General features: G+C 47.3%; 2 protein-coding genes across 4 annotated transcripts; one reads left to right on the top strand and one right to left on the bottom strand.

Annotated features, from left to right (window-relative positions):
- Positions 1–14,021: 14,021 nt before the first annotated feature.
- Positions 14,022–63,915, bottom strand: LOC119402159 (AT-rich interactive domain-containing protein 4A). 3 transcript variants are annotated; one of them, XM_037669280.2, is made up of 21 exons: positions 63,722–63,915; positions 61,572–61,685; positions 52,482–52,550; positions 50,757–50,850; positions 46,229–46,308; positions 44,623–44,726; positions 44,226–44,549; positions 43,373–43,682; positions 42,650–42,722; positions 42,195–42,390; positions 39,329–39,479; positions 37,850–38,146; positions 36,385–36,645; positions 35,032–35,084; positions 32,749–32,988; positions 32,476–32,554; positions 30,246–30,269; positions 26,356–29,350; positions 23,689–23,835; positions 20,228–20,365; positions 14,022–19,530 (listed from the first exon to the last, which is right to left on the bottom strand). In XM_037669280.2, exons 1-21 carry the CDS (start codon positions 63,722–63,724, stop codon positions 19,424–19,426), a joined length of 5,859 nt encoding a protein of 1,952 aa, XP_037525208.1. In that variant the 5' UTR covers positions 63,725–63,915; the 3' UTR covers positions 14,022–19,423. The 3 variants fall into 3 exon arrangements, with proteins under 3 accessions (XP_037525208.1, XP_037525209.1, XP_037525210.1); XM_037669281.2 differs by having other exon boundaries at positions 37,850–38,143; XM_037669282.2 differs by having other exon boundaries at positions 44,226–44,531.
- Positions 63,916–64,860: 945 nt separating this feature from the next.
- Positions 64,861–67,422, top strand: LOC119402158 (DNA repair protein RAD51 homolog 4). The gene has a single exon (XM_037669279.2). The coding sequence runs from the start codon at positions 64,932–64,934 to the stop codon at positions 65,913–65,915; it is 984 nt and encodes a 327-aa protein (XP_037525207.1). The 5' UTR covers positions 64,861–64,931; the 3' UTR covers positions 65,916–67,422.
- The last annotated feature ends 4,667 nt before the right edge of the window (positions 67,423–72,089 follow it).

Below are 72,089 nucleotides of genomic sequence, written 5' to 3'. Positions count from 1 at the left end.
CCGAATGGTGCACGCCGCCAGTGCACGCCGCCACACGCCGCCACGCAGTAAAGGCGGGCAACGTTGGGCACGGCAACAGTGACGTATGAAAGTCGGATTTCAGGCGGGTGATTTGAAGTGCGCTAACGCGATGCGGACCACTAAAACGTGATTTCAAAATAAGCACTTCCTTGGCATAAAAGCAGCACTACGAGGTTTCTGGACCGCTATTTCAACAATCAACGTCTACTTAATATTTGCCTTTAGTGTCCCTTTAATTACTATCTTACTGGCAATGCCTAAAGTCAACAGTAAAGCACTGCACATAAGTCACTCATTCTAAAAGACAATGCGTGCAAACATGGACACAAGAAAGAAGTCAAGAGACCACAAACGCCGACTTACAACTGCTAAGGTGCACAACAGCAGAAAAGAAAGAAGGCACAAAAACTTATCTGCACATGCCCATGCAATAGGCAAACCTATCAATCCGGCACGCGTGGGGGTCTACGTGAAAGATAACTATTAAGGCATTTGATTTCTTTTTTATGCAAGTTAACTGACGGTTGACTCCCGCATGCGCCTACCATTATTATCAATATGTCATGCCTCAATTATTAGACCCGTTTTTTTCATTCCTGCGCCTGTACAAAACTGCGCATTCACCGAATTTTGGCGTTTCCTTACACCCTCGACAATGTAAAGATAGATTAGAAGGTGAGCCTGAAGGTGAGCCTCTGGTTAACGATCCCTTATGTTCCAATAATCTCTCGTTAACAGAGATTAATGAAATCTCTGGCATTTGTGGTGTCTTGACTTCTTTTTTGTGTCTGTGTTTGCACACTCTGTATTTCACAATGAATGCTTACCAACTAGCTCAGCTCTCTGTTACTTTAAAAATATGTCCCTCAATATTATCTTTGTGCATCTGTGGTTAGGTTCTTCATTATCAGATGTCGCTACCATCGTTGCCCAATGTGTGTACTTCACCAGTTACCCATAAAAACGCAAATGCCAGAAAGTATATGGACAACTAATATACTCCATTCACATCAAACATGATTGATACAATTTTCAAACTGCAGAAACTCAAACCAACGCTTCTTGCACATAGAGGGATCCCCACTTGCAAATGCAAAAGATGGGAAACACTTGAGGCAAGTCAAAGCTGGATATCATGAATTATTGTCTCCATCATCGGTCGCATCCCCCAGGAAATCCCACTGTACAATGCATCTACTGAAAAAGTTCACCACATTTTTTATATATCAAATGCTGTGCCTCTGAAAATGCACTTCTTGTAACTATGCTATCGGGATTGCATCTCATGCGATTGGAAATATATTAATGCAGCCGATGGGACCATACTGGCAGGTGCTGTCACACGAGGCAATGAAGAGAATTACATTCCACGAAAAAAAGAAGAAGCAATGTTCACATCACAAAACATGGATGGCTCAGGCAGCAAGGGTTCAGCTCCATTATAACAAATTTGCTTTTAGTGGGCTTTCCTGCAGCACAGCTGTGAAGTGCAGTGAAGTATGCTAACAGCAGAAAGCACCACGAAACAGGGAAGTGTACTAGTATTTAGACCCTTTATGTCTTATGTTGAACTACCATATAGGAACAAGACAACAAAATGTCATAGAGCAAGCGCTAAGCTTGTGATCTGTGCTCATACATTAGCAGCTTCTTGGCACATTTCACAACTAATAAAGTTGTACATCCAAGCAGAAATTTGCACAAACTAAATAAAACTTGTTTTTGCGTGAAGATAAGGCCACAGAGCTGCTTTTTATGAGCTGTTTTAGTCATAAATGAACCATAGTGAATGACGGAACACTCCTGCGAGGCAGACACATCTTCGAGGTGTCTATGCTCGTCGAAACAGCGTCGATCAGAATCCAACACATCTGAGCATTCCCACACACGCAGTACTTTCCAGCGCCAGATTTCACTCGAGGTTATTGCAAGAGACTTTACGATCAAATGGTTAAAGGACAAAGAGGAAATTTATTCACGCTGTCAATATCTTGTGAAACAGGAAATCACTGACCTCTCCACAGTCTCTAGGTCCTGGTACGTCGATAGTCGGCGTGGCCTGCCACCGGAGCACCTTTTCGCCATTCTTTTCGCTGAACCAGCGCAAGTCGAAGTGGTCATTGCAGATACGGTCCTCAATGGTCGGTGTCCAGTCCTCCCGCTGAAGCTGGATGAGCCACTTCTTCAGGATTACCGGACGCGAGATGGGAAACCTGCAACACCCGATGGAAAGGACAAGGGCCTTTAAATAGGCAGCGTGCACTAACCAGAGGGCGCCATGTAGCTCTAATTTAAGATCCATTGTCGCCAACATCAGCCGCTAGGTCTATGAAGGCCAAAAAATCGCACTCGTTTTGCCACGATAGACGTGAACGTGACTACATGCATTGCGTCTCCCTTCAAATCAAGCCATAGCCCAATTGACACCTTGAAAAACCGTTACTGCACACGTGCGAGCTAGCTTGTATTCCACACGAACACCCTCGATCACAGACTAGCAGGGAAGCAATTTTTTCCCATTCAACTCTCATCCCTGCCTTCCGCTTCTTTGGTTTCTCCCTTTCTCTCTGTACATCACAGAGCTTATTAGGAAGCATGACATTCCCGCAGTAATTTATGAAAAGCCTCTGTAGTGCTTGCACCCCTATGCCGGAATGTGGAGAGGTGAATGCACTTAGAGCGAGAAAAAGAGTCTGGGAACAAGAGGTTTCGTGTGGAAAATATTCTTGCAGGAAAGCCAACTTACAGATGTTCGCAAAGTGTATGCTAGGGGGGTGCTCACTATTTCGCAAAGTATCAATTCTGCTTCTGTTGCTCTCTAGGCTTTGTGTTCTGACAGTGCTGTCGTATGCGGAAAACTCCAGCACATGGTGCCTACACACACCTGCCAAGTTCAGTGGTAACACCAATGCTAAAGGGCCCCTCACCAAGTATGGCCAATAAAAGCGAACAAGCGCAGTGGCGATCACGTCCGTCGAATGTGAAATGGCAGCGTAGCGCAGAAATAGTTAATATTGTCACGCTGTTGTGGCGGTGAAGAAAGCAGTCGCAGCCAGTAAAGATCAAACTCTTTGTTTGGACGAACTTGTGCCCACAAAAAGAATGACACTCAAAGTGCAAGAATATCGGCACGCATGGTCGTCGGATGTCAAACAATTTGATCATCGGTGGAACGCGCCGTCTTTTATACATCAGTCATTGCAGTCATTGAAGCTTCCAGTGTTAACGCTGGTGCTCGCATAAGCTCTCGAATAAGCTTGACTATTCGCGTACTGTGCATAATCTTAACAGAATGATCTCAAACGATCGCGAAGCTTCCCAAACATTGCCGCGCGATCTGTGCCGAGCAGTTTTGCAAACAGCTTTTGTGGGCTAAAACCCGAATACATCAAAATAAAGCAATAAACACGCGTGGCAATATATCAAGCAGAAGGCCACACACCCTTCCTTTCGAGGGAGCAATGCTTCGAACAATGTAGCATCACTAGCCATCACACATTGCACCGGCTAAATTAACCCAATGCAGAATGTGCAATGCTGCCACTGTAAATTTACTGTGAAGCAAAATAGGAAGAGAAAAAAAAATAAGGAGTTGGCCTCATCATGTGAATAAGACATGGTCTCACAGTTCTGGTAGATGAGTAAAAGCAGCGAAGCCGGGGCAAAGGAGGAGTCAGTTTCTGTACACAGTGACGCCCGCCTTTTTGCGGTCCAGTAACAGGACAGTTCAATTTTTTTTTTCTAACTCGTTCAGTAATGAACATATTAGAAAAACTTTTTTTAGGACTTCAATTTTTAAGAGTGCTCTCAAGACCTATGGTTTGCAGGTGATGGTGTGACGGTTCACAAAAAATGTTGGCCACATCTTCCCACGGGGGGAACTCGAGTAAATGTGTTGCAGAGTGCTGGGGGTATCGCGTGAATGTTGCGTAATTGGGTTTCGCAGAAGCGTCGCGCTGCCCGAATGATGGATCCGCTGCTCAACGTTCACGAACGGTTGCTGCTTCTCGAGCACGACGTTCAGGATCCGCAGCCCGTCGTTGCCGTCTCGCAGCAGCTTCTCGTGCACGAAGTTCCGGGTCCGCAGCTCGCTTCAAATGCTTGCGTTCAGCATCGTATGCTCGTCTCTTCGCAGCCTTGTCTTCTGCGTTGCTTGCTGTTGTTGACGCCGACGACGGTGAGGGTGGGGTAACGTTGCCTTCAACGAGCGGTGGGACGCTGATTGAAGGTACTGTTGCTTTCATCGCATCTACTCAAGTCAAGCAAAGCGTCAAGTCAAGCGAAAGCCAAGTAAAGACGCCCTTGACTGAATTCCGAATGCGCGCTCCGCCGCTTATATACACACCACCCGCGTTCAATCGAGAAGAAGGAGGCACGGAGAGGAGGGAGGGAGGGGCCTGCTGCCGGCACGAGACGAGCCGAGCATGCGCAATGAGAGTGTGGATGGCGGCCGACGCCGCAGGTGCGACTAAGAAATGCTCCGCATTTAAAAATCAGAAGGGACCCAAGTGTGGGTTCAAAGAAAACTAACGGAAACAAAAGTGCTGTTGAGGCTCAAAGATAGGACCGTGCGAGAGATTGTGGAGGCATTCTACATTCACAAATCAGCTGACGTATGTGTGGCAAGGCCTTCAGTGAATTTGCATAAACTCGAGATTGACTATCTAACCGCCAACCTGTAATCATAACCACGTGTCTTTCCTTTTTCTTCATATGTGTGGTTTCTGACAATAAACCTTCAGTTGTTAGTCAGCGCTTGTCTCGTGGTTCTTTCCTTCGTGTTCGTGTTTTTTGCGCAAAATGCAATCTGGAATGCAATACCAACTCGCCCAACGCTCAGTTCTTCTAAAAGAAAACACATGCAAAAAAAATTTTGCCTGACATCCTTGGAAATGTACACAACCTCACCCCATGTAAATCTCTCAAAGCAGACAGATTACATCCGAGGAGCATATTTATCCATCTCACTGCCATTTTATTTCCCAACTGTTCCAAATCCTCAGTCTCTGCCCACACCTTTTTGCGTTTTGCTTTATTGGACATTTCCTTTAAAAGAGCAGCACAGGGTATGATGACAAAGAGAATGTATTTGCTGCAACTTCCTGTCGATAACCTTTTGATTCTAAATCACGTGATGACCAATCGTCGGCCTTTTCCATGAATAGGTGGAAGAATATAGGAACCCTTTGCAACAAACATTTTATTGTTATTTCAGCGTCATTTTTGCTGTCTCCCTCTCTTTGTCGTCCTTTGTACTGCTCCCAGCCATGGTCATTTCATGCCAGGCTGAAGGTTCATTTATTGTCAAATGGTTTCTTCCATTTCAGAATTCATCAACAGCTCACCGATCTCGCCATTGGTCAAAGTCTGGATGATCCCATGCCACTGATTCGCCACGGCTGCCATGACAAGGCAGAGCACTTAAACATTTCCTCCATCCACATTGGAAAATTTCATTGCATTTAAGTTTTGTGTGACAAGATGACCTCTCCACAAATGGTTAGAAGTGCAAAATATGTTTTGCCCGAGTTGCTTCTGAAAAGGTGTAAAATTTGCCAAAGTCATGCAAGCAAAAGTGAACTCGAGAGCGGCAGTGAAAAAGTTACACCAAGAATGTCACAGTATAGTAATATGCTCCTGCAGGACATCAGCATGTCACAGGTACACTAGGATAAGCTGCACATGAATGCCAACAATTGATAACATTAAGTTCAGCTGAAGTGATATGTCCTCAAAGAATTAATGTGAAGTACAGGGAGCCGGAAACGTGTAAAGAGCCATAGGTACCTTCCTAAGTAGATGATATTTTATCAACTGCTTCTGGAAACCTCGAAAGGGAACTATATGTGATATCTCCGGGATAAACTTTAAGTGAGCACCAATGCAATGTCATGGTTGGGTACTGAAAATTGATTGAGCTTTTCCTGCATAAATCGGTGATGCTGTGGCTTTGTGTTTTTCTTCCTAAATTATTGTGGGAGAAAGCAACTGGTTCACACGTTTTATTGAAACGACGGTGCCAGTACGCCGTAGTGCCACGATCTTGACAATAGAGTTTTTAGAATTGGGTACATAATGTTTGTGTTGATTGGGTATGCAACCCATTTTTTAAATATAATGTGCATAACCAAGAGTTAAGTGCGTGGCGTATGCACAGTGGCACCAAAGGCGAAGCTTTTGATGCTCTATTCTAAACTCAATGGCCGGTTGGCAGGGTCACGGTCACGCGCTACTGGCCGCTGTCGCGGCCACGCGCTGTTTAGCCCGCGCGCCTGCCCCTTCGGGGCAGGCGGAGGCGCACGTAACCCAAGAGCCGCGTCGCGCTTCTCTGGCAACAGACCTCAGCAACACCTGAGACAAAAGAAGAGAAGAAAAAAAAAAAAAAAACTGCACCAGCAGCGAGGTTCGAACCAACGTCCTCGTAGTTCCGAGCACGACACGCTAGCCGCTGCGCCACTGAGGCCAATTGGTTCGGTAGGTCTAATGGGCTGTATTTGTATTTCCACGCTGGACGTAACTTTTAAGACTCGTTATTCTTACGTCCAGACGTAACTGCAACAGCTCGTACCGTTACGTCTATTCTAAAGGGAGTGTCTAGCGTTACGTCTAGACGTAACGATAGGAGTCGTTGCAGTTACGTCTGGACGTAAGAATAACGAATCTTAACGTTACGTCCAGCGTGGCAGCAACACAAATGCAGCCCGTTAGACCCACCGAACCGGTCGGTCCCTGTGGCGCAGCGGGCTAACGTGTCATGCTCGGATCTGCGAGGACATTGGTTCGAACCTCGCTGCTGTCTTCTTTTTTTTTTTAGGTTTTTTTTTCTTTAGTGCTCCACGGGCGCCGTAATATTTTTTAAATGCGAAGCATTTCTTAGCGAACTGTTTTCTTTAAGGACATCGCCTTGGTGCCAGTGGCGGAAGCCCCAGCCTGCGTCGTTGACGCTCCGTACTCTTCTCTTGCTGTAGTGACACGAGCCACTCGAGCAAAATAGTGGGAGCGACGACGGCGCACCGCGTCCCATTGACACGAGCCAACCACTGAGACTGGCAAGATAATTATTAAACTCAAGTGCGCATTGTGAATCACACGGTGGACGTAACTTCAGCAGCTGATTATCGTTACGGCTGCACGTAACTACACCTTGCGAAAGAGCTACGTCTAGACGTAACGATAGGAGTCGTTGCTGTTACAGGCTGCATTTGTGTTGCTGTCACGCTGGACGTAACTTTAAGACTCGTTATTCTTACGTCCAGACGTAACTTATCACACACGTAATAGGAACGTTAGGCCGGCTTCGTGCATTAATGTGGCAATGGAGGGCGTATATACCACCATTGGACAGTATATAGTCAAAGCGCTTTCTTCGCCGACAATCGGATGAAACCGCTCACAGCGAAGCGCCGCTGTGTACTTAGTAGTGCCATTGACCGCCCATCCATGCTACTGCTAACGCCGCGACGGTGCTCCCACTGTAGCCCGATCTCGCGACAATGCGTTGCGAGGAGGCCAAGTAGGCTGCGCCAACATAACTGGACGGAAGGAGGCTTTCCGAAGACATTTATTGTACCCGTGTTGATGTGTTATGACATATCAACACGGGTACGCAAACCATACTTACATCAAGTTAGAAGGAGAGCTGCAGTTATTTCACTAACCGTGATTGCCCCAAACTGAGGTTGACCGCCTCAGGAACCTAACGAAAAGGCAGCACCCGAGACGGTGGCTGAAGGCAGCGTGGCTCCGGCGGTCGAAATTAACGTCTTCCTAAAGTGCGTCAGCTGTTTTGTCTCAACAACAGAGCTGATGATACGCGAAACAGTCCGGCAAAACGAACCACGCACGTCTCAATACGCAAGTGATGCGGGTAAATCGGTGATACGACAGTGATACCAGAGTCATTCAATGCTTCTCTGGTGATAGTGAACGCATGGCCGCTTAATTCAGCGAGATTCTCTGTTTTTCATTAAAGAGCTTTCTCTCTCTCTAATTCAGCGAGCGGCCGTGCTGAACTTTACAGTTACAATGGCTAGGTCTTAAACGTCTAGTTACACGTGGACCTAGTGGGCCCTCTTACCTTTCACACCGACCACAAGGTGACCATCCCTAACTTATGTCAAATATTCTCAGGGACAGCAGATGCAAACAGAAAGAAGTTTTTTTAGTCAGTGCAAAGGACGTAACCACGGCCGTGGACGTAATGCTAGCGTTGGCTATAGTTACGTCTAGACGTAGCGCTAGTGTTGGCTACAGTTACGTCTGGACGTAACGATAGCGATGACTATAGTTACGTCTGGACGTAATGATAGCGGTGCCTACAGTTACGTCTGGACGTAACCGTAGCAACAGCCTTTTTATATTGACTCACGGTTTGCTTTTAATCTTGGAGCTCAGAAGTTGGGGTAAGATCGATCAAACGATGACGACATACAGAACGCTGTGGCCAGTACAACTCAAATTTGTATACTAGTTTTCGAATGATTGACCGACGCCCGTACAATAAGTCATCGATGTATACCATGATGTATAGAAACAAAGTTGAAGTGGCGTTGAAGTTCTGTTGAATGACGCGGTCGACGCTCCCAGTACGAAGTTCGGTTTTGTTTTTAAGGTACGGCTTGTCAAACTAGAAACCCAGATTGCTGTAAAGACACGCAGACCCCGCACTCCGGAAAGTGCTGTCATATTACGCGCTTTAATACGTATGTAAAGATGCGATAGGATACCGTATGCAAGATAAGTGACGCCAGTTTTGTGAACCCACTGCGCCGTGATCGCACATTGGAGCAACTTCTTAAGTATTGTACGAAGGTATCACGCTACGTAACAACTCGCAAAATGCGTGTTACCGTGCACCGCAGTCGGGAAGAGCAACGTCTAATACAAACGCTCACTCGCGTCAACTGCCGTTCGCAGTGATCACTCACCTGTGAAACACGATACCGCAGCCTTCCACGTCTACGTTGTCGCATGTCGGCACGCTGCACTTGACGCCTTCCTCATCTGTCGTCATCGTCTCGAAAGAGAAAGTGTCGCGCGCCAGCTCCATGAAAACTTATCGCGCATCGCCCGCAGCCGCCGCTCCCAAACTGACAGGCGCCATGTTTGCTTGAGTACGTGAGCCGAGCAGCTGTTTCGTACGCTCGGCGCTCGATTGCATGGAGGAAGGAATACTAAGGAGAGGCCCTGACGTCACATTCGTGAAGCCTCCACATCGCAAACACCCGCATCGCCTCCTAGCGAAGGCGCAGCGAAACATTTCGCGACTTCCGCCGCGACGTTCGCAAGCGCATGCGCGCATCGCGAAACTTTGCAGTCTTTTTTTTAGTTTGTTTTTCGCCGTGCAAGCGGTGTAGTCGATTCACGCGTGCTGCTCTTTCTGTGTGTTCGTTAGGAAAGCTACGCAATGCCCAGCTGTTGCGTATACCCTGTGCAAATCGCGTGCACTGCGGGCAGTACCGGTTGTCACTTTTCATGTGTACGTATACGTTCGCTTCAGTACTGATCACTAAGGCTTGGTATTTGCAAGCGGAGCTCTCGGATGTGCGCTCTGTTGCTTCTTACTCGTTGTGTCAACTCGGAACACACGTGAAATTTTGTTTTTGGCGTCTGACGCGCCGTACATACCATGCGCTGAAGGCATCGTACGTTTTAGAGGCTGTGTCGTTCAAGCGAAATGGCAATAAACTTTTGTTGTTGTTATCGGACTGTGCGGTGACTGTACGGAGTGCGGTGTGCGCTCGTTGCGTGCGCACTGGAATTACAAACTTTACGTGCACGATCGCGTATACAATACAGCGGTGTCTTCTTTTCGACGTGACGTTACGTCAACTATAGGTTGGCGTCGCGCCGAATAGCTACTGCGCTCACTCCATATACACGAGCAAATAACCGCTAATCGGGCAATAGATCTGGAAATCGGGCTACGAGAAAGGAAAAGAAAGGCCTAACGCCCAGCAGAACGCGTAAGTCACTGCGAGGTGAGTTCGAATACGATGAGGCAAAGGCTGAATGTTTTTGATTACGGCACGTACCGGTACTTTCTGTACTGTTGCACAAAAGCGCTCCGCGAAGAATTTCAGCACGCAGCGCTCGGGCCTGCCACGCACGAACAGCCTGGTAAACGTCTGCTTGCAACATTTTACTGCGTGCGAACCGCACAATACGCGCTAAGTTTACGCCGGGACTACAAATCCGAGCAGAAGCGAACCACCGCGGAGAGCACGCCGCGGGGCGTCTGCTGTTTTGTTTGCCCCATACCGGTTTGTTTGCCCCATAAATCTGACGTCACTTCCGCCACACTTTTCGCAATGCATTATGATACGATAGGGCCTCTCCTTAGTTTTTCCTTCCTCCATGCTCGATTGCTCACATTCGTACAACCGCAAAATTTATGTGAATTAAAGGAGTACTGACATGAATTTTAAAAATTTTCGGGTTGTTGCTCTAAATAAAAGCACGGGTGTCGAGAACCCTAAAAAGAGTGTCGTGGTGCTTGGGGATGCATTGCATATATTTTTAATACCACTTCTTTCAACCAGCAGTTTCGGTTTCGGTTTCGAGAGGGCGGCTTCATAATGACGTGTCAAGTCTGCCCGTGACGTCACGGGCAGACTGCAACCCACGAAATATGCACCTGCTGTCCTTTGCTGTCAGTCGAACGTGGTTAATGATGAGTGAACTGTCGTCCAGTGCCGCCGACAGCGATTTCTGTGATTTAGGCTGCATGCAGAACCCAGACTTCGCAAAACAAGTGAGCATGACTTGAAACGTCATAGGGCTCTCCATGCGGTGAAGCTGCCTTGCAGATGCTGGGAGATGAAAATTTAAAATCAAACTTAAATATTTATACGTGTTTCCCGGATGCGGTGTGGGGAGAACGTTAACACTACATGCCAAGGAAACCAAAAACGTCCGTTTTGCTGCACTTTAAAATCGTGTCAGTACTCCTTTAAGCACGGTGCTCCGTCCTGAGCCATGTCTAGAGCGCTCTAGCAGCTTTTCGACCTGCAATTTCTCGACCGCGATTGGCTCTCGCATGTGCACCTTGCATAAATAAGCCAATCACGATCAAGAAGTTCCATGCATGAAGCACGACCTACTGCTCTGAAGTCCCTAGATTTCCCGCTTCTTTTTCCCCTAGGGATTGAGACACCCTGCTTAGGGACTTTACCGACTTTACCACTTTCGGTGCTTTCGGTGCTCGCTCAAGTCACGATAGAGGAGGTCGTGCTCAAGTTTTCACGATCGACCCCGATCGGCTGCTCGGCACCTTGAGCCGTGCGGCCGTGCGTGCGAGTTTCTATGCCTTGATTGCGCAGATAAGCCAATCGCAATCGAGAAACTCGATCGCAATCGAAGTTGCACCGTGTGTCGGATTTCTCTCGCCGGGAACCGATGGCGTGTCTTGGAGTCGAAACATCTGCCAAGATATACGAGAAGCTTAGCACTTTCGATCTATAGACGTCAGACTCTGGAGTTTCCAAGACGTGTGGCGCCACCTGTCGGAGAAGTATTGAGTAGTGCAGAGACCGACTTCCTCGCACAGTTTGCTATGGGACCAGGTGCAACTAGCGAGTGCGAAACAACGATTGAGCTTAATATCGCGTGTGCTTGCGCATTTAACACACAGAACGAAAGCTGTGAATTGCTTTCCGCTAGTCGGACGCGCCACCGTACCGTCGTGAAGTGCATGCTGGATCACTCGCCAGAACGACGGCGAAAACAGCAGCAGACGAGACCCCTCCGCACGCTACGAAGAAACGCCGCAAAAGACGCACTGTTGCGTTGTGAATTGCCACGGACGTAAAAGACTGAATAACAACGTTCAGTTTTACCGATTTCCATAGTTGTCGTACGAAGAAGAAAGGCGAGAGCGATGGATATGGGATGTTGCGAGCGTGTTCGGTAAGCGAAGTACCCGCGTTCTCCACAGCCGGTCGCATGAGAAAGTATGGTAATGTTGCTCTGCTGTTGTTTTGCGTACCCCTGATAGAGAACCGTGGTAACCTTGACTATGAAGCTCAGCAGAGGCTCTGACCGCGGTGCTTGTCGTGTAACACGAAGTGAGCAGCTAGAGGCAGTCTGAAGACGCGTGATACGCACACCGCGACGAGTTGGTCGTCACAACACATCATCGCGGACGTACGTTTTGAAGGCTCAGAGTTCTGGTTCTAACTAACTAACACGTGCGCCATACAAGTAAATCGCAGAATGTTGGTCGTGACCACCTGCAGGTTTGTTTCGCCCGTGTCCTCCGCGGTTGCGGTAGCTATCTCGGAGGCCACGGTTTTGCCTTTGGTTGTACCCCGCGAAAGTGGACGCACGTATCCCCATTTGCAGTACACACAAACGGAAGACGACCATCAAGAGACCATTTGAGGATGCGTAATAAAACAGTCCAATGCACAGGAAGCGAGAGATGAATTAACGGAGAATGCAACTGCAAAGGCGAAAATCACCGGGCCCATTCGTCCCTGATGAACGCAGTTTTGTACCACTGATCGTAAGATGCCAATTGATCGTGTATGTACTTTATCGCTGTGGCATTACGTATATACCCGATTTTAACGCATTTAGGCGCTACAGAACGGATGTCGGAGGGCTTGCCTCGAATTCGATGTCGTGTGATGCTCGCTTGTACTTGCGAGTTGCAGCGCGCGGGAATAACTAAAACTTATTTTGCATTGTACTCGCAGTTCGCTTTGATCAGTTTCCTTTGTTTCTGAAGCGTGGATTGGCGGAAGAAGCTTTCCATGTCCTTGATTTTCAGGAAACGGCGCCTCGACACCAACGAAAGAGGAGGGATATATTGTGGCCTATGCACATTCGCTTGCGGACGGCTCTCTTTGCACTACCCAGTTAGTGCCAGGGTTGCGATGAGGGCGCTGGTGGCGGTGTTTTTCGCAGCGCCGCCTGGGCAGAGTCTGACGTCTATTAAACGACAGCTGTGCGCGAAGGCCACGGCGCGCGTATTTACCACGTTTCCTTGGTTTATTAATTAGCAACAACCGAACAAACGTATTGTGCAGGTAGCGTACGGCATGTCAATGGCCAAAAGAGGTAGTATCGGTTTTCCGTTTGCACGAGAGTCAAGTCGGACGTACGCGTAAGTACAACACAGAATGTAAGTCTGCAGTGTTGTGATCAACATTTGGAAGTTTGTGCAAGGTTTATTCCAGCATTATACCAGACACACGTCTAAAACGAAATCACCTAATCACCCTCCTCACCTAATCTGATGCCCCTGATGGCCAGTTTGGTAGATGGGAGTACTGTGCACACGTCTGGGTTTGATATAGTACGCTGCTGGTTGAGGCTCACGAACTATTACTGCGCGTTGGTCATAATAAAATGTGCACCTTGAGCATGACCGTTGCATTTCGCCCCCATTAAAATGCTCCCTGAATGGTGCGCAAGTGCAACGGCGTAGCCACAGTAGAGTGTCTGAGCCAGGGCCGTACCCAGGAATTTTTTTCGGGGGGTGTTTGCGTGTAGAACGGCTAACTTTGGCAACTAGTGGTCGCTGTGAAGGCGTGCAAGTATTTTAGTGTCACCCGAAAAGTTAAAGCATGAAAACATTTCGGGGGTTGTCAGAACCCCCCAACCCCCCCTTAGTTACGGGCCTGGTCTGAGCCCTACAAAACTAGAGTTCAAGTGCCGAGAGCTTTGCATCTGCAATCACCTTGGATTGTTACCAATGCACATGCATCAAACGCAAGCCTCTAGGGTAAGCACCATGGAGCACCTCCTTCCTGGTAAGCACACTGTTCTTGAAAATAGCACCTGTACCCAAAAAAACGAAGGCCTGGATACCCGATTCTCAAACTCTTGAAGTAGACGGCTTCATCCAAGGGCTGGACCCATGCCTTAATCTAATGCACGAGGCCATAGCTAGACTGCCATTGGCTACACTAAATCATGTGATTCGTTGCACACTTGTTTGGTCACTTTTTGATATGAAGCATTCAAACAAAATAAGAACAAGCCACCAATACGTGTAAGATAAACATTTATTTTACTGGTTATGCAGATGGATATAATTCACTTATGGGCCGACAAACACACACGGCGTGGCTACACTAATAATTACATCTAAAAACTCATGCAAAAGTGCCATCATATATATGGGGAAACTGTACAGGCGTGGACTTTTTTTGCCACAATGCACAAAAAAACAAATAAAAATGGCAATGTTGCCTGTACTAATGCGATGGTGGTGTCAATACACATGTTTCTACAGTGAAAAAGAAGACAATGCGGTTGTCGCAAGTTTGTCACGTAGCGTCTTTCTCGCGTCGACCACGACGTGAGCGTTTTGCAAGCAGCGTCAAACTCGATACGTCAGAGTCTCTTGCACGCACACCGCATTAGGATAACACGAACCACCGCTGTCCTTTGTCACCACTGTCCTCTGTCGAATTCCCAATCACATTGCACCGGCAGTCTTTTTTTTTTACATCAACGTTATGTACAGGAACAAAAAAGAGAAACAGCAACAAAGAAATGAAGTTAACAAATGAGACACGCTATATAGTCATAAATATATGTCTCTCTCCTCCACGCCCCGACGTTTCTGAGCTATCTGGCACGGCATCACCGAGAATTTTGGACCAGCGAAAAACTGGGTGTTTGCGGATCCCAGCACAAGAAACACAGCGTCAGACGTTGAAATGCGCTTAAAACCGCTCGCTTCTCCAATAACTGCGAGACAATGTTCGGGAGAACCGACGCTCCTTGCTACGCGAGCGAGGAAATGCACACACACAGACGAAAGCGCGACCTCTTAACGAAAACACAATGCACCTGACACCTTCGGATGTTTAGATGCAAGCTGCGAAGATGTCAGAGGGCTTGACTGAGTTTCAAGATCCTTGGCATTCGCAGGATTGACCAAAGCGATAGTGTCGACGTTGGCAACGACAAACTGAATGGCTAACACGCCTCCTCAAACGAGAGAATTTCAAGTGAACAAATAACTTAACATGACGTCATACGTGTAACAAGGAGGACACAAGGAAATGGTTACAGCTATGACAGACACAAGTGTCTTCACAGAATTGCAATTACAGTTTCTAAACAAACAACAGAAGCAAAAAAAAGGAACCTCAGCAACTGTCCATATAACAATGAGCCAGGATATATGTACAGCTACAGAGAAGTCGCTACAGTGCGACATGGTGTTTAAAAGACTCGTAAAAAAGGTCATAAATAAAAAAAAATGGTCTGTTAAAAACTTGTAGCCCTTTGTCTGCACCCTTGGATCATCACCGACTCTATCCGATTATTGCCTTTTCTCATGCTATAGAGTCCTTGTGGCCCAGCAGGACTTAATCCTTGAACTAAGACACAAGTAAAGGCCTGATTCTCTTGGTCCCGCTACCGCAGGATTTGGGGGCAAGCATTGGCATAGTGAAGTTATTAGCGATGTGGAGTGAAAGAAAAAAAAAACACCGCTTCCGCAAGCCGAGTCTTGGAACGCATGTGGCATCACTGTCCATGGAACCGACGACCTCTCACGACTGGCTCGATGCAAGACGGCACATAGGAGAAAAAAGAAAAGCCTCTGGGAGACACCAAACATGTTATTCCTGTTGCTCAACATAAAGAGACCTCCAAATTTGACGCTAGCCAGTTGACGACAAGAGATGAGGCTTACCTGGTTCTATGCTTCGAGTGCAACGCAAGTTTATGGCGTAATGGAAGCTTACAACGTATGGGAAGCTACGGAGTTGCGAGTCGATCTTCAACGAACCATAACCTCTTGTTACCTTCACCGCAGCTGACCTCTGGGGGCAATCAAACGAACCTGAATCAAGCGCAGCAATACTGGAACGTCTGAACAAAGTTTATAAATGGGAAATTCTCGCCACAATCGTAACAAGTGTTTCATTTATACGCCACGACAGCCCGATGACAGCATACGCAAGGAATTTGCAGAATGCATGATAATGAATTGAAGTTGCATGGTTTCGTCCTTGGAACATTGGACAAAAGCGCTCGGTGAGCACAAAATACACAGCAGAGGGCGGGCGGCTTAACACCCTGAAACGCATGCTCAGTACGATACAGCACAAGTAATGTGGCACAAATATGCACAAATAATTTAAATTAGAAGTCCTACTGTGCAACTGAGCATTGCTTAAGCACTCAAGATTACCAACGGTAATTCACTGCATGATACTAATCACTGAAAGTAGTCCTTTGCCTGTGCTGACAGACAAGTGGGGTGCCTAGGCTCAGAGAAATGGAGTCGCGATGAGCCGCTAAATTTGAATGTCTAAACAGCACATCTAGATTCAATAAAAAAAATGACAATTCTTCCATTTGGATTATAGTAAACCTCTCTAAACACTGAGAATTCAAGGAGAGAGAGAAAGAACTTCCATCATAATCTGGATGTGTCAGCAAATGACATAACCTGCACCGTCTAAATGCCATCAAAGCTGCAAAAAAATGGTTGCATGGCAATCAGCTGGAAGCTGAAGAAGCACTTGATGCCAGCGGGAGATAACCATTTTCCGAGACCCGAGTTTAGTATATGGCAGTAAAATGCGTCCTTTCTTGAGAAACAATGTGTCAAATTACGTTTGGGTAAGAATGCATCAGAGCTTTGCAGGTTGCCTGGCTTGAGTGGTTGAAAACATGAACATGCATTACAGTCCACTTATGGGGCACATCTAACTGGTCACAAAGTTGAGGACGTTGCAACAACAGTCACGTGAAGTGTGAACTGTGCATACGTCTGTGCGTTATCTCTGGACCATTGCGATACCTTATCTCAATTATGAACAACGATGCAACAGTGAGAAGATGCTCTCTTAAATGAAAAATATCTATGACAATGTACAACGTCAAACCACAAGTTTCGTGCGAGTGTGCAAAAAAATAAAGACCATGATTTGGCGAGTCTCTGAAAAAATTTCACCAACACCGGCACAGTAGCATTTGCTTCATGATTTGCATCACCATCTATGCAGGCAACAAAAAGCGTATTACTTGTTTTTCCTCCAGTTCCATGACCTATAGTTGGTGAAGACTTACAGCGTATCAATCAATTGTGCCTGAATGTGGTCACAAACGCGGGTTCATACGAGTGTGGGAATAAACGCATGAACACGAGTTTGACATGTGACGCGTAAACCACATTAACAGAATACAAAAAACGACACCTACGGCTACAACATGGTAATCTGCCAGCGATGTCTTTTGATCGAAATTATTGTGCATCAAAAAATAAAGCCTTTTCCACTAAGGAACAAAACAAGCATGATATCTGCATGAATACAATGTCAATACAAGTTCAGCGTAATTTTAGGAAAAGCAGAAAATAAATAATAACACCGAAAACGCAGTATAGATTAGAAGTGTACAAATATTCAGAACATTCGAATAATAAATTGAATACAGCCCTATTTGATGGGCTCTTAATCCATGGTTGATTCTATTTGCTTCTGACGATATGCTATTCACATTCGACACTGTCAAAAATTCTCTACTTGCGCACCCCTACAGTCTGATACATCTTAAGAAGGCAGTGCCATTTCTTCCGCGAAAGTGGATGAACATATGAGCCTGCACAATGAGGGTGCCCTTTTGAGTGACATCATGAGCCAGATGCTGGTGACTCCGCCTATTAGCACATGTGCAAAGGAAATCGGCAGTTGCACTTCGCTCGTCTAAGCACTCCTGCCCTCTTAAACTGTATCCGACTATAGTATTATACAGATAATGCAAAGTACAAATGCTGGCATTGAGAATGCTACTGACACTGAGCCCAGCTACGTCGTCCGGTGATGGAGAACATTGCGCCATAAAGCTCATTTCAGAAAATAACAAAAAAGACATTATATTCAGAGCGTCATTTTCAGAATGACACCAGGCACTTCATGGAGCTGATAATTTCACATAAAAATAAAACGATTACCACATCAGCAGAGTACTAGGTGACATAATGGAAACGCTATGTTACACGTGATGTAACCGTGGCAGTCCTTCAGCACCTGACGCCTCAACAACGCGGCGAGTAAGCACGAATTGTGGCCATTCTAGAAAACTGCAAACCTTTTAAATCACGCCGACAGCAGGCACAGCGCAGTTTTGGCAAAATCCAATGTCTTGTGCCCGTCTCAATAGTCATGGACGCATCGGTCATGACACGCGCAGTCATCACGCCGACGTACCGGACTGACTTGCAGCATTACTTTCTGCTTTTGCATCCCAAGCGAGGGCGTGGAATTAGGCAAGACCTCAGGGCCAAAACATGCCAAGACATAAATCGACAAATGGCAGGTTTACACGGTCTTCTCGACACTGTCATGTAAAAGACTATTGAGATGTTGGTGTTGCCGATCATTCTTGGCACCAAACGACTCCCAATTCACACCTTCCTTGGCAGAATTCAGAGTCTCTCTTGCTCGACTCGTGCTAAATTTCTTGCCACCTACTTTTGTGAAATTACCAGTACCCTTGGAATGTGCATGCCCCGAGGTTCAAACGGAAGCGTGGCACCATTTTTCACGGTTTGCTTACAACCATGAGAGAACAGCAGTAGAGCCCTACAGATCACAAGTCACGCTTTACGTGCACGAATGGCTAAATGGAGCCCTTGATTCTGATACCATATGAAATAGACGAGCACAGCCTTAATCTGACACAGCCAAATCTCACTGCCCAACATTGTTTCATTAGAATAAAAACGTCTTCGTAAATCTGACTACTGTTACAAGCATATATTTGGAAAACGCTAATACTGGCGACAAGATTATTCCGTTATGCGTGATAATTCGTCACATCGGTGTTGTGGTTGAGATCTGACGGTGTTCTCATTTGGCAGATAGGAAAGAGCTTTGATAAAATTATCAGTACGTCCTCTCAAAACAAAAGTTCAAACAATACACTTCACAACGTGCCAGATAACGTAGCTCGCTTTCGACTGTGAGCGACCCTCATCTCCAAAATCCAGAACATCGACATTTTCGGAGCCTTGTTCCTCTCCAAAGTTACCGACTCTGCGGTGAACAAGAGCACAGGCGAGGCCCTTTGGACGTAGCAATTACTAGGCGACGCAGATTCCAGAATTCTTCACAACACATCCAGTGGAGCACTTAAAACGAAATGTTGGGACGACACAAACGGCTTACAAATGCGACAGGATACGCAGACGTTGTCATGAGATGCGCGAGCATGCTGACGGGCGAGGAGAGGAGCTTGTTGACAATGGCTGATGACCGAAGAAGGCCGGCGCACGGTCGGTCGCCCCTCACACGTGGCAAGGGTGGCAACAGATTTCGCGATGAGCACTGCAAGGTCTTGTCTTTTTCACTGGGTGAAAGTTGCGTGCGACGAATACGAAGGAAAGTGCGAAGAAACAATGGGAGACAACAGTTGCCGGGGCGTGCTGTTACGATGAGCACGGCAACTCGATGGGCCGCGGCGAGCTTGGCGGCGGCGGTGAGCAGGCCGGTTGAGAGACAGTGACCATGGAGATACTCGGCAGCACAGGCGCACCTGCAAGATAGTGCGCGCACATCAGTAACACCTCTTGGCTTCGGCCTGCCTCAAAGCAATCGGCGATATGGTAAACGCTCGTTCACACCTGCGACTAGATCCAGTCGTGCGACCATTTTGTGACTGACGACCAAACAGCAACTGCGTGACTGACGTTCACACCTGCGTGCGACTTATACCCGTTGACATACAGAAGTCAAGTCTGCCTGCACTGCTATTTCCCCGTAATATAAGAAGGCGTCCCGTTCCTGCGCATCTGATTGGTTCAGAGGTTTGCGATTGCAGGTGCGTGGCTGAAAAATCGAGCGAGCGCGCAACTGAGCCCAAGTAGTCGCGTTGTGACCAAAGCGACCAGACACATTTGCGACTAAACTGATCGCGCGACCAGTGCTAGTCGCAGAGGTGTGAACGAGCCTGAAGAACTCATAATGATGAAGTCGCATCCAATGCGGAAGTTCTCCCAATTCTACAAGTTATTCATTATAGGCACACATTGACTGAACTCTAAAGACTGGGGATATCACCTTTGCCATGTCCTCATCGTATGGCCAACTGTAACAGAGCACACTCCAACCCTTCCCACGTTTCTAAAGTGAATCAGTGGCATTGGAAACACCTTTCCAGACAGAATGGATTAAAAAAGAAAAACAACATAATAATCAGTTTTACGAAATGATAACGGAAACATTGAACTCACATGATTCCTTTTTCTTGGCGCGCTTGCGACGCCGATCTATGACGGCCACTTCGGCTTTCAGCTGCATGTAGACCTTGCGGAGCTCGCTCAACCTGTCCTGAAGAACCGCTATCCGCTTTTCGGCATCCATGTTGTCATCTGCCGGCAAAGATGCAAAATGGAAGACTTCCTTCACGTGTCAGCTCAATCAAAGTAGTGATGCGCAAGCCCAATGCTCTTAACCCTAATGTGAAGCAAAGACTAAGTTTAGACAGATACGTCATTGTTTGAGAACTATTACTGTCATTGCTTTAATGGTCATAGGTACATTACTGGAAGAGAAAACAAAGGTCAAAGTTCCAGCTCCTTGAATTTCATGCCGAAACGTCAACACGGGTTCCGGTGCACCATCACGAATTCTGAAACTACTCTTCCCTACTTTGTCCACATTCCCGAACCTCACTGTGTTATGTCGCATGTTCCCTAACAGCACAATATAACCCATTTTTGTCAATAGTGATTTACACAGGTAAACATTCTCAAAAATCTATGAGCTCAAGTTTTACAGCAGCAGGAACTTCCAACACAGTGCTGCCATTAAACTTTGCCTTTTATGCCTCTTGCAGCTTAAAGAGCATCCTTAAAGGACCCCTGACACCAAAATTGAAACCTCGAGATCTTTGTGTTGTTTGACTTTCCTGTATACGGGGGCACATCTGACCGATTATTAGTGACGAACGTTGCCTTTAAGATATCTTAATTTGGTTTTAAAGTAAGCGTGAGTGCTCACTTGAGTTGGCTGCACCTTGCGACATCCTGGTATGACGTAGATAGAGGCCCCATGTGACGTTCCAAGTGTAAAGCAAGTATTGTGGACGTCACAGAAGGTTTGCGGGGCGCACGTGCACAATACGACGACTGGCACCCGGCGAGGCCTACTGTTCCGCACCCCTCTGGCTCTGTTGTCGGGCTGCTCTCGAGGTAGTTTTCGTGAGGGGACACGCGCTTAACAGGTTTAACCCATACCGAGGCGCCCACATACTTTCAATCTCTACCGCGCTCGGGGCCCCGATTTGAAAACCGCGCTGTCAACGTCACCACAGCTTGAGTGCACGTGGTCTTTGACGCTCCCCCGCATGGGGCGCCAGTTTCTTGTGGTTTTTAGGCGGGCGTTTTGAAGTGATGCTAAAATGGTCACAATTAACTACGCTAGAATTAGTTGTACGATACACTAGAGCATTTACGATTTAACTTAGAGATTACCAGACACAAAGCTACAAATTACAGCCAAAAAGTCACCAACAAAAATTTCGCTGTCAGGGGTCCTTTAATATGTGCTGATGGGCCAGTTGGTGAGCCACGATATTCGACGAAGCTATGCACGAAGGACACAATCACGCACACATAAAAATGACGCAAACACAAGCGCTCATTGCAGTCCAGCGCTTCCGTTTGCGTCATTTTTATCTGTGTGTGACTGAGTCCTTTGTGCGCTGCTTCATCGAAGAAAAAGCATCTTTTTCCAAGAATGGTACCTTTGGTATTGTGCAAAGGCATTTTGAGGCATGTGAGACTATTCGAGCGTTTAGGATATTTGAATGAATATTGCAGTACTTGAATTCGCTTCGTCATGAATTTGAAGTTTCCAAAAGTTTGAAGTACTATGTGAAAGGAACGAAAAGATGCATTTTATCGAAAGCAAACCACTTAAAAAGGCGACTTCACAGCTGTATGTGGCCACAATGCCCTGAAAGCCATGTTACCTGCACTCAAGTTAATTTTCTTCTCTTTTTTTATGTTTAAAGGCACATTACACAGGCTTATATGCTCTCAGTAGTAAAGCAAACTTTAAAACGCAGCATATTTTACTGCTTATAACTTCCACCGTATTCAAATCCTGTTACTACTCGAATTCCCTTCAACACCGCTTCGAGCCAAAAAACTGACATTTGCACAAGGCTAGCTCCAATTCTGGAAAATACTGTGCAATTTTCCATCTTTGCTCCTTTTGCTCGTCTTGTCTACATCTTTCTACATCATCCAAACATCGCAAAGCGCACACATTTACCCGTATGAATCCGTACCAACTCACTCAAGCTTCTATTCTAATGCAATATTGTGCAAGTCGGTTGGGTCACGATAAAAATGCTCATTTTTCTTTGTAATATGTTACATATACTATGTATTTGATTCGAAAGCATTCCACCAAATCCTATTCACTTCGAAACCTCAATCTGCCCATCCCTTTCAAAATTTAATGCGAGTAAATAATTTGTTCCCTTCAGCGCAGCGCTAAATTTAACAACCCCAACAATGGGCAGTGAACATGTGTGGCGTTTCAATGTGCGCCACGATCGAACGGTACATTTGGCAGGTCACAGCCGTGCTGCTAAACGTAATAATTGCCAAGGTTTTACTTGCCAAAACGACATGATTACGAGTCCCACCATAGTGCGGGACACGAGTCTAATTTCGACCACCTGGGGTTCTTTAACATGCACCTAAATCCAAGCACGCGGGTGTTCTTGCATTCCCCCCCCCCCCCCCCCCCCCCATTGAAATGCAGCCACCATGGCCGGGAACTGAACCCGTGTCCTTAGGCTTAGCAGCACAACACTTTAGCCCGCAAAGCTACTACTGTGGGTGATGACCAGCTCAATGTACAGTGCTCGTGGATAGAAATGCAACATCATAACTTTCAGTATAACGACTGGCATGTGCAACTGCTTGAGATTACAACGGCCTGTCGCTACTAATCTCGCCACCAAAAGTGATTTTGGCTCTGATGTAAACGTCCAAGCCAACATTACACTAATATGACTCGAACTGTAGGCGCTAGAAGTGAAAGTATGTACATTACTCAGCGCTAAATTGTCATGTTTCAAATCGTGAGCACTGTACCGTAAGTGCGCAAGATCAAACAATGACAGAAGAAAAAGTGGCCAGCTTGCAACTAGTGGTGAAAGGCCGGACTAACAGCGAAGCTTGCGACATAGATTATTAGCAAGGTCTCAGTGTGGTCATAATTAGCATGGTCTTAGTCATGAATGTATTAATTAGCATGGTCTTAATTAGCAAGGTCCTCTGTCTGTTTCTTTTTCTTCCGTTTATCTGTTCTGTGCCTCTCTCTTGTTTTCTTCAGAAGGCACACGCATTGAAGAAACGCCCATATTGTGCATCCATCATGTCAACCTCAATGGCTGTGCTGCCACAGGTCTTATCATCCGCCAAATTACTAGGCGACACAGAAAAATGTACTATAACTATCCTAATTTCTCGTATGTACGTCACCAAGAGGAAACTGTCTTTTATAGTCAATCCTAAGATGAAGAAGAGTACAAAGAGAGTGCGCGTTGGCCGAGGTATTGCATTGCAAGTGCCAGGCACAGCTTAAGTTTTTTAGTCACACGAACTGGCAAAACGAAAAGCTTAAACAGCTCCGCTGTTAAAAAAAAGGGGGCTACTTCAAGAGAAGTCCGTACCCAGAGGCAGGTCGAAGTTGAACTTGGATGGCCGGTGAAGGCTGCCCATGTTTGTACTGCCAGGCGTGGTCGCCGTGCAAGTGGTAGTCGTGGACGTTGGCGTACAGGAGCCGCTGTCGCACGTCGATGACATTGGCAATGAGGAGTCTGAAAAGGCGAGTAAGAGATGAGCGGCATGTCAAGCAATTGTGTCCAACCAAAATGAGACTACCAGTACATAACAACTGCACCCTTTGGGGTATCTACCTGCGACGCAACGATAATCGACATGTGTCTGGCGAGCTTTTCCTTGCTTTAATGTACTTCCAGGTCCCACATGGTGTCCACGCTATCAGAGTGAAACAACTTTCTTTCAATGTATGCTTCCATATTGCTAGCGAACACGCACAAAGGACGACATAGAACGAGACAGGACAACCACTAGACTGAACATTGTGCAGACAATGTTCAGGCAAGCTTGAGTGGACAACTTGCACGTCTTCATAAGGCGGACTACCCTCGTCAAACCATAATCTCGGTTGCTGAAGCGCTCTTGAGGGAGCTCAAAGCTAGCTTTAGAGGGAATGCGGCCAAGGTGGACTCAACAAACGCATGCTACGGGTTTCAATCCTGTACATTCATGGTGTTTCCCACCAGCTCAAAAAGGTGGCGCGAAATTGCGGTCTTGGTGTCTTGTTCACGGCTCCTCATAAGCTGGCTGGGCTCTGTTCCGCTGTGACGGAACCTGGGAAGCCCCGGTGTGCTAAGAAACACCAAACAAAGTTCACAGCTTGTAAGACAGGAGTCGTGTACACACTTCCACTTGCTTGTGACGAAGTGTATATTGACCAGACGGGCAGATGTGTCAATGAAAGGCTCAGGGAGCATCGCACGGCTGTTCGATCGCTGGCAGGGAGTGGTTTATTGGCGATGCACTGCAAGAAGTGGGAGGGTTGTACCCCAGCATATGACGCCACTTCTGTGATGTACGTTGGCGGGGAACAGAGAAAGAGGGAAATAGTAGAGGCTGTTGAAATTCACAAGGCGGGTGACACATGTGTCAGCATTCTGTCCATCGTGTTGTCGAAAAGAGAACTCGACTATCTGTGTAAGAAGAAACCACGTGCGAACTGGCGGTACCGATAGGCGGCGGAGAATTTCTTTTCTTTTTCTTTTGGGGGATAATCTTTGTCTGTGACGTGGCACCTGCGTGTGCGCAAAGAAATGTATTGTGCACTTCATGTCGATTAAAAATCAGTTGAAGTCTAGTGGTTGTCCTGTCTCTTTCTATGTCGTCCTTTGTGCGTGTTCGCTAGCAATATGGAAGCATACAATCAATACCAACTAGCCCATATTAATGCATTAACGAGTTTATTTCAATCTTTCATACTCAAGACAACTTTACAAACTGCCTTGGGAGACACAGTGAAATGCCCCTGAACGTGCCTAATCACTCACACAGCAGCTGCAGCAGTGCGATCACTTTCATGTTATGACAATACACAAGAAAACAACGGCTATTCGGTACTCTTCAGAAGAAAACAATAAGGAAAAACAACAAACAGTATTATACAAATGATAGCAGAGTCCCGAAAGCCAAGTCTTTAAGAAAGAACGCGCAAGCAAGATGGACGATAATAGTCTCGACACAAAAAGACATTCCAAAGGAAACAACTGTTTTTAGAGATTGAATGTGTCTCAAGATATCTGCAGTTTTTAAGCTTGCTGTATTACCGAAGTAGCTTGGGTCTTCAGCATTGCGCAGCCTAAAAAACAGGACACTGAAGACCTGTTATTTACTCGAGCAAGAAAACAGTGGAAAACACAAGCGTGTGCCTCGGTCAACAATAGACTCAAAGCTGTTGCACCCACATGGTTGCATGATATGCGGCTATAGTTGGGCACGAATTTATAGAACGTAGCAGCATTTTCACATCAAAGGCGAATGCACGTAAGCATGCACCAGGGAGTGCACACTCTAAGCTGACGTCATAAGCCACACTGTCAGTGACTCCAACATGTACACGAGTCACGCAAGACACACAGGTGTCACCTCCTTGGGCTGTTAAACTTATGTATTTTCGTACATCGCGACATGAAACATCGAATGCACCAATGAAACCGTATTCATGCATGTGCATCTACTGTAGCACTGTTCCTTTAGTTGTTAAAGATGCAAAATGGCTAGCCTAGACACTACAATACGGCGACACCAAAACCCATCCGCAAAATAAGTCTATAGTCACGGAGGCAATCGGCTGCTGTGCTTTGTACATTTGGGTGGGGCATCTCCTGCCCTCTTACGTTGCATCTGAACACAGCCGGTGTGAACGTGCTATCATGTCTCACCACGTTGGGGGTTTCAAAATGGGGACGAAAATGGCTCGGTGCTAGATGAACCAATGAAAGTTGTTCCGTTTGTAACAATAGAATGATTGAGTGGGCATCAGTTAGGCTGCGGGCCGACACGGCACCACGGTATACAGAATACTTATCCGTTTGCTCCTTGTCACGCTTTGCGCCGCCGACACTGCACACGCGGGAGGGGGGGCCCTGACGCATTTTGAAATGGCCAATCAGGGAGGACCAACACACAATACTATTCCATATTTTGTGATGTGGCATAGGCCCACTCATCTTCCAATGGAAAGCTGTTATCTAAGCTGTAAAAACACGTACACCACTCACCTCGCGAATTCCGTGAAGTACGATGAGTCTTTCCTTTGGAGTCCCCGTGCACAGCCGAAAGAAGTGCCTTGCGTGCTGCTTTCCTCGCCCTCTTCCCGTGCCTGAGGAGCTGCTCTTCGTCGTGCAACGCCGGCCGCTTCGTGCCTGCCAGCCCTTTGTGCCGCTCCGCCGAAGAGGCGCTGTCCGTTGTCCGCGATGAGGATGAGTCGTCTTCGCCGCCCGCCTTGAAGCCCACTGCTCCGTCTGCAGAACCCCGGCTGTTATCAGAGTCCGCAGACATGGTGCTCTCTCCATCGATTCCGTGGAAGTTATCCCCTTCCCGTCGCGGCGAGCCCGCGAGCGACGAAGAAGGTGAGTCGTTATCGGCGGCGCCGCTGTCCTCCGGAGTTGTTGGAGGCGTGTTGTCCAGCACGGCCGCTGACGGATCTGCACCAGACGGTCCAGCCAGTGCCGCTTCGGCGACCGAAGTGAAGATGTCCATTTTGGAAGGGCCTTGTTGTGGTGGGTGCTGCTGTTGCAGATGCGGTGGTTGCTGTGCCTGCTGCTGCTGAGGTTGGTGGTGCGAGGAATGCGGGTGGTGCATGTGCTGGTGATGCGCATGGTGATGGTGGTGATGGTGGTGGTGGTGATGACTGTGAGTGTGGTGATGCTGGGCTTGCGACACCTCGTCGTCGCCCTCGCGCGTGGGACTCGCCGGAACCTTCTCTTCACAGAGCAAGAAGAGAGAATCGGCCGACTCAGCCTGCGACTCCGTCGTCGCTGCCACCGCCGTCGCCTTCATCTCCACTTCCTGGCCGCACACCTCCGCCAGGGTAGACAGATAGTCGTGGTGGAACGGTGGAGAAGGGCGCGCGGCGGCGGCCTTGCGCTTCTCGCGTTTTATCTTGCCTGCAAACGTTCGCTCGACGTCTCCCGCCTCATCGGAATCTTCGTATGATGCGCAGCTCGTCAGCTTCTTCCGCTTACCCTTTTTGCCAGCTTCTGGATGATCTTTGTTGGCCTTCCGCATCTTGCGCTTTGCCTTCTTCATGCCTGGGTCGGTCAAGTCATCACCACCATCCGCATTCTTCAATTTCTTCCGCTTCTTCACCACTCTCTGCTCTCCGTCGCCGACCTTCCTGCACTTCTTCAAGCGCGGTGCCTTGGCGGGCGTGCCGTCCGGCAGCAACTGACCTTTCATCTTCTTGCGACCCTTGAGCTTCGCCTCGGCTCCGAATTTCGTCTTGGTGCCTTTGAATTTCTTCCGCTTGATCGTCCGTTTCGTGGTGGGCTCGCCGCCGTCGACGGCGCCCACCTCTACTTCCGCAGCTGACATGACCGTCTCACCGCAGACAGGAGGGAATTCAATGGGTTCGTCGATGCTCTTTGCACCTTCTTCTTCAATGCGGAGCACGTTGGAGTTGCTGCCGTCATCGCTGAGGGCGAGGGCCACCTTGTAGAAGTCCTGTGTGGACGCCGATTCAGATTCCTCTTTGACAAATTCAATTCGCTCCATGGCACTCGCCAGCTGGTCCCTTTCGGCAATCCCCATGGGGCTGCTTGGCTCGCCATTGTCGTCGTCCTCGTCTTCTTCCTCCTTTGGTAACTCTTCCTCGTCTTCCTCCTCCTCGTCCTTGCAGACGTCAAACTCCGAGGCGGGGAGTGAATGCTCGGGCGCGAGCAGGGCGTCCCTCTCTGGACCCTCCTTGGCAACTAGCGAAGGGGGTAGAAGAAGCACGTCGCTGATGCTTTCCGCCGCGAGCTCTTCCTCCTCCTCGAGGTTGTCCTCGTTGTCGATGGGTGGTGGGGAAGAAGGAATTTCGGCCTCTGGTTCGCCCTCAGCTTCCTCCTGTTGTTCCTCTTCTTTCTCTTCCTGGCTGTCTTGCTTGTTCGACACTTCTTCGTGTTTTAGCCAATCAATGTGCTTCAGCACCTCTGGCTCGGGTGCTGGTGGGAAGATGGTGATGACGCGCGTGCCAGTGATGGTGGGAGGCCTGCTCATCTCCACGGCGGGAACGACCTCAGGCTGTTCAACTTCCTTTGGCTCTTCCTCGGCAACTTCTCTTGTTTCTTCAGCGACGACGTCATCGTCCTCTTGTTTCAGAGAAACGGCTGCAGCCGCGACCACTTCGGGCTCAGTGGGTGGAGGCTGCTCTTCATCCTCTGCAGCATCCTCCGCTTTCTCGTCCTCAAAAATGACCAGGCTCCCTTCTTCCAGTAGGCTGTCTTCATCTTCGGCGATAGTGGTGTTGAGGACTTCCTCGACATCTGTGACCTTCGCGGCCTCCTCCTCGATGTGCAACGTGGTGTCAGCCTCACTCTCCTCCTCGTCAGCCGCTTCTTCGGCAACATTCTCTTGCGATGCTTCCTCCTTGCTCTGAGCTCGAGCAGCCGCGACGAAGGCGGCCAGACTTGTGGTCGAACTCTCGTCTATGTCGGTGTCCTCGTCGTCGCACTCCATCTTCTCCTCCACTTCCTCCCGAGGCTCCTCCTTCACCACAGTCTCCTGATCCAGGGTGTCCGGCTTTGGCTCGGGGCTCGGCGGCAACGGAGCATCTTCACTAGAGTCGGTAGTAATGGCTGACGTTGTCTTTTCCAAGTCCTCCGAAGGCTCGCCGGGCTCGATTTTGATCGAGATGTGGCTCTTGAGAGAAATGTCATCGTCCTCGTCGCCCGAGCCTTCCTCGTCGTCGTCCGGACAGGGCGGCGAGTGCGTTCCCGACTTCCGCCGGCTCCGGCGTCGCGGTTCTGAGCCGCTGCCGGACAGCTGGTCGGAGGCCAGGGCCCGCTCTGACCGCGAGGCACGCGTGGACATGGAGTTTGGCGAGGGCTTGCCGGGGGGCGGAGTCGCGGACAGGGCCCTGCTACGGTTGGACGAAACACTGGGCGGACGACCTCTGCGCACTCCCTTCTTGCTGGAAGTCGGAGACTCCGATGAGCTGGGTGCGTTGTTGGTTGTGCTTTGAGCAGAGGACTGCTGGTTGCCATTCGGTCCGGACTGTGTCTTCTGGTGTGGCTGGAAGGATGCGGTAAGTGAAAATCAATGCATGCCTTTCTTTCTGTTACAAATGTAGCTTTACCTATCCTTTATATATGACCTTCTAAACATCTGCAGAAGCATACCAATTTGGTCTCGTTAAAATAGTCTGCGATGCGAAGGAAACAGTGCAAGAAACTGCGTGTTACTTGTTCTTCTTTCAGCACCGTTTGCCTCACCTCTTCAAGGCTCGTCGTAGGCATCTAGCCTACACCTAGAAAGCGAAGTTTCAGAATCTCCCATTCCTACTTAGAACAGCTCAGCGTGAAAGTAGACACAGCAGCACAGGTGAGACGAGGACAAGCGCAGTACACGTCTTATCTGTATTGCTGTGTCTACTTTCACGCTGAGCAGTTTTAAGCATGGAATACCAACTAGTCCTCTCTCACACATTGTCTCTTATACCATAGAGCTTAACAAGTCTAAACTGCCATGCGAACCACTCCGCCTTGGCAAGCAAGCAAAGACTTCTATGAAGGTGTGGTACGGACTTCTTGTATTTTATTCCTTACCTATTGCATTGTACGCTAAACAGGTTCAGCCAACTACTTCAAAAGACTAACAGACTGACAACCCAACTGAGGAATTATTGCTCGTGGTATTTTTCCCTTTTTAGATAGGGGAACATTCACGTGACAAGGCAAACAGAACATTCATGCTCAAATTGTAACTCACATTTACTTACTGAAGGCGTCATTATGTCATGCATTAGTGAACCAACTTCGATAGTTTCCTAAATTACCTACTGTAAGCGACCACACCCATGCCATGAAGCTAAACTTCCATCCACGCCTCAAAAGCCAACTTTATAAAATCACATTCCCCTAAGAGAGCAGCTACACTAACATAGACAAACAATGTGAGATGAACTTACCGAAGCATCTGCCTGCTGCTTTTCCTGAAAGCAACAGAACATTCCATATTATAGCATAGCAATTCGATTTATCCCAATAGTGCATCCAAATCCAGACGATGGAGTACATCTATCAACATTTTATGGCATTTCCCCCTTACGCAATGCCTCTATGGGCCTGTAAGGTACTTTTACATAAATAAATAGCAAAATAGATAAAGATACAGCATTCAAACGTGTACAGCATAGACCGCTTATAACGTAAGTCGCCGGAGTCACGAATATCCCCATACTATAAGCGGTACCGCACTATAACCAAAACATTTTTGAAAGGGTGCACGTGCGCAAAACATGACCAACAGGCAGGCACGCGATTCCGACTATCGAGGCATGCGACTGGGACGTAAGTTTGCATCTGCTAAATTTGAAAATGTTGAAAAGTTAGCCTCGGCGGACCTGCGTTGCCGACATAACGAACGCGGAAAAAATGCGCCGTCACGGGAAGTCGCCGCGGTGACACACTGCGCGTGCGCCATGTCGAAAACGGTGGCGACCACAAACCACCACTCGAGTGTTTCGCATGCACACCCGCGTTTTCGTTAAAGATGTAAGTCACCCCTTCTAAATGCAACAACTGCAAAATGTTTCACTGACTCGGCACCAAACTGCAACTTCCGTAGTCCGCGGCCGCCGACATGGCAGCTAGCGCTTGTTAGGCCTAGCGTGCGCATTGCTAGTTGTCATGCCGTCGCGAGAAGCTTGCTTTAGACATCACGGAGATCGGGCGTAGAAGAGATCGCACTCGCGAGCTAAACAGAGGGCATCACACGTGAAACGATGTTTCGGTTCACGGTCGGGAGAACAGCAGCGGCAGCTACCCTGAAAAAGTCTTTCAAGCTTGTCCTGTTGGTAGCAAAGGCGAAAGCTCAATCGCCTTTGCTATTTTCCTGACGGAGACAAACAGCGGTAACACGCTCTTGATGCGGACGCGGGTGCCCGTACGTCACGGAGCGCACATGTCAAGCGGCCGAAGCAAAGGGGTCAAAGGCTTTTCTGTCGGCCACGCACTCATGCCAGGCTCTGCACCCCACCCTTATTTTATCTCCCCCCACTCCTTGTTTGTTCGTTCCGCGTCCCCTCCTCCTTTGTGACGCCATCGGCGCTCTTTCCCTCGCCGGCGCATCTCCGCTGAGGAGCACGCTCGCTCCCTCGCATCTCTGAGAAGGTTCCGGCAGCCGCATTATAACCGGTCTTTCATCTCGGGGAGGACTACGCAATAAGTGGTATGCGTATACATGGAGTTCTATGGGAGGGTAAACGGGAGTCAGAAAAAAAACGCGTTATAGCCGGTACTGCACTGTAAGCGGTTACGTTATAAGTGGTCTGAGCTGTACTTCAATGTACAGTCGATAACAAAAGTGTATGGACCACGCAAGCACTCGCTAAACTGCATGTCCATGACACCTAGTGGCGTGCCACTTCCCATCGACCACAGGGCTACGCCAGATATGGATCTTGTTATTCACTTGCATAGCAATTTTCTACTGCCGCGTGGTGCACTGTTAGTTTGTTGTTTTCATACATAGCGCTGATCTGCAGTAAAGCCATCACACTTCTACTATGATAGCAGAATCACAGCATTCACTGTGTGCCTTGAGTGCTGTTCAGTCGGGTGCAACTTGCAGCACACTTGTGGAGGCAGAAGGCAGTCTGCTGAGTAGTTAATCACATTCACCGGAATGTGTCAGCTATACAGACAAAATGCTTCACAGGAATGTGTCAACTATCCAGACAAACTGCTCTAATTTGAAGTAGGATGGCAGATTGAGCAAGTTGGTTGAAATGCATGGCACTTCAACACCAGCACAGAAGACAGGACCGACGAAGAGAAGACACATACAACGCTATACTTGCAACTGAGTTTATTGGATGAAATAGTTCACTTTTTTAAGCCAGATAAGCACATGTGCATGCTCATTGTCAAAAACAACACCAGTGTACTTAGGAGTGCTGTTTTTGACAATGAGCACGTGCATATGCTTGCTACCTGGCTTAAAAAAGCAAAACCTTTCTTCCAATAAAAGCTGCAAGAACAGCATTGCATGTGCCTCATCTTCCGTGGTCCCGTCTTTTGCGCTGTTGTTCAAGTAACACGCTCTAGTCAGCGATACAGTCTACAGTCACAACAGCCGCGAACTCAACCAAGCCTAGAACATAAAAAAAGCCGCTGCAATCAAGAGTCCCGGCTCACCTTCTGCAGACGTTTCCTTCTAGACGTCTTGTCCGTGACATTCTCTACAATACGGTTCTTCCTGACCCACTCGTCATACCTGCAACGGATATATGTGGGTATGCTACATTTCAGTTAACGTTCCGGCTAACAATAATTTATCAGTCTAAACTGACTTATGTCACTTTCCCGTTCATTTGAATCAAATGCTTAATTGTACAGCCAGGAATCAGTCACTTTGGCAACGACAGAGAAGAAACGGGAGCACTACCACGAAAATGCCGTCGCCCTTACCGCATGTTCCAGCCTGTGTAGTGGACATAGAACTTCTTCTCACTGCACTCCTCCTCGATGCGTAGCACCTTCGCCTCGTAGATCTTGAGCTGCCGGCCACGCCCGTACTTGACCTTGACCCGGTCGCCCACGTCAATGCTCATGTCCAGGGAGCACCGGCGCGTCGGCTCCCCACTCTCCGGCCGAGGAAGCGGCTCCGGCTTGGTTTCCGGCTCGGCTGCGGCCACCGAAGCGTTGGTTCTGCAATGACAAGACGGCCCGGCAGCCACAAAGGACTCTGAGTACACGTTTAAACATTCGCTCCAGAGTGGTTGACGTCAAAGTAAATGGCAGGCATATCGCATTTCGTTCCGGTGCAGATGAAGCTAGGAAATATATCGACGCAACTGAGACAGCAGTGACAAGTAGCATGACTAAAAATTCCGCATTTGCTTCATTACGTCTGACAACTTCCGGTATTTCTTTTAGCTGTATAAACATTCGACTGCATGCAATCTGATCCAAGGTTTAGCTTTTTTTTTTGTTCCTGGATTACATATTCAGAATCTGTCATTTAGCATTCACGCACCTCTAGTTACCAGAACCTAAAAGCAACTTTGCCGACTAGTTGCCAAATAGTGTGATGTAGACTTCGCCACACATACAAATACTACTCCTAAAGATGATAGGGTGTTTTAGCAGTGTTTGTTTACCATATAGTAACTACAACTGCGACACACTGTCAATATGTGCTGGACAAGTATTCACCCGCTCACATGCGTATGCATACACAGACTCTCAGCAGTTTAGCTTATTTACTAGAGCTGTGCGAATAGCAAAATTTTGGGTGCGAATCAAATTCGAATAATAAAAATTGAGTGGAAATTGAATCGAATAAATCTCGAATATTTCTCAAATATTTTTCGAATACTTCGAAGTGAAACTAGAGAAAAAAGTTGCAGAGAATCCCTAAGTATTTCATAAGAGACAGGAACAATTACAAGTCACAAACATGCTCAAAGAACAGATTTATTCCTAAGAAAGGATGCAGCTTTCGTATTGCAAAAAATAACAAAAGATCGATTTTCGCAAATCGCATTTTCAGTTTCTGCAGCCCTTTTCCGATTCCAAAATATCTCACTGAAAACTACGTACAAGTACGATAAAAATTTGTTGTGCTTGTCGACGTGGCGAAAATTATTGTGGAAATCGCAAAAAAAGAAAACTGCATTTAAACGCAATTCTAGCTCCGCAATGGCGCAACCAGGCACCGCTATCTTGGGATCGTCGGAAAAAACATTTCTCAGTCTTCAAATTTCCCCCTTCAACTAGGTCCTCCATTCAGAAAAAAGCGTACAAAAAGCAAATATTTCAAGTTCGTTCCGAGGCCTTCGATTGGCTGCGTCCGCCATGTTCAAGCATGCCTCGCCATTGGTCCGATCCTCGCTCCGGGAGAGCGTTGTCTGCTGCTTGCATGTCGCAAGGTCACGGCTGTATAAAATCGCGCTACTTAGTGACGCATTCGCACTCGTTCTGTGTTCACAGGTCGACGGTCATTTAGAATATAATTACGCTTTAGTTTGGCAGCTGCTAGCGGAAGCTCAAGCATCAGATTACGATAGTGCGCCGCGCTCGTCCCAAACATCGAAGACGTGCGTCTCGGACAGACTGGTCTGCTTATCAGCATTTCGCACCATGTGACGAAGACCATCGCGGGACGATTCTTCGTACTCGCGATCAAGCATGGCGCACTTTGAAACATCGGGCACCACGGCCATGCAAATCGCGACCGAGCTTACTGCTCGGTGTCGTGGCTAGGCCTAACTCCTCTCACGGCGCCGATGTACGAGACAAATCCGAACTCTGTGGGCAAGAACATCGCGCTAGCGGACAAACGAAAGCGAAGAAGCCACAATGTGTTTCGTCGCAAGCAACGAATCACATCACCTGCTGGCTCTTCGGAACCGTGGATAGGCATTTTACACATCGGCAGCTGACCTGCCGGCAAGCTCGTCGCACGACGACCGCTTGGAGCACCGGTGGAAGCAGCTAGCAGTTTCGCATGTCGGCGCCTTAAAACTCAAGACAAAGCATGCTGCATGCCGATTCATCGTCCTTATATCTATTTTCCTTTATTATAAACCGTTACTTTATTTTCCCGAAGTTCGAATACTTCGAACAGCAAAATTTCGGTGCAAATCTAATCGAATAGCAAACACTATTCGACAAATATTCAAATGTTCGCATTTTCGCGCACCCCTATTATTTACTAAAGGCAAAGTATGGAAACCCAAAGCCACTCACTTTTCATCGACTTTTTCCTTCTCTGGCGGTTCTTCCGTCTTGTTCTTTTTGGGCTGAAGAAAAAAATAGAGAGCTTCAACAGTTCGCACGGCACAGATACTAAAAAGTAACGATGAAACACTGACACAGAGGGAACAGGGCTGCTGCTACTACTACTACTGCCAATATAGCCTGGAGTTCAATATAACAAAGTCAAAAGTGTGGAGAAAACAAAATCATGTCATATCCACGAAGCGAATGATTGAGGAGCTGGCTCAGAGAAAATCGGGAAAACCATGAATGCTCCGTACAATTCCTCTACTGTCATATAAAGACGTGACACGTTGTTATAGTAGCGATTGTGGTCAGGTTGCTGCCTAAACATAAGCGGTCGCAGACCTTGCAGCTGTGGCCGAACATGTGGTCGAGGAAATCGCGCTGGAAGCGCGCGTCGACGCCACCAACTTCAGGCAGCGACCGCCCTCGGCGCTTGGCCGCTGCATCCCACGCCCGTACCTCTTCGAGGTTCTCTTGCCGCCGCTTCCGCGCTGCCTCGGTTTCGGGGGCTTGTATCTCGGGGTCCGCACGACGCTGACGTCTCTCTGCGGCCTCGCGAACTCTTGCCGCAGGGTCTTGGCAGTGAGCCCGCACTGCTGCTGCCTTGCGAGCCCTCCGCTCCGCCGCCTTGTCTTCTTCGTTCATGTTATTAGTATCGGAGCGCACTGACTAACGACTGTCGAAGGAGAGAGGAAGTGAGCAGTTGTGGCCCCTAGGACAAGAGGAAGAAGACTTCTCTTTCGTGCGAGCTGCGCCTGTAGCAGTCGCCTCTGGAACTAAAGTTACGCGTACGGCGCGCGACTTCGCCCCTGTTTAAAAACCTGGCGAGCCAGCTCCCCCTAATTGTTACGTTGCAAACTTCACTGCATTGAGGGTTCTGCCTTTCAGTTGCAAAAATTACGTCGCACATACTTCACGCCTTCCTACTCATCTGTATTTGGTGTATATACGTGTACACATCTACCATATTTTTTCATGTGTAAACCGAACAGAATATAAAGAAAATTCAGCACTAAAGTGGAGGCTTAGGCTACATGCCAATACCATTAATGCGCAGGTTCGTTTCACAGTGCTGCTTCGCAGTATCACAAGGAAGGTGGCTACATGGCAATAATTGGGGATCTCTTTCATAATCTATTTTTCCACGGTTTGTGCAGAGGGGTACAAGTTATAGGCAAGAAAATAAGGTAGACTGCAGATTTCTTGAACTAAGCAACAATTCCTTGAACTGAGTAGTAACATTAACAACATGCTTGCTTAAAAAAAAAAGGTATGACGAGCAAAACAGTAACCAAGTTGAAAGCGAAAAGTGCGTACCTGTCGCTTCGGCGTGGTTGTCGGGGTTGTCTCTGCATCTTTCGATTTGGAGGTCCGCGACTTCTCTGCCGGTGTCGGAGTTGATGCGGCAGCTGGAGCCACTGCCGGCGGCTCCTTCGCGGAGTCTGTGTCTGCGCTCTCGACGCTCTCGCTCTTGCGCAGCGACGGCGGCGGCGGAGGAGGAGGCACAGACGACGACTTGGCCTCCCGCTTCTCGGGACTGTCATGCTTCTCACGGCGGGCATCTTCCCTTGTTCGGACCTGATTTCCAGGAAAACGCAGCACAATATGGAAATTACTCAAACGGAAGTGCTTTAACATTTGAAGCCAGGTCTCTAGTTGCCTTAAAACACAGTTATAATGCTAGACTTAGTAAAGAAGGAGACGCATGTACACTCAAGGCTCATTATAATGAAGTCGCACATAACACCACAGTAACTTCATTATATCCGAAAATTTGTTATAAACGTATATTCGTAGCACTGTATCCGTGACAAGGCTTTCCTTCACCTACTTCATTATAACCAATATATCCTTATGTCGAGGTTCGAGTTACAGTGCTTGGCAACTGAGACGCAGTACTCGGAGTGCGTGGCTGCTGGCAGTGAGGATGACGGTAACAGCTTTTGTGTGACACATTGTGACTGCATCTAGAAGCGAGCCGTTCAGTCTGTGGCTCTCTGTGGCGCCAACGGAGCGCTGCTTGACGCAACTTCAAAACACCGCACTCGTGTGCCGCGCTTCGCCATCACGAACACTCTCGCCCTCACTGTCACCCTCACCGCCAGCAGCCATGCACTCCAAGTATTGCGTTTCAATCACCGAGCAATGTACACTCAAACCTCATTATAACGAACACAGATATAACAAATTATCAGTTACAACGAAGTAAATGAAGAATAGTTTTGTCATAGCTACAGTGTTACAAATAAATGTTTATAACGAATTTTCAGATATAACGAAGTTATTTTTGCGGCAGATGCGACTTTGTTATAATGAGGTTTGAGTGTACTTGCAGTGAGAAAGCTAGGCAATTGAGTGAGCATATCTTAACTTCAGTTATTCACATTGCACATTCGTGACCGAAGTCCCAGCTTGACATTGACTCCCTCGCAAATGTTCAATCTAATGTTAACTTTTATTCGAATGAGTTTAGAACATCAGTTCTTGTTTTGCAGCATACAGTTCTCATTTCAGATTATTGTCATATACGCTGATTTACTTTGTACCTCTCTCAGCTTAGGAAAAATCTCACTCACGGAAAGGCACATGAAGTGTGTGACATCTCAAAAACTACACATCGTACTAGAAGCCTAACTGCACAGTTGAAATCGGCACACATTTATACATAAGCTCGGCAAGCCTTGTCAAAATCGATCAAGAACTAAAAAAAAATGTTAAAGCCCACCTTCCCTTCTGAACAGGCGACAAAAACGTTCCAACTTTTCTGAGCTCGCGCACCCACCTTAGTGTCGTCCTGGCTCACAGCGGCTGTCGCTGCTGCCGCAGCCGCAGTGGGGGTCGGCTTGGCAGCCGGAGACGGGGCCGAAGCCGCGCCACCACCGCTGCTGCTGCTCTCTTCTTCCTGCTTGACCCGGGACGTCCGCGACGGTCTCGGCTTCTCCGGAGGCGGCTCCTCTTTGACCACAACAGGGGGAGTTGCGGCCGCTGTCGCTGACTTCTCTTTGGCCTTCTTGTCGTCGTCTTTGTCCTTGTCCTTGTCTTTGTCTTCTTCTTTGGCTTTCTCTTCCTTCTTCTTCTGCTGCAGGTGTCATACGGGGCAAACAGGAAGATGCCTAAATGGGCGACTAAAACAGCATAACTACAATGTAAACAGAGCAATTAGTGGCAACCTAGGCCTCCCCTGCAGGGATTGTGTCAGCAAACCAATCTTTCCCGAAACAAAAGTTGCAGCAAAAAACAAAGATCATAGGACTAGAGAAATAACTGAAGCTGCAGAAATAGAACGAATCCAGAATGACTGGGTGAACATGCCATCTCTGAGCCTTTCACAAAAAGGAGTAGATTTTTTTAACCTTAGGTGATATGTACAGCACGTGCTTGTGGCACATAGCAATGATACAGGTTGACGAGAGATATGGGCTCCAATCATTAGGTTTTCTTCCTTAATTTTTTTTTTACTGTCATGGTAGATATGTGCCCACATGTCGAAAAATAAAATCAGTTGTAAGTCAGCGCTGTTGTCATCCCCTCTTCGTCTTGTGCCCTGTCAGGAATTTGCACAGCTTTTTCCCTGTCACAAGCAGCTGGAAGGAAGGGCGGGACGGGCGAAGTAAATGTTACACATTTGACGCGTGTGTCATCATCGTCATCAGCCTGACTATGCCCACTGCAGGGCAAAGCATGCATTCGCTGCAAATGCTTAAGTTGCGGGGACCTGTTGCAAAACCAAACCTGTTGCAAAACTTGCTGGCAGCAGAAGCTCATTAAACAAGCGCTTAAACGGATCTGTTGCTTATACAAACAACAGTCTCTGATTTAGTTGGTCTTGCGTTGTGGCGAACAGATTTTGATTTTTCGCAGTAAATGAGAATTCCCATGGAACGCACAGTATTCACGGATCAAAACGGGAATATTTACAGCTAAGTAATGCCCATACTTTGGTTTACAGTGTCTACAGTTAGTGTTATCACAAGCAGCTGCTCATGGCAGTCATTACACACAAACACACACAAAACTCGTGTTTCAATTCGTGGGTACTGTACCTTCGCAATCCATAGAGGTTCTTTGTTTAACGACATTATACCATGCTTGTGCAAAACTTGAGAAATTTGCAATGGCTTCAGTCAATTCGCGCAAGATCTATGGAATATTACACGAAATCTAGAGCACTCGTGAAAAACTGAACAAACTTGTGCAATCTGTTCCTGGCTCTATCTGCAAGCAAACATGCATGCAAGGGGAAAAAATGGGTACTGCTTACTTCTTTATCCTTGCGTGCAAACAGAGCCAGTCCCCGGTCCTGGTTGCGGGTCATGATACGGTCCGACCGGTGACGCACCCTCCCTGACCGTGGATTCGACACCATCGTGCAGCCCAGCTTGCGGTAAAAGTCTTCAAAGCTTTGCAGATATCTTCAGGTCAGTCACAGAACAGGGAAAGAAAACAGAGAAGTTAACCCTGTAACAGGGTGACGAGGGCTATCTGGTTCCCTAGTAGCATACAGTGTTGCCAGAATGTTGAAGCAACATTCACATTAAAAGTAACATTCGCAATGTTGTAGCAACATTGTGACGCAGTGTTGCCACAACGTTCCGTAATGAATTGATGCTACTAGGGTTGACATTCATCAGGGAACCGTATTGTCTCACACATAGCCTGCCCCCGTTTATGACCCACACCCTTCTGCTACAAACCATGGAAAAATACTTTTTAAAAAATTTAATGTTCACTTGTAACCTGGACCCCGACTTTACCTTCGAACTTTCTGCATTCCTTGCGCAGGTTATACATGAGAAAATACGGTACTTTGTGAAGTATCTTTTGGCAGAGGGAAAGACGCGGTAAGTTTTCACTACCTCAAGCACTCTCATGCGGAATAACACTGCCGATACAAGCTTTAAATCAAGAAAAGAATTTCAAGATAAGCAATATCACTAGGGTTGCACATAGGTCAAAGGAAGTTTTGATTTAACGAGGTTCTTACGGGATAGCAACAAGGAAAGTGAAAATGCAGGAAGGCTGAATGTTCGGCTAACCTAACAGACCACCAGTTACCTGCTCTAAGTATTCATGCAACCTTTGCAATTTCAGTTGATCCTATTAGCAAGAGCAGCGGCTTCACCTGGGGCCACATTCCGAGGTGACCACATTTTGCAATTGCCCCAATATCCCTTTGAGTAAGTGCAGAGTGGGTGTATGGAGAAACGCGGGCAAGTAGTCGCGTCAACGCGACAACGTCGCCAAAAGTAATCGTCTCAGAATGTCGCCCCTGTTCGCTCTCTTCTCCTATACAGCAACACTCCACCTCGTTAGCCCTTTGCTAACACGCACGATCGACTCTATAAAAGCGTGAAATTTACATAATTTGATGCCAAGGTTGTGGAGACCATATGTAAAGCAAGGGGAAGTGATGGAATAAATTGTAGCGTATTTTACAGCAATTTACTGTAATTAAAATGAAAATAATTCCACAATGATTGGACAGTCAGTTGTACTATATTTCTTCAAAAACCGAATTCAACAACAGCCCACTCAAATTACGTGTGACAGTTAACTGCTGGCAGTGAACAATACTAAAAAGGTAAAAAAAATATTTTGAAATTCCCGCCGAAACATCCCGTGTTCAATGTCTCGTTCAACACGGTACTGCCTTCACCAAAGAGATTGCATGTAGCAAAACATTTGGACCATCAGTGATGTAAAGGAACATCAGGCAACAAGAATTTTTTAGCTCTAACAGCGCTATTAAAAACCAAACAGATTTGGAATCTGCAGAAAAAACTGAACAAGTGTATTAAATTTCATTCCCTTCACCCAACAAATAAACATTTTTTTTTTTTATTTAAGACCACGTGTCCCCATAATTTACCGTTATCACACTGTTTGTGGTCTCTTCTCTGCCAACAGTGCACAGAAATGGCAAAACTAAGTCTTGTCTCCTGATGAGGATGTCTTGTCGCAAAGGGTTAAGGAAAGAAACGCAAACAATGTGGCATATACACGTTCTGCTGTTCCACATTACTTTTCAAGTGGTTGTAGCCTGGACGGTAACAAAAAGCCACTAGAGTCATCCACAATACAATCAAGGACCACCCAGTCATTTTTAAACGGCAATTGCGAGGTGTGCGCACCGACATTTAGCGGGACCTCGGCGCCCTTTCCACTTTGTTTCCAACAGCAGCCGCTGCAGATACCGTATTTACTCTATTCTATCGCGCCCTCGATTGTAACGCGCACCCCTTTTCCGCGAAAAAAAAAAAAAAAAAGTGATACATCGATTGTAACGCGCACCCATTTTTCGTGAGAAAAGAACAAAAAAGTCCGTAGGAGTCAAACTTCGCACATTCAGAAGAACAAGTATTTGGGTTTTAAGAACTAAAGTTTCAAAAAAGTAAAACACAAAGTCGAAAAGCGGGCCTTGCCGCTAAAACTGTCGCCACTACGGCGGCGATACGAGTCGCGTAATGGATCAATCCTCGTCGCTGTCGGACAACTGCTTGTCGCTGTCAACGCTCTTCGATTTCGGGAAACCGGCCCTGCTTTGGTCCATTGAAACCTTTTCGTGAAGCTTTGCTGTAAAAAATCTTCTGCTTCTGTTTGCGCCAGTCTCGCACGCATGTTTCGGGAACTGCAAACGACCGCGATGCAGCCCGATTTCCGTCCGTCTCTCTGCACATGTAATAACTATTCTTTCAAATGCGGCATCGTGGTACACTCGTCGAGTATTTGGAATCGGCACTTCCATGCCGTCGATGCGAACGCAGAACGGGATGACAATCTCAGCACACGTACAAACTGAAAAAATGGCAGAAATGGCCAAGGCGCGTAGGAGGCGACCATTTTGAAATGTCGATGACAATACGACAACAGAGTTTCTTTTTTTTTTTCGGTACTCGATTCTAACGCGCATGCGATTTTTGGACTAGTTTTCCCGGAAAAAAGGTGCGCGTTAGATTCGAGTAAATACGGTAGTCCTGCGCTGGGTTTGAGGCTATTTGCCAGGCGCTTGCGTGTTCACTCTCGTACTGCTCACGATAGTACATTACTCCTGCAATTTTCCATTCCACCACACCGAAATCTCCTGCTGCGTGCAACACTCACGAAGTACAAAACGGGTTAGTGCTCACTTTTTGTAGGCCCCCCGGAGCAGGTGCGCATTGGTCTGGTTGGCGGGCGAGGGCAGCCCGAGCCGGGCGTACACCGTCTTCCACTGGTTGTGGTTGGTGACGCGATTGCATCCGCCCAGCTTACTCACCACCCGGAACAGCCGGTACAGGTTCAGGTCGCGGCCAGCCATGGAGGGGCCCTTGTTGATGGGTGTCCCTGCATGCGAAAACAGCCGTGTCACAAGTTACCCTAACGTTTGTGAGAGTGCGGAAAGCTTTCACAGACGTTTCCCAACGAAACCAGGCAGCTGGGTATGTGTCTGGTAGCCTACTTTGTAAACATTTCCACCCATCCATACAATGATTTATCAGCGTAACACTAAACCCTCTGTGATACAGCGTCACATGCATAGCTCAAACATCACATCAAGCATGCGCCTTGGAGAGGCATGAAGCAAAAGCTACGAAGCACTCACCTCGTTCGTCCATGAACTTGTACAGCTGTGCCACAAACCGGTCTTTCTCCTCACTAGGCTCATCATCAGACACCTGCATGAGAGTTACCATCTGATTAGCACTTTCAAACACATAGAACTCGGAACAGACTTATGGCACACATCTTATAAGTAGTGTCGAACACATCTGGCCAATGGGTGGGCATCCTACTGCAAATCTTATCTGCCATACCATGGCAGCTGCAGTGATCTGTAATCAGACTCCTGTTTTGATGCAACTTTGAATCTGTTCCCGTCTATTTCATAAGTTCAAAAATTTTGCAAGTTAAATACTTCTGCACTATGCTCATCATTTAGTTTAACATAGCCAGTGCACTGCCTGCCATTCCTTCTTGCTCAACTTTCATGTTGCACGGCTGCAGCAAAAATTAATGATCGTCACCATGCCTAGTTCACAACTCCTGTTACTTCCACTATGTACACTACACTGGCAAATCCATCCAGCAGTGACACGACACCGTAATTCCATTTGCTTGGTTCTATTTGTTTTTGTTTTGTTTTTTTTACCTCCAACCCCTCATGAGTTTTCAAGCACTGTGATGGCTAAAACGTGCACTGCTGGAACAGAATCACTATGTTATCCCCAGCATCACGAGTCTCTCTCCCATTCCAAAAATACTACACCTCAGTTCACAAAAAGTCAGACACTCCAGAGATTTAGAAAAAGCATAATGCGGCACTCACGTCCGATTGCGAGTCGTGGCCGTCGTCGTCGGCTGCAGCAGCCGAGTTGCCACCACCACTGCCAGCGTCGTTGGCTGAGGAAGCAGGCGACGCCGACGCTGCGGTGGGCCGCATGGGAGTAGGCGGTCTTGCTGGGATGGCAGGCCCGCTGGAAAGGAGCAGGGCACTCCCTTGCCAACCGGTGGGGAGCTCGCCTCGGTCGAGAAATGTGAGCGCCCGCTCAACGGCAAGGCGCAGGGGGTTGGTCTCGGCCCGCGCAGTGGCATCCTCTCGCAAGAACTCGCGCAGCTCTCGCCTGTTTACCTGTGAACTGCGTTTGGGGAAAAAGATGTAAGCTTTTGATACATGAAAGCACATCTTAGCGTGCAGTGAAGACAGCAGTGATTGATCAAGAAATCTATGGCACCCTTGGCAACTTGCATATGCAACTTGATGATTAAAAAAACTTGGAGGACACTTGAGCTTCGCCTTCAAGAACAGAATGCGTATTCATTTGCTTGCTTCATGCAAGCAAATGAACTTGTTTACAATACTCATGTCACATATCCCTGTAGCTAATATTTTTAGACACTGCCAACTTTTGGATACAAAGTCGAACCCCTCTATAAAAGCCATGCACCAGGAAGCAGTTCCTATCCCTTAGATGAGGGGTCTCTCATAAGCAGGGTACCACGTTCTCATTTTCTGATGAACCCCTATTTCAATGTAGACACGCTGGTGTGTCTTATACCCAACTGTCCCTTACATCAGTGTCTCTTATTAAGGGGTTCAACTAAAATGGCGTAACAGTTTAGGAAGCACCTCACGATGCACCGGCACAGACCGAAGGAAAGAAACAAGAATGACCACTCACAACTTAGCGTCCCTGAATGAACGGACAACCACGTCGTCCCGAGGCACGGGGTTGCTGATGCCCTGACCCGTTGCGCCCGTCGGGTTAACCACGAGCACGGGTGCCCACGAGTCGCGTTTGCGCTTGTCGCCCGTATCCAAGATGGCCACACGGCCGATGCGCCACTCCGATGACGACGGTGTTGTGGCCCTTGAATTCCCTCCCGCGGAGTTGCCCCTCGATCCAGACGTGGGTGTGGCCCGGCGCGGAGGTGTCGGGGCCGGAGGCGGGGTTGGGGCGGACTCTTCGTCGCTGCTGTCTTCTTCCCTGTAGACAAGGTTACGACTACTGTTAGTGCAATTACTGAACTAGCTTTGCTTTGATGCATCGGAATGGCTGCGATCAAACTGAAACTTACATCGTAGCGATGGACAGCATGGATCGACGCTTCCGCTTGAGCTTCGAGCCCATGACCGGTGTGCCAAAGTGCTCAGGATTGGTGAGGGGCAATTGATCCAAAGTCTGCCAAAAAAAAACAATAGTAATAATCACCAAGGAACACGTCGTCATATTGAAGTGCTCCAGATATAATGTCCTTTTCGTTTGATTTTTCTCATCTTTAAAGCACAGGTGCCAGTTACTGAACTTCATAAAATTTGTAAAAATCTCAAATACAACACTGCGGAGGAAAGAGTTCTCATTAGGGCTCGTTAAAACACTGCAGAAAGAAATGTCTGCACACACAGAACAACAACAAGTGCAACAGTACAAGACAGTGCCAAAATAAGTTCTTGCTCTGTGCGCATAAGATCTCTTCTTTCTACGATGCTGAGGAGAACAGCGTCTATTCTTTTGTCGATCGGGAAGTCCAGCGTTTGATAAAACATTCCTGCTTAAAAAAGTCTCCTGTTATTTTAGGTATGAGCTGGAAACCTGTACAAGGAACTTAAATTCTAGGATTTTACGTGCCAAAACAACAATACAACGAAAAGGCACGCCGTAATGAGGTGGGGGGGGAGAGGGGCTCCATATGAATTTTGACCCCCTGGGATTCCTAAACGTGCATCTCAATGTAAGAACACAGGTGTCCTTTTATTTCAGCGCCCACATGCATAGTAGCGCAACACACGAGCCTCTAGGCTACCACAGCAGGTTACTGACGATGTGAAACAAGCTTAAGTGTGCATGACGACCTCAAAAGCATGGAGACTGCGTAGCTAGGGTAGCAGCCCAATATAATGAGCAAAATACGAACACTGTAGCCATAATAAAACTGCGACTTTGGCAAGTTGGTGACATTTTATCTTAAACTAACACAGCGCAACAAAAAAAAAAAAAAAACTATAATTGAATGACTAGTACTGCCCTTATGCATAAGCAGGAACGATTCTTTCAGAAGCCACGGATGTGGCTATTTCGCGCAAAGAAATCACAAGGGGAGGGTTAAGGGGAGCGTAAACTGACAGCTCGGAACACGAGCTATCACTAAAAGGTAAAGATGGGGCACATTTGCCGGCCCACTGCAATTCCCACAAGTGTGAGCCGTATCTGCATAAAATTCAGATTCTTGGGAGAAGCAGGGACACCACTGCTCGAGAGCTGTTGGAAGCTTTTCACATAAAAGCACGAGGTTTATTATGCATTAGTGACACTTCATTGTTCCTTTCGCAGGCAGAGAGCACGTTCTTGCATCGCAGGTTGTGATTAAGATGGTATCCGATTGCTGCGAGCCTGCCCTTTTGCGCATGTCTATACCTATGTATTGCATTGCACAAAACGTTATCTGTTCGATGTTTGCCTCGCTTTCTGCGTATGCGTTTGCATATATATATATATACTACTGCAGTAAATTTGGAATAAACAGTCGAAAGTTTGCGCTCCCCTTAACCCTCCCCTTGTGATTTCTTTGCGCGAAATAGCCACATTCGTGGCTTCTGAAAGAACATGAACCGACTAGCCCAACAACGTGTGCTTCTGGAGACTGTGTGAGATGCCACGAGGAGACGTCAAACAAGAGTACGAACCTCGCTTTCTGCAAAGTGTCGGCCACTCTTGAGGCACAGCGATGTTCGTCGCAGCGTTGTCTCGTCTCCATCGTCGAACACTGGGTGAACACGAAAAAAAAAAAAAGCCAGATAAATAAAAGGCACTTATCGTATATTTACTCAAATCTACCACCCACCACTTTCTTAAAAAAGAGAGAGTTCCAATATGCACGTGCATTACAATTACGCACAGCATAAGCATAGACAATGTAATACCATAATCCTCTCCAGCCCATAACTAAGTTAAGGAAATACTTCAATGATCATTCATTATGCACAGACTTGTTATTTCGAGTAGAAAGTAATGACAGGATAAAAAGATCTAGTTCTTGATCACAAGATTATGCATGAAAGACACCAATTTTTGCCTTTGCCTTGAAATATTTTCCTGTGTCATTAAGAATGATGTTTTCAATAAGTATAAGCTCATTACAACAGACCTCCATAGTGAAGAGGATTTTGGTCTGTTGTAAAGGGAGTATGTAAAATCCAAGTACTGTTACAACAGACTTTTATGTGAACACGGAATGGGCCTGTTATAACCGGAGAGAATTACGAGTCACAAACATGGTCTTATTTTTAACAGGGGACCAAAAAAAATTTTTGATTTTTAGACAATCACATTTTCAGTTTCTGTAGCCCATTTTCTATCTGATTCCAAAATATCTTCACTGAAGACTGTAGAAGTGCTGTAGACTGCTAGAAGTGCTGGACAACTCTTGACGTACTTTGAAACATCGGGCACCGAGGCCACGCACATCGCAACCGAGCTTTCTACTCGATGTCGTGGCTAGGCCTAACTCCGCTCACGGTGCCGATGTACGAGACCAATCCGAACTTTGCGGGCAAGAACATTTCGCATGTCCGCGCTAGTGGACGTGCGATAGCTGCAATGTCCGTCGCTGCAATGTCCGTCGCAAGCAACGAATCGCATTGCCTGCTGGCTCCTCAGAACCGCGGATGAGCATTTTGCGCATTGGCAGCGGACCCCCCCGGCCAAGCTCACCGTGCAGCGACCGCTCTGAGAAGCGGTGGCAGCGGCTAGCAATTTCGCACGTCAGCGTCCCGAAACGCAACACCAAGCACGGTGCGAGCCGATTTTTTTGTCGCTACAGCTAGGCATAGCTGATCATTGACAGACCGGAGATCAGCGGCCTTCGTTCTTAAATCGGTGCGTCGATATCCGCGGCGCGCTGTTCCCGTCCCGAAAGTATGCTTAACGATGTTTGAAGTCGGGAAGTTATTGAATTTGGCATGTCCGTGGTAAAAAAGTCCGCTCTAAAGGAGTCCTGGCCCGACCTTTTAGTCAATTATATCCGAATGTCCATTGTACCAGAATCCGTCGTAAACGAAGCTTTATCAATGGAACAAATACAGAGGTCAGCATAACGATGCAAACTGGTATTTAATATCCGAATGTCTGTTTACAACAGATCCGTTGTAATGAGGTTATACTGTACATGCTATAGCTTATGCTAGCCTTAGTCCACTTTCATTCATGGATATATTATGCTAGGAGTGGACACAATGCGTTTTATATGTTTAATATAAGGTTCACTAAGAGTCATCCTATGCAAATGTTGATCAACAAGCCTCCAATGTTCCACATAGCAACAGCATACCTGCCAAGTTTGGAGAAACGGAATCCGGGAGATCTACTCAACGGGGGGGGGGGGGGGGGGGGGGGGGGGGGGGGGAGGGTACTGCGATAGCAATTATATGGACATTGTCAGCGAGATTTTGCGGTCGCCGCTGATCTGTACAGAGTCCAAACCGATAACATCGCTTACGCATCGTCTGTTTCACGTGCGAGTGAAAGCGCGCTAGCGCTAGGGACGAACGCGGTTGAAGCAGAGATGAAACGACCCGGCCGTCACTGTCGCGCGAAGGGCACTTGCGATAACATCGCTCCGCGTGCGAGGCCTGTCGTCGCTTGCTTACCAGTTATTTCATCGGGCAATTGGGACCGTAAGGGGTGCCATTGAGACGGGGACGGTCGCGAGCGCTGGCGAACACGCTATCTCGACAGACATTGGTAACGGCTACCCTTTTAAGTGCTGTAGTGACACAAAGTTTTGAAGGCCAGATAACAGCACCACGTTTTCCTCACGCCTGCTCTTTCAGTAAACATGGCGTCCGCGATGCCGATCGTTCTCCAAAGAAGCTGTACACTAAATGTGACAGAAAGTGGCTATCAAAACAGACCAAGCGAGTACAGTCGATCCCGGGTATATCAAACTCGGATATATCGAATTATTGGCTATATCGAACAGTTGAGAAATCCCCTTGAATTTCCCATGCAAAAGTATGGGGTTGGTGTGCACGTATATCGAACTCCCGCACAGCGAAACATCCGCTATATCAAACGCTGCCCCGCGCCGAAGCCCAGAAAGTGCATTTTTCTTAACAACTATTGATCATTTTTCGGCCGCGTTTTTATAAGTTCCAATCCCTCGTCGCGCGCAGGTGACGAAGGTGCATTGCTCTAGTTCGTTGCGCAACGCTTGTCAGTTCACCGGTATGTATGACGCGCGATCCGCAGGTTTTAATGCATGGGCTAGTGTTTTTCAAAGAGGCTGATTGCCGGGGGCACCAAAATGAGAATTCGAAGTGACTTGGCAGCCTTGTTGTAATGTTTGCATTCCCTTCCTTGTCTGTTCGCGCACGATGGCATGCGGGCCCGCAAAGCATGGCCTTTGAGATCCGCAACCTCGTGACGTATTTTTAGTGTTTTCGGTTTTAAAACGCTGATCTCAGAGGCTATGCTTTTTTTCGCATTTCTCACCAAAGTAGCGGCTGCCTTCTGCAAAGGCACAAGTGCCATCGGTATCGCTAACATGTCGACGGTGGAGAAATGTTTCTTCGTGCAGCGGTGCAGCGTTGTCTCTTGCAGAATGTGTACTGTGTGTACTTCGCGCTTTGTTCTTGATAAATCGTCGTTCGGAAGTCGAACTAAACATTGTCCCGCTCTTAGCGATAAAAATGATGACCGGTGCTTGAAACGACGTCAAGTAAAGCACCGTCGTGCACTGTTTCCTTACGGGCCTTGGTACCAGGTGACGACTTCGGGCGCGTCATGACCACCGACTACGGCGTACGGTGCGTCAGTGAATTTTGCGACTTAGCGTTTCCGGGCGCCGTATCGGACGGGAGCACAGCGAGTGACTTCATCGGTGCAGATAACGACGTAGCTGTTTCTGACTGCATCGATGCCGAGATGATAGCTGACGTTTCCGGTGCTGCGGAAATGGACCCGTGCGGTTTGAAGATGCCAGCCGCCGCTGCCACCGCTAAACCCTTTACCGCGCTACAGAGCTCGCATCAGCGTTCAGCGTTGATCACAGCTGTTGTGGCGGAAGGTGCTGAATTTACTTATTTGGAAAGCTTATATAATATTGACGATGACTTGATGAATTCACGGCGCACAAGAAGCAAGACAAGTTGACGGACTTTTTTCATGCGAAATAAAGTGCGCTAACTTGCAAAAGAAGTTCTCGCCTTGTTCTTTAGCATATGTGAGCGAATCGTCATGTTCGCTATTTTTACGATTTCAGAAAACTGTGTCGAGGCCTGCAGTGCTTTAATTAAAGCCTTAAATACGCATATTTCGTATTTCGAAATATCGATATATCGAAGTATTTCGCGATCCCCTTCGAGTTCGATATATCCGGGATCGACTGTATCTGCAACGTCTACGCTGGAGTCAGGCGCTGTCAGCGTGACTTGTCTGCAAATGCAGTGCACCGGACTGTCGCCGAGCTCACCGGAGTGACGAGCGAATAGTTAAGCGTATCAAGGCTGAAGCTCTGCGGGACCCACTTGCCTTCCTGAAGCGCAAGAAATTGAATTCTTCGGGCCAAACTGAGAAGCGCATCACCGGCAAGACGCGGCTGCAGCGCCACGTTTGCGTTGGCAGCACTGCGGCGCAAAGTGCACAGCTACTTCATGCTCAATGAAACTGAGTTGAACCTTTCTACTATTGTTAAAAAAAAAAAAGAAGAGGAATCCTTTCTACTACGTGGCCAGACAACTTTGCTCACGTGGCCAGTCAAAGCACTGGACGCGCGGGGCAAACTGGATTTCCGGGAGATATTCCTGTGACCCGTACAACCGGGAGAAACGTTCGAAATACGGGAGTCTCCCGGGTAATCCGGGAGACTTGGCAGGTATGCAACAGTAACGTAGTGCTGTGGGCATGTTGGTATGGCATCGATGTTGCTTTTAGCACACAAAATGGTGAGGATATAGAGAAACATGGGACAGTGAGCACCAGTGCGTCCTTTGTCTCTGTGCCCTCGTCATTCCTTGCGACAAAAGCTACATTGACATAAATAATTTGGTTTATCGTAGTTCATCGTGTTCCCGTTCCTAGTGCAGTTCGATCTTATGATTAACTATACCCAGACGGATACTACGAAGGGAAAATACCAACACACGTCATGACTTCTTTCCTTCTCATGGATCTTGTTAATACAGCATTCTGCACTTCACGGGGTCGCACACTCACCGACAGTGTACTGACTGTAGTCAAGCAGCTTTCCAATGACAGCCTCAAAGTACTGGTTCCTGTCTGGGTGCTTGGCCTCCACATGGGCACCGACCTGTCCGATGGAAAAGAAATTTGCAAAACATGTTAGAGGTGCCTGTCTTCTTTCTTGTGTTTGTCGTTTTATTCTTTGAGCTGATATGCCTCAGCCAGTTAAGTTAGAGCGATGCGCAAATGGAACGAAAAGACCACGCTGAGTGCTAGCATAAGCTTGCTGTATGCCACCAATGTCAACGAGTCTTTTGCAAATCCCTGGAAACCATAACACACCACATCAGCCATTTACAAGAGTATGAAGTGGTTCCAAAAAAAAAAAAAGAACAATTGTCAAGACCATGTTTGTTTGTCAAAGGCAGCTGCTTGGTGTGCTATGTCAATTTGATCCTCACAATCTTTTCATGCTCTACAGAATATATAGCAGAAATATTTTGCTGAGCTGCCACTGTAAGCGCACTAATATTTCACGTAACTGGACAGCATGCAGAAACACACGACACGTTACACAAATATAGATAGAAAAAAATGTGCTGTCGGTACTTTCACAACAAACTACGTAGTCTGTTGTGAAACCCAGAAACATGCAGCAACTTACGTGAGAACAGTCTTCTTTGCCTGATGTGATTGGAGCACAGAGTATTTTAGCATCGCAAGAAAAAAAAACATACTTTGCATTTGACATAGAAAACTTGCGAGCACACAAGCGTAACTGATTGGTTCACTTTAACTTCTTAGACTGAGAAGGGCTCTATGAAAGCTGTTGCATGGAGGACTGTGCATCGAATTTGTCTACCGGTGATTCTTTCAAGATGGAGCACCGACGCACGTCTTCAAAGCAGCAGAAGCTCCGCTATAAAACTATCACATATTAAAGGATGAGCTGTAAGTATTAAGATTGTTAGACACTCATGTGACATGTTGATCTAACACTGATGTCGGTTTCGTCAGGTGCGCCGTCATCAAAACCATCGTGATGTTACGACACAGAGTCAGATTTGTTGACTTTACATCACAATAAAGCTAGGTGTGACGCCATTACTCTGAATTACATGCTGCACATGTTAATTCGAGCTGAACTTGCATGCGACTGTCACCGCAATCATCAGAACTTTTCGCAGTTATTTTCAGAACGAAACAAAGACAGTGCCTCACGGAGTCATGATGCAGCCGCCTTACGGCAACGGAAACCGAAAATGGTTTGCAGAAACGAGTGCGCATTCCAGCAAATTACTGCGGGCACTCTGAGGCTCCCCAGATTTATTTATTTCTGGTGCTTTTTTCTAATAAATTTAGATGCAGGAAAACGACATTTCAGAAACGACGTAACAGTCACGTAAGTCCAAGTTTGCTAGTGCTTTTGCATTCCAGCATGATGGAACGAGGCTGCCATAATTGGAATCAAATCCACGGCACTTGTTTCATGTCTGAGCAGTTTCGGGTAAATAAGTTATCGAAACTTGTCGAGCTTGGTCTTCGGCTCTCTTATGCCACATACCAAAGTAGTGCGTGTATACCAATAAACAATTAACGAGACCTGAGCAGACGCCCTCCAAGTCCGCAATGCCACCACAGAAACTTCCAATGTTACGACGACCACCACGAGAAGCAAACACTCGTAACCACAATTGAGCCCGAAACTGCCATTGCTGTAAATAAACAAAAACTAGCCCTAGCGAAAGCCGAACTCACCCGTAATGTGTTTCCCTTGATGTGTTCATCGGGGATGACGTGAGTGCCGAGGTTGTTCTTAAAGGTAACCTGCATCGAAAAAGAAAGAGAGGGAAGGGAATGTGCTTAGAAATAGCCTGACATATTGTACATCTTTGGCGTTTAGGAGGATGCTTGAGGAAAACCCCGAATCAGGCTGGAGTGTAGATGGCACTTTAGTCAGGCACGTTTGACGGAACCAATGTTGCAATACAACAGTCACACTCACGACAAGGACGTCTGCGTAGCTACGACCACAAGCTGCACCAAATTGTAGTCACTATGTGCGACATAAAAAGGGGGTCGCTGCAGAGTTGAAAGATGGTGCGGGTCCTCGAATTTTACGCCGTCCTCCGGCGTGCCAAACCTCAGTTCTTGTCATACGTGGCTTGCTGCATTTTGCACGTTTAACCCACAGGTGAAATGTTTCAAAATAGTAGTGCAATGTGAGGAGGTTGTATTTACAAGAAGCCCAACAATAACACAAGCTGCACTGAAAAGGGAGACGTGAATTTACACAGCATTGTCCCGAGTACCTACGCAGCAAGAAAAAAGAAATCCGGTATAGGCCGATTTTTGAGCTCATTTCACGCTGTATGAAGGAGAAGAATTAAAATTGGTGACTTCGGATTGATACAAGCTGAGTGGGCACTGCCATCCAAGTTACTACCCAAATGGTATCTGTGAATTTCAAGAATCCATTCAAGATCTAATTGTGGCTGCAGCTATCAGTAACGGAAGAATGGTAACAACATGCTAAAACGGTCTAAAAGTCATCTTGCAAGTGATATGTTCAACGTACAGGTCTTCGATATTCAGGAAAAGAAGGCTGGCTACTACTTCAACAAAACAGCAAATGAAAAATGACACTGCACAGCAGCTATTCGATTCAAAGGCCAAGTCAAACAGGCTGCCATTCATTCAGGCATTCAAAACTTGCGAGGATTTGCACACCTTTACCAATATTAACACAGAAAGCAATTAAGGTGGTAGGCCACCTTGAAAAATCGAATTTTTTTCACGAGGTCGATTTTTAGTTTTTTTGTTTTTTGTGAACGCCCAAACATTCAAAAATATGTTGCAACAAAAAGTATCCTCCTATCGTCATTAGTTTACAAGTTACACCAAGTTTTACATAGCCCATGCTTGTATAGCGAAACCGAAATCACATTGTGTTTTTTTCGAAAGTAAGTGTTGTTTCGTGTGTATTAACGATATTCAAATACTTTATAATATTTAATGTGACTGTTACATAAGAGGATGTCAATAAATATAACTTTGCGTTTATCATTGTTATTAAATCTCTAAAAACGGCCACAGGGGAACGCACACCTCTTGCAAGCTCAGAAATCTTTCTTTGCGTTTTTCTCAAAATGAGAATTTGCTCCAAGTCATGTGACGCCAACATTCATAACTTTTTTCTCAGTGTGTACTTCAAACTGAAATTTTGTATAACAGTTTACAACGTATATATCTGTGCAATGAACTAGAATAAATGAAATTGATCGAATATTTTTAAATTCACAGCCAATTTTGCAAAAATGTTCTGTCTAAACTGGCTCTTTTTTCCTATCTTTTTTGTTTTTTTAACATTACTTCCTTGATATTTGCTGCATAATATTTATCCTAGTTCATTGCACAGCTCCAACCTTTAGTTACACAAATACCAAAGCTTTACTGAATTAAGCCACCCATTAGTCGCTTATCACTGCTGGCGCGACTACCACTTTTAAGGCAATTTTTGACAAAGATCACCTCCCAAAAAATAAATAATCAATATTTTGCATCATAAATGGCTGGGTAAGTTAAATAAGACATGCTTGTTTTGAAGAGAAAGTTATTTCAACGCTGGCTGCTCCTGAAAAAAAATTTTTTTTTTGAGTGGCCTACCACCTTAAATCACCTTAGGCCTAGAACACAAGAATCGCAAGGCTTGCTTTGATCCACAGAGCTTACAAGTGACAACATACACTGGCAGAGTCAAGGGGGAGCCATACACTGCAGCCCGTGAATTCATGCAAGATTACTTCTAGGGCCTTGCGTAGCAGTGACAACCGTGCCAAGTTTTTACCACCCGATTTTCATACACTGCCACTGATCACAAGCTGCACAGGTGGGTGGTTTTCGCAGCCTTTCCTCAGACGTCATCCTTGGGGAAGTGATCAGGGGTATCATAAAACTGAACAGAAAAAAAAAAACAAGAACTGAACCATTTCCCCCAAACCCACTCTAGAACTTTTTATTTTTCGAAAAGGAAAAAAAATTTAATGTAGCTTTTACTTTCGCTTGACAAGGTGCCAATGTTTCCAGGGAATACTGGCAAGTCCACGTTTAAAAGATAACGGAACCAAAAAACTGCATAGAGCTCTAGCATTAGGCGCAAGCCTAATGCTAGAGACTAATGTTTGCGCGCCTACCACACAAATGCACAAAGGATCAGCATTTTTCAAGCCCGAAGCTCATCTTATAGCCCCAGAGGTCCCACATTAGCCAAGTGTGCTTGACACCTCATTATTTCCGAGGCCTTCTACCCCTTAAATGTGCTTTTGGCAAGATTTATTTGGTTATTGTGAATGCTGACATACACACTCGGTTGTCCTGAATACTTTTAATGCTTTTCCGAAATTTCAGTATATGAAGTGAGCTTCTAACTGACTTTTCATGTTAGAAGCTGCGTTGTTTGAGAAAGTGGTACTATTAGAAAAACGAAAGGGCTGTTGTTTATTGCGCACGCAAACCGATACGAACTGTTATTTTCCTGCTACAAAACACAACTGAACCACTCTGCTCAAGACAGCATGAGAAACAGAAGGACTTTCCAGGAAAGCATGTCATGGGCCACACATGCTAAAACGCAGCATCTGCCAACGGAACAACGAAAGCGAGTCATCTACTGTCCAGCCTAACCGAGTGTTCTCCCCAGCACCCTCCTTTGCGCCGATGCATAGATCACGGATAGTTCTGACGCTCTCAGAGAGCTGTTCCCACGGCGTTTGCGAGACCTGAAATTGCCCGGCCGAGAGAAGGTCAGAGTGAGTGCAGCCGCAATCACGTGGTTCGCTCGTGCAGGTGGCCGCGACTCCGTTCCGAGACGAGTGGCGTCCGCATAGCGCACGGCGGTTCGGAAGGTGCTGGCGGTGGCTGGGAGCAGGGTGGCGGGGGAGAGCCAAACGGCAAGAGTGGTGGCGTCGCGCAGTCGAGCACGCGGCGGTCGCAATCCATGTCGTGTGCGGCCCCAACCCGCGGTCTTGCCACTAAGCGATGGCGCTGCGCCGGCCTGTGCAGTCCTGCCGCTCTAGAGGCAGTCTGCAAGTTAGACAGTGCCAAGCGTTTGTTCTTTCCCATTCGTTGTAGGTGGGCGGTACGATGCACGTGCACTTTCTACATGAAGTGCAGGTACAGAAAGGGCTACGTGACACGTGATTAAGGAAGAAAGGCCCTGTCCTTCAACCCTTTACGTAACTGTAAAGCTAGCTTCCCTGCGATGCAGTTAGCCCAACTAATGGCTGCTAGTCACTTCTGCAAACAGCGTGTTCAAGCAGTTTACTTGCGCTACAACGCGGAAAATGTAGACTCAAATCTCCTGACATAAACGCACATAATAGACAAACCCCAGCACGTGTAGTTAGGACCTCCTCTCGCCTTGAAGCATGACACGTGCCACCATTGGTTGGGCGAATATGCACCACTTGCAGCTTAGGAAAAGGATCTAGTGTTATTATTCCAATTCCATCATTTGCATAAGGTAAAACGTGGGACTTATTGTTGTCCACAAGTATATACATTTTTTTTTAACTTTCGATATTGCCTCATGAAAGTTCTGTAATGCAGAAAGCAAACTGCAGCGAAATAACGCATTTAGCACCAACAATGTCTGCATCAATGCCGCCATATGAACACATGATTTCTTTGACATTGCGAGTGATGATACGGCAGTTAACCTTTACCGACCTAATGTAAATATATATATTTAAAAGTTTCCACAAGATTACATTTCCGAGCTTTGTGCGGTCTATACACTTGTTCTCTTCAATGTATTTTGCTTTCTCATTATTGCGCAACAGACTGCAAGGAAGGTACAATGCCATTTTCGAGCAAGATAAAACCAATCCACACAGCAACCACAGCGCAAGACACAAAAGAGCAAAAAGCATGAACTGGCAAACGAACTGCTGCACAATGTAGAAAAAGCATCCTGTCCAAAAATTTGAAATATTTCACAGAGTCAAAATGACTGAGCTCTGGAGCAACTCCGACAGGAGCTTTTTTTCTGATCCCATCAGTAAAGAAGTAGCTTTAGAGTATTTCGCCCCTTCTCTAATCATGGGCAAGGGAGCTGAAACGTCACGAAAACAAAAACCTTTGGCCCACACTGATGTCAAGGGCAACATTTTCACATGCTAGGTCGTGTAAGCACTGGAAGAGGAATCATCGCCGATGACATCCAGAGATAATAGACTCCAGAAATTCGAAACATTGCTGTCTTTCATTAAGCGAACGTTACTGTCGTGCATAAAAAAAAAATAAAAACCAAAGTATGATTATAAAGGTTATGAGGCTACCAGAATCTTTAAAACAGTGGTCAATTTTAACTGTCACTCAGGGCAGCAACAACTACAGTTTGGCACATTTTGTTTAGGGACACCTCCACAAAGCGTTGCCTTCTACTGATGCTTCTACATTAACATGTGCTTTCACAACGCTGTGTCCTGTATTGCAGCTCATTAATGCTGCTACGTGCTTGCCGAGCAGTTTATTAGCATGGTCATGAAGCCGTACGCGTAAGACAATACATTGCGATAATAATACTAAGCAGGTTGTGAGCACATTTTGCAAGACAGTCAGGGACTTCTGCGCTGCTAGTAGTAAAGTTTTTCTATAGCTATCAGGAGTGGCGCAATACAAGCATGCAAGGCCGTTCCTGTTGGTGGCAGACAACGTGTGCGCCAGCTGTAACATTTTTAGCCGAGGAAACACTAGTCGGCATACGAGACTTGCTTCACTGCAAGTCTGCACAGGCCGTTAGCAATGCGAAGGCTTCCACACCACTTTTCCGAGGCAATTTTTCGACCCTCAGATGAATTTCGCATTCATGCATACAGAAAAGTGCTGATTCACCAGCATGTACTAATAGAATACAAAAAGCATGGTGCGCAAGCTGTAACATTTTTAGCCGAGGAAACACTAGCCGGCGTACGAGACTTGCTTCACTGCAAGTCTGCACAGGCCGTTAGCAATGCGAAGGCTTCCACACCACTTTTCCGAGGCAATTTTTCGACCCTCAGATGAATTTCGCATTCATGCATACAGAAAAGTGCTGATTCACCAGCATGTACTAATAGAATACAAAAAGCACGGTGCGCAAGCTGTAGCATTTTTAGCCGAGGAAACACTAGTCGGCGTACGAGACTTGCTTCACTGCAAGTCTGCACAGGCCGTTAGCAATGCGAAGGCTTCCACACCACTTTTCCGAGGCAATTTTGCGACCCTCAGATGAATTTCGCATTCATGCATACAGAAAAGTGCTGATTCACCAGCATGTACTAATAGAATACAAAAAGCATGGTGCGCAAGCTGTAACATTTTTAGCCGAGGAAACACTAGTCGGCGTACGAGACTTGCTTCACTGCAAGTCTGCACAGGCCGTTAGCAATGCGAAGGCTTCCACACCACTTTTCCGAGGCAATTTTTCGATCCTCAGATGAATTTCGTATTCATGCATACAGAAAAGTGCTGATTCACCAGCATGTACTAATAGAATACAAAAAGCACGGTGCGCAAGCTGTAACATTTTTAGCCGAGGAAACACTAGTCGGCGTACGAGACTTGCTTCACTGCAAGTCTGCACAGGCCGTTAGCAATGCGAAGGCTTCCACACCACTTTTCCGAGGCAATTTTGCGACCCTCAGATGAATTTCGCATTCATGCATACAGAAAAGTGCTGATTCACCAGCATGTACTAATAGAATACAAAAAGCATGGTGCGCAAGCTGTAACATTTTTAGCCGAGGAAACACTAGTCGGCGTACGAGACTTGCTTCACTGCAAGTCTGCACAGGCCGTTAGCAATGCGAAGGCTTCCACACCACTTTTCCGAGGCAATTTTTCGACCCTCAGATGAATTTCGCATTCATGCATACAGAAAAGTGCTGATTCACCAGCATGTACTAATAGAATACAAAAAGCATGGTGCGCAAGCTGTAACATTTTTAGCCGAGGAAACACTAGTCGGCGTACGAGACTTGCTTCACTGCAAGTCTGCACAGGCCGTTAGCAATGCGAAGGCTTCCACACCACTTTTCCGAGGCAATTTTTCGACCCTCAGATGAATTTCGCATTCATACATACAGAAAAGTGCTGATTCACCAGCATGTACTAATAGAATACAAAAAGCACGGTGCTGAAAAAATCTGCAGGCGTGGCAGACACCATGCAAGGTGGACCGGATGAGAGTGCCGGTCGCTCCGGAAGACACAGACGCACCTGTTCTGTTTCAAAGGAAAAGAAACGTCACATAATTTCCTTCACAAGCCACAGGCTGCTGCCACCGCTAGATTCTTAACTAGCGATGGCAGCAAATGCTAAAGTCTCAAACCAGCCCCAGCCTGCTTTTTTTTTGTTTTTTAACAAGTTTCAATTTCCCAAAGCACACGAAGCAACTGCTTCAACCACACGAAGGGAGCTCAATCAAGCCACAACACGTAACGAAGTTGCCACCCTTGAGTGATGTAAAACAAACAACAAAGCCAGGTGAAGCATAGAGAAAACTAGCTGTGCAATCTCCTCACATTTGCCTGAATACCTGCTGGCTTTCTGCACCTGCAATCAACAAAAAATTGCAGTTTCACCCATAGCCTGAAAGAACGATGTGATAGCTGACGAACTATGCAGCGAGGTAAGCCTTTCAACTGTTTCGTGCGCTGTGTGTCGCAGAGAACATTCACAGTTGTGAGCGAACAGCCTCACTGCAAGATGCAAGGCAAGTGGAAGTTGCGCGCTTATGTGGAAGCTTCCCATCCTGACCGTGAAAACGAAAGACTATTTTTCTTCTTCCTCTTACCCACATGGACTTGACTGCTAATCAACACTAAAACAACCCTTCACCTTCTAACTGATGTGATTTTCTGCAGTTTATATTTAGCCTACCCCAGTCACAGGCCTGGTGCTACTTTTGATAAAAACGAATCATTCGCATCATCCGGTCAATATTAAAAGAAGCCGAATGCGACAAGAAGGCGGATAAAGGCGTAGCAGAGTAACTATGAGATGAGCTCTGCAGGACAGGAAAGAAGGACAAGTCCTTTTTTGTCGATCGTGAAAATGATCGCCGATTCCTTGACAGCCGTGTCCCTGGTCTCCATCGGCAACCAGCACATCGGTAGGCTGTCGCTGCTGTCACACCCTTGCAACGTGCCGCAGCAATGGTGTCTTAGTTTAGGATTGCCGTTATGATCACCAGCGATTTTGCTGCCGAGAAAGACAGCGTGAAAAAACTGCAACTCTAGTACTAATGGGAGAACACAAAGCCTGGTTCCTCTGGAGCTAGATATGGCACTCTATGATACCACTACAAGTAGAAGTTAGACTAACTTAGGAACGCCTCCGCCACTGGAAAATTGACACGCTAAAGCACAAAGAAAGATACCACTACAAGTAGAAGTTAGACTAACTTAGGAACGCCTCCGCCACTGGAAAATTGACACGCTAAAGCACAAAGAAAGATTCTAGCACAATCCAGTGAGCAAATGGTGCGTGGATGTCAGTGAATGCTCTCAATAGCTCTACAAGAGTTCACCACTGCCACAGCAACAGCCAAGTGGCTGTGAAGTAGAATTCTAGACCACCAAATCCATTGGTCGCCAATTTGGATCCTCGCACCACGGCGAGAACTCTTTCGCCTTTTACTCCTATGCCATTTTCTCATCAAGAACGGTAAGATTCTGGTGACTGACACCAGTGGACATCGGAATGACCGCGGGAGTGAATAAAAAGTAGTTGTCGCTGTAAAAGTTCATCCCTTCGGTCCCCTTACGGCTCTTGCTGTATCTGAAACAATTTGGAATGAAGGTATTCATCCCATCTGCATAGGTTTGATAGAAAAAATGCCATGTTTCTTTCGATATGTACAAAGTGAATGACAACTACTAATGAATGAGCGAAGGGGGAACTTTAAGGGCTCGCTTTTCTTTTATTAGACATAACATTAATGAGAACAGACAATCAAGCTATGGAAAGTATGTTATTTGTAGTAATTATAATTATGTCAACCCCCTATACTTTCTTTGGCTTGATTGTCTGTTAGTTCTCATTAACTGCTAATGAAATTATCATCCCCTTAGATATTGGTAGCAAGCGTTTCAAGAAGTTCCGTATACGCGCTCAAAGGGATCTGCACACTGACAAAAGTGATTTTAAAATAGCTTGGTTGGTGTCCAGGGCCCTCCTTTTAGCACGTCCCCTACTAGACGGACTTTCTTCATACTCTCAGCTTGATCCCCTGTGTACGTTCTGCGCAACAAAAAAAGTAATATAAAGAGATAGATGAACACAAATGTTGTGCTCTGCTTTTCTTCGCCTCTGTTTACGTCCTTTTTTTTTCCGCAGGCAAGAGGTATGACGTCAACACATACCAACCTTCTCAAACTTCCACTGTTTATCTAAGATTTATTTATTTTATTTATTCAATACTGCAGACTCATGGTCCATGCCAGGGTGGTTAATACAAATACAAAAACAGTAGCAATGACACAACAACGATAAAGGGTGAAGATTAGTTGGCATCATTGAAGTTCTTTGCACTTGATGCACGAGTGTTTTCCGCTTACAAACCAAGATGTCCAGTCAGCCTTTTCGTGTATCAAGAAACGCCCAAACCGATTGCTACAAACTCGGAAACTCTCTCCGCGGCGAGTACACCTGTTTCGCAGCCAGCATGCAACATTTTCGGGCCGCCCACAGGGTCGGCGAAAAACGTCTCACGCAGCTTCGCGAGACTCGCGCTCCTGGAACAAAAGGTGCGGCGCGAAGCAGAGTACGAAAACCTCGAACGCCGAAGAAAAGTCTCGCACTTACCCGGCATTTGACCATGCGGTTGACCTTCTTGATCTTGGCCTCGCAAAAGGCACCGCGGTACTTTGCACTCACGTCCGTCCCCACTGTCAAGTATAACGGCTCATCCGATGAAGCCTGAAAATATAGGCCAAAGCGTCAGCAATCTCTTACACACTTGGGAATACACTACACACAGTGGCAGTAATGTTAAGCTTGTGTGTTACAGCCACATCTCTCCAGTAGCTATCTTGAGTTTGCATAAGATCGCTATTCTTAGCGTGCAATTTTGTATTAACCATGCACAGAGAGTCTCATGTGGACCAAAAGAGCAGCACCAAACTAAAAAATGTTAGATCACATGGTTACAATGGCCAGGCACGAATTCGTAATACGGTGGGACGGCTCTCAAAGCGGCGGTTTAACATTTCGCACTTGTTACGACTTGTCAGTGATGGGTGTGTTATTTTTTTATCTCGCAAATAGACATAACGACAGAAAGGATGACGATGGTGTTTCGACAGTTGTGCTATCGGCTGTCCTGTAGAACCAGTAAAACTTGGCTCAAGGTCTTTGTGTTTAGACTAGCAGGCAAAGCTTGCAGTACAGGATGCCTACACAACGCAACAGCACAAAATCAAACGGGCATGTGGATGCGTTACGCTTTCTTGCATGGCGATACCAACGCACACGTAGGTATATTCGTCACGCATGATTGCATATGTGCATCCCGCATTTTTGATGCCGCACCACGTACTGCTGTGAGACACTGAATCAGCAGCACTTGGCTTTGGTCGGGTGTGCATGTGCGTTTTAGAGGCCGGATTGGTCGTCAAAATAAAGCGTAGTGAAACAAGGCGCACAGTTAGCAAGGCAGTCCCAAACATATGCCCATTTATCAGCTGCGTAAAGTAATAACTGCTGGGGTTTGACGTCCCAAAACCACGACGTTATTATGAGAGATGCGTTCATCTGCGTCTTTTCAATTGTGCATCATTCAACATGATTGTGTTGTAAAAAAGAATTGCCAACATATGCCTTCCTAGCGTTTTGCATAGGGGTATGTGCGTGGAAGACGTGTCAAACGATAGGCTGTGCATTTGATCTCTCAAAACACCACAGCTTTACCAACTCTATAAAAAAAAAGAAAAGACGCTGAATCGCAACGCGCAGTGCAGTCTTTTTTTATCTCAGATTTGCGAGCTCAGACGGTCATCGGCCATTACTCTGCGAGTCAAAGACCACCCCCCCCCCCCTCTCTCAGGTTCACGTAGGCTAACGTGCGAAGGTCATAGACTGGGGTGCAACGGAAACTTGACCAACTTTCCAAAGTCGCCGATTTGAAAAGACAAGTGCGGTAGAGGCGAAACTGAATCTGCCACGACAAGCTTGAGACGTGAGCAGAGAAGACTTGCAGTCTGGCGCCGCACTCGTCTGATGCACAAAACAGCTGCGAGTTAGCAACTGGGACCGCCATCCTAATAAGGTGTTTGACAGCTGTTTCTGAAGAATGCACAAGCTCAACTGCTTGAGGAGAGCCCGATCGCAGTGTGCGAAGTGAAACTCGAAAGATGTCTGACCCTCCAGAGTTCTCAAACGAGGAAACGAGCGGCCGCGCCGTCTCGAAGTAACAGGAAAAAAAAAAAGAAAAAAAGCTCTGCCAGAATGATGGCTACGCTCGCCATCCCCAACGCCAAACCGCTGACGGTTGACCACCGATTTCAAGGGCGACAGTTTAGTTCCATCGGTAATGGCTACACGATCTCTCGAAGGGGCAGGGTGCCTTTCGATTTCAGATGCACCGTTAGTTTGCCTGGCTAGCAAGCGGCGTGACCTAGAAGTAGAAAAGCCTACGGCATCCGCCGTACTTGTAATTTTTTTTGCTTTTTCGCTTCCCCCCTCCTTCCAGCAAACTCCGCGCCTGCTGGCGTCTTCGCCGACATCTTTGGGCGAAAAACAAAGGCACGTACCGCCAACGTACACGCACGTATCGTAGCACGGACGTGCGGCACACAGGGGCCGGACAAGCGCGAGCTAGTTGCGATCGGTATCGTCGACTGCGGAGCCCGTTAGGCCTACGCCGCTCGCAGTATACATACACAACACACGGGAGCGTACGTAACACACGCACGGATTCATGGCGCAAAGCGAACGTTCTCGCACGTATTACGTACCATTGCCGACTTGTCAAGCTCGCGGGCGTCGAAGACGCCCGCCGGATCTGTCCCCGGTCCGAGTTGAGGTCGTACGCGACGAAAGAAACGCTAGAAATCGCCTCGAAACTTTCCCGTACCGCGACGCACGGCCAGCTCGGCTGCTCGAGGGGGGCATCGGGAGAAACACCGCTCTCTCGCATCAACAACTTGTCACCACGGCCTTATTCGCTATTGGCCCGCTGGGGGTCACGTGACCATTCCCACTGTGCGTTTGTGTAGGCGCCGCTCCGTGCGTGCGTCTGCTAGGGTTTGGTCTGCGATTCATGTCTCAGTTTGTGTACAAGCATTAGATGCCACACTGTCTGTAACATCACTGTTTCACGTCTCAAGTGTAAGCATTAGCCATCTTTGTAACGTCTCGTGATCGCGGTCATCCGCAGAGGCAAAGCCCTTAATAAAAAAAAAAACACATCGCTTTCCGGTTTAGTAACGGCATCTTTAAGCGAAATGTGAACTAAGAACTAGGATATGAGTCCTAAAACGTCGAGGAACGCTTTCGTGTGTCATTGCTACGTGCAAAATCAGACATACGGTCGCGAAAGCAGCAGGAACGGGCAGTTGTGTTGTTTTTTATTATTCCAGCTGATCTACAGCTGACGCCAGGTACGCTAAGTGGCGACACGGCACAGTTGACACATGTGACGCCAGAAGCAAAGTAAAAAAAAAATTTATTTTGCATAATAAGTCAACGGAAAATATTTTTCTTGTCCGTGTGTTATACTTATAATCTGAAAGTAACAGTTTCTGAAACTAAGATCGCGTTTTACAATACCAGTTTTGATACGAGTCTACTCCTAGCGGCAATATAATGTAAGCAGCATTTTACAGAAAATTATTATTAATGAATAACTATTTTAGTTGTACATTTACTATGCATTTTAAGTAGGTATGCCATACGTGACTAGGGCATTTCGATTGGAAAAACTCTATTTATTGTCTCTAGATTTTTCTCTAAGGAAATCTAAGGACTTCAGTTCTAGGGACCTTTCGACCGTGTTCAGTCCCTAGATTATTTCCTAAGTAGTCACGTTTTAAGCCACTGTAAGCCAAGTTCAGTCAAAAGTTCGCAAATCGTTCGTGCGTGAGAGTGGTGCGAATTTTGAACTTGTGCGAGTTTTCGGACTTGTACGGACGACGCAGATCACGCCCGTGCAAACGTCGCGTCGACATGACGATACTGCGCGTCGGACTCTGCCCGGAGTTGACGGCTCCCGTGGTCGACAAGCTACGGTCGTGCGGCGTGAGGACCGTTATCGAATACCTCTCGTGTGAACGCGAAGCGCTGGCCGAGCGCTCAGGCCTCGCCTATGGGGACGTGATCCGACTTCGCCGTTCGTTACAGGCGACCTACGCTCCCAAGTTTCGCACGGGGGTCGAACTGTACGAGCGGCTACTGGAGAGCACAGCCATGTTCAGCACGGGTAGCGCGAACGTCGACAATGCCGTGGGCGGCGGCGTGTACACCGGACGCATCACCGAGATCGTAGGCGCCGGCAACAGCGGTAAGACTCAGTTGTGCCACAGTCTAGCCGCTAACGTCGCCATCGCCAGTCACTTCGGCGTTCTCTACGTGGACGCCCTGAGCTGTTTCTCGCCCGAGAGGCTGCGCCAGATCGTGACGCGCGCCTCGCGCGGAAGTGACGTCAGAACCGAAACTGCCCTCTCCAAGGTGAGGCACGTCGCTGCGTGCGACTTGCTGGAGGTGGTTCAGGTCGTGGACCAAGTGCAGGAATCGCTGTGCTCGGCTCGAAACAAGGACGAATTCTTGACGAACGTCAAAATGATCATAGTCGATTCCCTGGCGGCCGTCGCTTCTCCCGTTTTGACGGGAGACCATTACGTGGGCGGTTTGTCGCTACTGGCGCACCTCTGCAACGCGTTACAGCACCTGGTGGCGAGGTTTAGGATGGCTATTGTGGTCACCAACGACTTCGTCACCGGTGAAGGCGGCGTCATGAAACCGGCCCTGGGTCGCTATTGGGAGGACGTGCCCTCCGTATCGCTGGAGCTGAACTTGCTAAGTGACCTGTTTGACTGTGGCGAAACGCGAGAACTGAGGGTGGTGAAGAGCCCGGACGCCGGCGTTCTGGGCAAGGTGGTGAGGTTCAGGATCGCCCCCAAGGGAATCACAACTGCAGCCGTGAACTCCTGATGTCCTAATTGTTTGCTGCGTTGATATGTCAACCGGTGTGAACACCTCTGTCATGGACAAATGTGAGGCGTGCTAATACAGACACGAGAGAAAAGATCCACATGCCTATGTGTCATGCAAAATTGGGTGCCTGTTGTCCTCTGACTGTAGATGGCTTGCACAGACATCACTGAGACCACCATGTCAGAGCACCAGCATGGGGAGACGCGACGTTTGCTATGTCACATTAATGTTGTCAAAACATCACATGCAGGTTCTTTCGTTATTCACACACAGAGGCGTTCCTGCCATGCCGTTGTGACACTGAAGCGGGTTAACCACAACTTGCTTGTCATCAAAGCCGCCATTGTGTAGTGCCAGTACGTTCAGAAGCTGCGTCCATGGTATCACGAGCAAGTTATCTATAGCTCATATATAATGCAGGGGATTGGCCAAGTAGTGGGTGGATTTTCCCATTAAGTTCTATGGAGTAACATTCACAGATGTATAGTTAAAGTAGCAATGACAGAAAGATCTTACATTTTTTTTTTTTCTGTTGCAATAAGTAGCTAATGACCCACTTATCATGGCTGGAAACCTTGTTTGCTCGAGCGTGCGACAGTTTTTTATGTGGCGAAGTTTTATAGAGCCCAGTCGCAGTTTCAGTTTGGGAGCGCACCTAGGGAGGCGGGACCAGAGTGGTTTTCATGTAAACATAGCTGGCTACGGTGAGCGCAGGAGCACCTTATTGCCAACTCTTTTAAACAAAGGCTCCCTGGGTGCCACTATAATCCTCTCTAGGATGTTGTGCTCCTGTGCAAGTACCTCTTTCCATTGAAAAGGTCTGCTAGGAAAGAGCTCGCAAGGAGCATGGCAGCCAACACGAATTTGTGATGCGGGTGGTTGTTGCTTGTTTGCATTAAAAACAAGTTCGTGTCAATGTTGTGAGGTGGGGCGTTTCACGTGCAGTTGTGTCACACACACTTGAAAATTGATTTTAAATATGTTCCAGGCTATATTATCCGTTCATATTTTGTAGATAATGCCTGTGTGCCCACACAAATCTATCCCACAAGTTATCTCGCTTTCAAAATTTTGTGTCAATACTTCGCTAAATAGCATACTTGAATTGCTAATTATCGATAGTAAAACATTTAAAGCCAGCAGAATTGGCAGAGAATAGGTTCACTTACTGGTAATTCATTGGATGGCAAAAATTTCACGCTGTGTTTGTCAACCCCCTTGCTGAACACCTCTTGTGCTACTTCAAACACACCAACAAACACGTGAAGTCCCTGGAAATATGCAAAGAAATCATCACCATAAAAAAAAATTTTTCAATTTCGGTTTATTATAAAAGAAGCATTCACATGATGACTTAAAGTTGGGAAAGATGCTCTGTTTGCTTGCTTTGTTTGTTCTGCTTTACTACATAGGATGGTCGTGGTTATAACTATGTACTCAAACCTTATTATCAGTAAACTGCATCTAAGACAAAAACTGATTCTCTATATCTAGTGTTATCAACATATTTATTTTACACTAATGGGGGTGCGACAATATCATCATCATCATCATCAGCCTGTCTACGCCCACTGCAGGGCAAAGGCCTCTCCCATGTTCCGCCAATCAACCCGGTCCTGTGCTTTCTGTTGCCACGTTATACCTGCAAACTTCTTAATCTCATCTACCCACCTAATTTTCTGTCTTCCCCTCACGCGTTTGCCCTCTCTTGGAATCCAGTCAGTTACCCTTAATGACCACCGGTTATCCTGCCGACGTGCTACGTGGCCGGCCCATATCCATTTCTTCTTCTTAATTTCAACTATGATATCCTTAACCCCCGTTTGTTCCCTGACCCACTCTGCTCTCTTCCTGTCTCTTAAGGTTACACCTATCATTTTCCTTTCCATCGCTCGCTGCGTCGTCCTCAATTTAAGTTGAACCCTCTTTGTAAGTCTCCAGGTTTCTGCTCCGTAGGTAAGTACCGGTAAGATGCAGCTGTTATATACCTTCCTCTTGAGAGATAGTGGTAGACTACCATTCATGATTTGATAATGCTTGCCGAATGAGCCCCATCCCATCCTTATTCTTCTAGTTATTTCACTCTCATGGTTCGGCTCCGCGGTTACTACCTGTCCTAAGTAGACGTACTCCTTTACAACTTCCAGCGTCTCGCCACCTATAGCGAAGCGCTGTTCTCTGCCAAGATTGTTCCACATTACTTTAGTTTTATGCATATTAATTTTCAGACCTACTCTTCTACTTTCCGTATCCAGTTCAGTAATCATGAGCTGTAATTCGTCTCCCGCGTTACTCATCAATGCAATGTCATCAGCGAAGCGCTGATGACATTGCATTGATGACCAGGCGACAATATGTCGTCTACTATATACTATATATCGTCTGATGAACATTCCTGCCAGGTCTATGTGCTTTATATATCCTTTCATATTGAAATAATTGCCTAACCTGCCTTCAGTAGGTGGTAGTTATTCCTTCAGATGTATGCCAATTTGGCAACTGATAATATCATGTACAGCAAAGCTGTATGAGCTCTTCGTCTCTCTCTCTCACTTTTAATCTTTCCTGTCCTCTCCTCTTTCCCATTTACTTCCAATTTTCTAGGCGGCAAGGGTTAACCTTGTGTGGATATCCAGTCTTGGTTACTCCATATTCGGTTATAGCAGCGTTGTACGGCTGGCGATGGCAGGATTTGCTCAGCATCTCCTGCCACGTCCCCTTGTTGGGCTCGGTGGTGGGCGGCCCACACCGCTGCCGAAATGTAAGATAACTGTTATGTTAAGCGCACACCTGATCGTCACCCGAAAAGGTTACGCACCGAAGCAACCACCATTTTTTTTTTCAAATGCCAATGAACAGTTCCCCAAATACCACGTAATACACAGTGAACAGTCGGATGGAAAAGCCAGAACTATCTCGCCATTTTTGGTAGCAAGAAACATCACAGAGCAACTGGGACCAGGCTACAAGGCCTCGAAAATGTCTAGTGGCGACCTATTACTAGAACTGAGAGACAAGAAGCAGCATGAAGCCCTACCAAACCTGACATCTTTTGGAAACATCCCTATCACAGTCACCCCACATAGATCTATGAGTACCACTCGCGGCGTCGTTTCTGACGATGACCTGCTGAACCTAAGTGACGCTGAGCTTCTCGACGGATGGAAAGAGCAAAACGTAGTAAATGTGCAACGAATAAAGATAAGAAGGGACAACACAGAAAAACCGACAAAGCATATTATAATCACATTTGGATCAAGCGAAATGCCAGAGCACATAGAAACAGGCTACACTAAACTACGAGTTCGGCCATACGTACCGAACCCGCGAAGGTGTTTTAAATGTCAAAAGTACGGCCATGGATCCCTTGCTTGTAAAGGGCAATCCACATGTGCGAAATGTGCATCGAAAGACCACAGTACTTCTGAAAACTGTAATTCTCCATGTCATTGTGTCAACTGCGGGGGTGACCACCCAGCCTACTCACGAGCTTGTGCAGCGCGGAAAAAGGAAAAATACATCATCTCATTGAAAGTAAGAGAGAATATCTCCTTCAGGGAAGCCAGGAAGAGATTGTTCGCCATTTCATGGTACGACCTATGCCGAAGTGGCGCGTCAGGTGGCAGCGTCGCATCGGCCTCCACCACTTGCTGGGCCCGCGCAGAGCGAGCCGCCGGCTGTGGCGCCTGCCCCCAAGGCGGCAGTAGTACAATCTACTCCGCCAACCAGTGAACAGAGCCCCACGACTACATGGTCGTCGGGTCTCAAGGCCTCGCCGCGCCAGGCGAGGCCCGAAACTCGAGCCAACAGCTCGCACGTGCGGGCATCCAGTGCCTCCCAGGAAGCAATGGATACCACATCGGTACCTCTGGTGCCGAAAGACCGGCGCAGGTCTCTGGACAGCGCCAAGAAAACAAAAAAGCAAATAACGGGGCCGGTCGACGGTCCTGCTTCTTGAAGCAAATTATCCCACATCAACACCCTACACTATAGAGCACTGCACGGGCCGATTTTTCCGGCCCGGCCCGAAAACGCCATGCTCCGGCCCATGTGGCCCGTACCCGGCCCGGCCCGAAAGGTTTGGGCCCGGCCTGGCCCGGCCCGACCCAGAGCCGTATATTCCTTCGGAGAGTTCGGCGGAGGGGCGGAGCCAACAACCATCCAAATTTAGCGGCGGCGCGGCGCTGTCCGCCATTTTGTGCCGCGGCACTGTAAGCTCGCGTTGGCGTGCGCCCGCAACGCTCCGTCTCTGGCGTACCCTTTCTTCAGCGACCGCGCTGCAAGCCCCCATTGCGACGTCCGTGCAGGTCCACGATGTTCCACGCAGCCGACACGTGCACGATCAGCAGCAAAGACACACTAGGTCGGTCACAGAGGAAGCATAAATGCCGACAGCGACGTCACGGGTACAGCATCACGAGAAACCTCGGCACGAAATGGCGTCGGCGGCGCGGAAGCGCGCTGTTGCCAGACTGGCGGCGAGATCAAAAGAGCGCCGAACTCTCCCAAAGGGAATATACGGCTCTGGCCCGACCCGACCCGTTTCAGCTAGTTATGCCTTGAGCATAAAGGAGGCACTGTCTAACCTTCGGTTATTGTGAAGATACCTGCCACACACAAGATATTTTCTAGAGATTGTTTCGGGAACTTCTTTCAGTGTCACGACTTTCACTGGTACTGTGTATATTTTCGGTTAATTACGCCCGTAACACTCTTGCGAAATAATTGCAGGGAAATATAAAATATAATTGGAGCCATAGCTGGCTGTTTCATGTACGCACGCAGTGCTAAGCACGCAATCTTATTTTTGCATTTCAAAGAACGACTACAAAATATACCTCCATAAACTGAAAAAAAAAAACATGGCAGACATTTTTAGTTTAAGTTTTACATCTATTGCATACGAGCTAGGGCTGTTGAGTAAAAGTAGCAAGTCTGCAAACTTCATCTATTGCACAATGCAATGAAAAAAAAACGTGCTCTAGCTGCTTCTGGTAGGAATACACCAGGCTGGGCAGCGTTACATAAATTAAAGCTGTCGTGTTGACTCCTCGGCAGGCAACTGCACCCAACGTACACAACGTTTTCGTGTTCAAAACAAGAACGTTCTTTGTCCCACCCTTCTTCCCCGAGTCACCGCCACCGCAGTGCCATAGATCTGTCAAAGCGAGGCACACCCGTTAGAGAGCGAGCCACCGTCCTCGCTGTTCCCTGAAGATAGCTGTCTCGTCGTCTTCGTGTGACCGCCTTCGATCTTTGAAAATGTTACGCCTTAAAGCGAGACCGGACTAAGGGCTTCCAAAACAACTGTCTGTCAGAGCGCCGAAGTGAACCAGCCAGCGGCCTCTTTAGCGATCACCGTCGACGTGACGTGTCGGGTGTCCGGAGCGTGATTATACAGATACGTATGAGACCCGGGCCTAATACGGGCCTGGCTCAGGCCCGAGCCCGATCCGAGCCCGAAGATCACGGGCCCGAGCCCGGCCCGGGCCCGATCCAACAATCCCTTACCCGGCCCGGCCCGCGGGCCGGGCCCGGGCTTTCGGGCCGGCCCGGGCCCGTGCAGTGCTCTACCCTACACTTCCTTAGTGCTGAACGCAGAACACCTACATTTTCCTCAATATGTCCACACAAATATTACAATGCAACGCCAGAGGCATTTTACATAACCTAGAGTATATCAAAGACAAATGATTATCAGCCTACAGTGTTCTGTGTTCAAGAAACACACTTAAAGTCAAGCCACCAGAACTTCCTAAATCAATACGTGGTTTTTCGGAAAGATCGGAATAGCGGCAATTCCTCATCAGGAGGCGTGGCAATCATTGTGCAAAAGTCAGTAGCATGCCAGCACATTGCGGAAGGCGACGAACATGGGCTCTACCGCTCGGTGCCGCAGTGCCGGGCTTACGCAACGGAGCCAAGTGTCAGCCTACACCGGTACCCGCCGGACAAGGAACTGCGTGAAGCATGGGTTGTAAAGCTTAGAACCGGTAAGTAGCCATCGGCTACGAGTCTTGTGTGCAACAAGCACTTCCGCGACGAAGACTTTCGCTACTGCGTCGGCCCTGCGATGTTCGTTGAGTAGGAGGCAGCGCGCACTGAGACGATGGCTCACGCGCGCTTCCTGCCGGCAAATGATGATTATCTGCCACAGGATCGAAAAGGCGC

Source organism: Rhipicephalus sanguineus, chromosome 8 (genome assembly GCF_013339695.2).
Source record: "Rhipicephalus sanguineus isolate Rsan-2018 chromosome 8, BIME_Rsan_1.4, whole genome shotgun sequence".
Taxonomy (NCBI): domain Eukaryota; kingdom Metazoa; phylum Arthropoda; class Arachnida; order Ixodida; family Ixodidae; genus Rhipicephalus; species Rhipicephalus sanguineus.
The sequence above is the reverse complement of the archived record's forward strand: the minus strand, read 5'-3'. Positions and strand labels throughout refer to the sequence as shown.

What these genes read in the sequence shown, in the direction of transcription:
- LOC119402159 (XM_037669280.2), bottom strand. An exon ending in GCCACGACTCGCAATCGGAC is followed by an intron (nt 42,723 to 43,372) that starts GTGAGTGCCGCA and finishes ACTCTCATGCAG; the next exon opens with GTGTCTGATGATGAGCCTAG. An exon ending in TACACAGGCTGGAACATGCG is followed by an intron (nt 32,555 to 32,748) that starts GTAAGGGCGACG and finishes TATCCGTTGCAG; the next exon opens with GTATGACGAGTGGGTCAGGA.
- LOC119402158 (XM_037669279.2), top strand. Translation starts at nt 64,932, where the DNA reads ATGACGATACTGCGCGTCGGACTCTGCCCGGAGTTGACGGCTCCCGTG.